At 40.6% G+C, this 72,089-nt stretch overlaps 1 protein-coding gene across 3 annotated transcripts; it reads right to left on the reverse strand.

Annotated features, from left to right (window-relative positions):
* Positions 1-24,298: 24,298 nt before the first annotated feature.
* On the reverse strand, positions 24,299-43,038 carry Gabre (gamma-aminobutyric acid type A receptor subunit epsilon). Of its 3 annotated transcripts, none has more exons than XM_075958158.1 (9): positions 42,910-43,038; positions 37,860-39,379; positions 37,423-37,490; positions 32,214-32,434; positions 31,424-31,506; positions 30,024-30,158; positions 26,671-26,823; positions 26,346-26,413; positions 24,299-26,114 (listed from the first exon to the last, which is right to left on the reverse strand). In XM_075958158.1, exons 1-9 carry the CDS (start codon positions 42,963-42,965, stop codon positions 25,722-25,724), a joined length of 2,697 nt encoding a protein of 898 aa, XP_075814273.1. In that variant the 5' UTR covers positions 42,966-43,038; the 3' UTR covers positions 24,299-25,721. The 3 variants fall into 3 exon arrangements, with proteins under 3 accessions (XP_075814273.1, XP_075814272.1, XP_075814271.1); XM_075958157.1 differs by having other exon boundaries at positions 24,322-26,114; positions 26,346-26,467; XM_075958156.1 differs by having other exon boundaries at positions 24,322-26,114; positions 26,346-26,545.
* Positions 43,039-72,089: the final 29,051 nt, after the last annotated feature.

The following is a 72,089-nucleotide window of genomic DNA, read 5'->3' on the forward strand; positions in this document are numbered from 1 at the left end:
AGCTGCTGTCCTATCAAAATCCAAGGCAGTTTCTTTATTAACCAATGAAAGTAACACATAGAAAAATGACCCTCCTCCATCATGCAAATACTCATCCTTTTTACTAAGAAGAAGATATGGACATTGGGCTAAAGTAGACATGTAATGAATACTTTAATTTTTCATAAATATTGCCAAAATCATATTTTAAAATTACTAATTACTTTACATTTTCATAAGCTTACAGATGGTTTTCATTCCTGAAATCTCAACAGAACACTCGCTTCTTTTCTTTGTGGAACATAGAAATGTTGTTCTGTAAAAACAATATCCAAGAACCTGGGAGAGAGAGTAGATAGGAAGACCTCATGAGTGAAGACCATTCAGACAGAAACCATGTGGCAAAGCCAATATAGGAAATCCTCAGACTCCCGGCCACTTAACCATGTGTCTGTAGTCTAGTAAAATGGGGAACTAATAGAAGAAGATTAAGTGGACACACGGCACAAGGATAGGGCTGAGAATTCTAAGCATCATATTTGTAATGAGGTCTCTGTGGCAGGCCAAGGCATTCCAGACACTCACCTTCTTCAGGAATTTCTCCTACCTATATGATGGATGTACCCATGTATAATCCTGAATAAGCAGCATCTCTCTAGTGACTCATAGGACTCTGCCCGGTATGTAGGGCCTGGAAGATATCTTGGTTCCTACTGGAGACTGGCAATTAATTTCCCATGTTCAATGGAGCCACACGGAACCATACTATGTGAGAGAGTGAGTTTGCAAGTGATGACTGACAACTGAGCCATGCTAAGGATACCACAATGAACAGTAACAAGTAAACTGGGACACTGGATGTAGAATGCCTGGAGTTAGTTATTTCACCTCTGCTGAGAAGGATTGACTATGGATATGGTTTGAAAAATGGCGCCATTTGCGTCTCTGCCTCAGACTGCTTCCTGTGGCTTCTGAGTTCTTGGCACACCTGGAGCTGTACAGCCACTCTGTGATTATGGCAGCTCACAGCTACTTGTCTAGGATAGAGAATTTGCAGGTGAAGGGAACTCACTAGAGATGGTATGGATTTCCTTGTTAAATTGTTGGGTTTAAGTGATATGCAATGCAGGAAGCATCATGCACTATCCTTTTAAAAGCTTTTACATCTCTAAAACAGTGTTTGGGGTAAAGAAGAAGCATCCTCAATGATAGGCACAGTGATAATTTCCTTGGAAACTAAAGGTGACTGAGAGTGAACTGTGGGGTTTCTTCATTAAGGCTGAAGACCCAGCTGTTTGGAAAGCTCCACATTTTGAATTAGGGAATTGAACCCTTTGGTGACCTACCAAATATATCCTCATATTTTTCATTGGGACATGTGCTTGTAACCTACATGGTAACGGGACTTTCTGAACAGCAAAATAACTTAATGTATACATTAAATTTATTGCTATGAGTGTTAACAATGAAAAATCAGAGAGAATTCAAGTAATAATGAAGCTTAGTGTCTTAGGAAGTCAGTCAGGTCAAGGCCTAAATTATCTTCCCTAGAGAAATAATAAAGGACTTAATTAAATGGAGACGGAAAGAATAATAAAAAGAATCAATAAAATAAAGAGTTGAGATTTTGAAAAGATAAACAAACTTGATAAATCCTTAAAAACTAAAAAAGAAAAGTATACATCCTTAAAAACTAAAAAGAAAGGTATACATTAGTAAAATTAGAGATTAAAGGGGAACAGTACAACAAATACCAGTGAAACCCATAGGATTATACGAGAACACTTTGCAACCTGTATTATCAAACACATAAAACATCTAGAAGAAAACACATGCATTTCTTGACACACAAAGATCTATCAAAATTAAATCAAGAGGATATAAAAATTTAAGCAAATCTATTACAAAGAATGAGGTTGAAGAAGTAAGTAAGAGTTCCCTAGCAAAGAATCACTTTGGATGGGTGAACCTACTGCCAATGTCTACCATAACTTCTAAGGAGAAATTACATCAATCCTTCAATATTACCCCATAAAACCGAAATGTAAAGAATGCCACAAAATTCATTCTGAAAAGCCATTATGACCCTGATACTGAAAACACACAGAGATACAACAAACAAAACTATGGACCAATTTCCTGATGACCATGGCTACAAAATTTTTAACTAAAATTTCTGAAAATGAAACAAATTTCATGAAATACATGTGTGAAAATGTCATAATGACACCCATTATTTTACATGATGCATGTACAGTATTTTTAAAAAGAGTAATCTTGAGTCTGAAGTTAATGCATGAAATCATGAATGCCATTTAAATATATATTGGTACTACTAGTCACTGCATTTAGCCCAATTACAAAGAGCAAGACAGCTAACTATACTCATTAGAATTTAGAAGAAACAAGGACAAGAAAACCAAGAAAAATTTCTCCTGTTAGTCTCTCATCTATCATTAGCTTGCATTTTGCTACTCAATGTTATATACCACACTTACATAATAACAACTATTACATTCATTTTCATAGTGTGATGATTTTATTGTCAATTTAACACGACTTAAAATCACTTAGGCATAGGGAACATTAATTAGAAATAACCTTAATTCAGATTAGTCTGTGGCCATGTCCTTTACATATTGTCTTGATTGATGATTAGGAGGGCCCAATCCATTGTGGGCAGAACCATCCCTAGCTTGGGCTGTATAAGAAAACTAACTGAGCATGTGCCAGCTAGTCAGCATTCTTCCACACTTTTTTATGCCGTTCCTGCTTGAGTTCCTGCCCTGACTTGCCTCAGTGAAGGAGTAACCTGGAAGTGTAAACTGAATAAACCCTTTCTTCCCTAAATTGTAATCTAAAACACATCCTAAGTAAATAATCTCTGTAGAGTAGTAACTCTCAGGTCCTTCATTTTGTTGTTTTCATATAGATTTGTACATATAGTCATCATCATTTGTTTTTGGTGTGGGACAATTCTGTATTCTGTCAATTATGTTTTAAATAAACGCTGTTTAGCCAGTAGCCAGGCAGGAAGTATAGGCAGGACAACCAGACGGGAAGCAGAGATGGGTCAATGAGAACAGAAAAATTCTGAGAAGAAGGAAGCTCTCTCCTCAGTCCTGCCCAGACACAGGAGTCAGGAGATGTGACCTGCCCTGCCAAAAAAGGTACTGAGCCATGTGGCTAACACAGATAAGAATATTGGGTTAATATAAGTTAGAAGAGTTAATAAAAAGCCTGAGCTAATGGGCCAATCAGTTTATAACCAATGCAGACCTTTGGGACCTAAAGGGCTGTGGGAACTGGGCAGGACAGAAACCCCAACAAGCAGGTCCTCCTGTTACATGTGTTGGAAGTGTGTGTGTGTGTGTGTGTGTGTGTGTGTGCAACTGGCAAGGTATCCATGTGGAAGCCAGGTGTCAAATTTCAGAACATGATTCTCTCCTGCCTTATTTTGGAGGCAGGTTCATTTTTGCTGTTTTTGTCACCATGCATACAACATAATACTTTTGCCATGAGCTCCTGAGTACTTCTTACCACCCCTCTCTCTGTAGAAGTGCTGGGATTACAAATATGAGTCACTTCATCTGGAGGCATTCATCCAGGGACCAAGCACTGGTGGTCAGGCTGGCCTGCATGACAAGTGCTTTTACCTGATGAGCCATCTCCTAGACCTCTCTACAACTTCCCTTTCATCTTCCAGGAGGACTTTCTTTAACATTTGTTGTAATACAAATTTGATTGATTCAAAATAGTATTTCATTTTAGTCTATAAATTTATTTTTCTGGATATTGAATTGTTCATTGATAAATTTATTCTCTTTTAGTAATGAAAGATATGGATAATCTCTGCCTTTTATTGTTTTTCACAGGAAATCTGCAGTTGTCTTGATTTCCTTTCCCATTCTTATATTTGTAAAGCATGTTTATTCCTCTAGCTTCTTTCAAGATATTTCTCTTTATACCTATCACTGGTTTAATTATTGTTTCATGTATTTTTATTCATGTGTCTTTTTGTAGTGTTCTTCTGGGTCTTCGGCTATGCGAGTTTATAGAATCTATCATACTTGCATAGTTTTTCATTTAGCATTTCTTCACAAGTTTATCCCTCTCCTAAATTTCTTTTCCCTCGGGGATCTCTGAGTTAGACCACTAGAAGTCCTGCTGTATCTTACTAATGGTTTTTAATTATTTCCAGTGTTTTAAAGTTTTATTTTTATATTACATACAGCCTGGAAAGATCTCTTGTAACTTCCAAATCGCTAATCTTTTTCTCTCATATCTAATCTGTCAGTAAAACATATATTGTATTTTTATATGAGAAGTTTTATTTTTATAATTCAAATATTATTTGGGTTTTCCTGTCATTATTTTGCATATATGGTTTTTGGTTATATTTGAATACATAGATTTCAGCCTTAATAGTTGTTTAATTATCTCTATGTACCATCTCCTTGCTGTCTCTTTGGTATATCAGTGATAGTAACTTGCTGTCCCACTTATTTGAAGACCTGGTAACTTTTATAAGGTGCCTAGTGTTGTGAGTCTTACTTTTATTTTTTATCTCTACAAACAGCTATGCTTATGCTTTATTTTAGGACACAGATAAGTTGCTTGGAAATATTATGACCCTCTTAAATCTTTCTTTAAGTTTTACTATGTGTGACGAGAGCAGTTTTTGATCTGTAGTCAATATTGCTTCATCAGTACAACAAAAACCTTCTGTGTACTCTAATTCAGTACCCTATCAATTATGAGGTTTTGCACTTTAGCTGCTGATAACTGTCTCTAACACTCCACGAGTTGAGATTTCTGTGTAATTTCTAATGTCAAACTGTAGGCTCCATCCACCTGAAATTTTTAATACTCCAAGCTCCATGTTTTCAACTCAAGGATAAATCAGACTCCAGCACTATGCAATGTGAGCTGGAATCTCCTTTCAGGTAACAATCTGGAGGTAATTGTAAGGCTTGCTTTTCTTGCTTTCCATCAATTGGAAATCATCCCTTTTTGACTGCTGAATATTCAATATACTGAAAACTGTTTCATGTTCTTTGTCTAATTTCTTTAGTTGCTTAAGAGAAGTTAAAAGTTCAGTTCTCATTACTTCATATTAGTGAGAGCAGAAGTTTTATACTTCCAATTTTAAAATCTATCCACATTTTTGACAAATGACAAAGCATTTCAAATCTATTTATATTAAAACAATGAATAAAAGACCCAAGGGGAGAGAGTTAATAGTGCATATTGCCCTTGCCAAAGGCCTGAGTTTGTTTACCAGAGGTCTGATGCTCTCTTCTAGATTCCAAGCACTGCATACATGTATACCCACCTATATACACACAATTAGCAATAAAAATAAAATACTGATTTAGATCCATGCTATTTTTGTGCCTCAGGAAATTTCTCATTACCATATTAAATTTTCCCTCATAAAATATCCTTTTTGTGAACACTTAATTTTACACCTAGATTTTTCTCCAAAACCCATGAATCCCTGGATTTCACCAAATTCTTTCATCCAGAAATGTTTACATGAATTTTCTTATAGCAATTGCAGGCATAAGACATATCTCTTTAAAATAGAATAATAATAATAATTATTATTATTATTATTGCATTAAATGTGGATTGAACCATCATTTTATATTCATCCAAAATTTTCTCTTTGTGAAATAAAATTTGTTTTTATTTGGTGCCGGAGAATTGTTTCTAATCTGTCAATCATGTTTTAAATAAAACACTGATTGGCCAGGCAAGAAATATAGGTGGGAAAACCAGACAGGAAGTAGAAATGATGTGATGAGAACAGGAGAGTTCTGGGAAGGAGGAAGTTGATTCCTCCCACTCCTGCCCAGACCACCAAAGCAGCAGGATGTGTTCTGCCCCACTGAATAAAGGTACTGAGCCACATGGCTAACAGATCAGAAAAATGTGAGAGTTAGCCAGTGAGAGGCTAGCGCTAATGGGCCAATCAGCTTATAATTTATGGAGCCCTATGTGTGATTTTCTTTGGGGCTAAACAGCTGGGAGTACTGGGTGCGACAGAAACCCCAACAAACAAGCAGGCCCGGCCCCCACTCATGTTACATTTATTGTTTCTTGTTCTTGTTATTTTGTTGTATATTTTCTGTATGTGTAAATGATTTTCTGGATAATCGATACTTTTAAATAACTAAGCATTACTAGGAGATAATATTGATTACCTATATGGCTAACACTATATGCTTGACTCTTTAAGAAAGCTCCTGTGCCATCTATACTTTTCTCTTTATATACACTCTCCTGAATTTTGACCTCTGTTCTGCATCCATCACTTCTCAATGACCCTCTTTGTAAAATTTCACTTTCTCTAATATTTTCAAAGAACCCAGTTTTGGTTCCACAAGTATTAATTTCATTTATAATTTTAAATTTTTGCTCACATCTTTTCTTATACATACCTTTTTCTTTTTTATCCTTGGCCTTGCCTTACATTTCTTGCTACAGTTTCATAAAAAGAAGCTTAAACTGTTGATTTATTTTCTTTCTATATAAGCTTATGAGCTTGTATGTAATTCACAAATTATGATACACTGTATTATTTTTGATATGTGAAAAGGGGATCATGTATCCCAGTGCTGTATTTCAATTCTCTATGTAATAGAGGATGATCTTGAACCTATAGTCCTCCCTGCCTCTTTCTCTGGAGTGATGGAAGAATTATAGTCTCATGCAGTCGTGAGATGTGAACCCAGGACATGGTACATGCAAGGCAAGCATTCTATCAACAGAGCTACCCCTTCTGCTTCTGATAGATATGCTGCATCTTAAATTTAATTTAATTGAAAATACTTTCTAATGTCCTGAATTCTGAAAGATGTAGTCATTAAAAGATGTTGGATAGTTTCTATGTTACCTAGCATTATGCTATTGTGACAAAATATGCAAGCAAAACAAATGAAAGAATGAGAAATTTTTTGCTTATGGTTTCAGTCCATCATAGTAGGGAAGATTAGCAGATAAGATTGGGTCAGTCATCATCATACAGGAAGGAAGCAAACAAAAAAGATGCTTATTCTAGTGAAATTACTTTTTTACTATCTTTAGTTCTATCTAAAAATTGTCAGACTATGAAATTGTGTCAACTACTTTCAGAGTTGGTAAACCTTCTACTTCTCTGAGGTATACTTTTCTAATATCCTTTGTACTTCTAAATCCAGCTGGGAAAAACTGATCAACAAAGACTAAAAATATTTGGAGAGTTAGAAATATGTTGCATTATTTAAAAAAATTAATTCAATTGTGGCTAGAGGGTATATTGATTTATTATGTTTTATGTTGAGATTGCATAACAATACTGACTTCCTAATTTAAAGTGAATTTTTAAAGCTTATTCTTCTCTAATACGATACATCCTGATCATAACCCCCTCAGGTGTTCCCCCCCACTCTTGGCCCTCCCCCATATTTACTCCTTCAGTTACCTTCAAAAAAAGAACAGGACTCCTAGAATTGTCAACCAAACATGACCTATGAGTTACAATAAGACTAGGTACAAGCCCTCATATGAAGGCTGGAGGAGGCAACTGTCCTCCGCGGGGGGGAAAACGGTCCCAAGAGCAGGCAAAAGAGATGCAGACAACAACAACAACAACAAATTGTTTGGTTCATTCTTGAACCTTTGCTTTTCTATCCAAATTATGAAAAGCTCAATGAGATTTTGATAAAATTGGAAATAAATACAGAGGAAATACTTAAAAAAAGAATGAAAAAGAAATTTATTAGTTTGCCATTCTGGAAGTCAAAAATTCCCAAATCAGTGGCCAGCATCTGATTATTTTTTAGATCATTTTTATATGAATTTAACTGATATTTTCAAAGAAACAGGTTCAGTATTTTTTTAGTTTTCACTATTTATTTTCTGATTCTAGTTCCATTGATTTGTTTTATTGTTTTTTATTTACTTCTTGACTTGCTTTGGTTTTTAATCAAATAAATTAAGAATAAGATCTTGAATTAATAACCGGATATGCTTCTCATTTATTAATGTAAATATTTAGTGCTATAATATTATTTGATATAAATATTAACTGCTATCATGTTTTTCTCTGATCACTGCCTTAGCTTAATTCCAAGTTAAAACATTTAAATTTTACCAGGTTAATAAATTTTTATTTTCTTGAGAATTTCTCATCAACTCTTTACATCAATTTCCAAATGATTTCATATCTTCTTATTGAACTTGTCAGTTTTTGATTTCTAATTTAGCTTCAAATATTCAGAAAATATATTGTGATTAAGAGAAATTTTTGAGCATTTGTTGATATATTTGTTTTGGTAACTACCCTATTTTTTAGGATAACTACATCTTTTTTTCCACAGAATGTTCTTTTTAAAAAAAATCAAACTTTTGTTCATTTTACATATCAATCCCAGTTCCCATTCCCTCCCTTTCTCCCATCCCCTTCACCTACCCCCCAACCCCATTATCTTGTTATAGGTTCAGCTATGCTTGCATACATGGTGCTTTGTGCCACTTGGTGCCTTTTCTAATATCAGTGAGATTGCCTTTTTTAGTTTATTTCTCCTCTTATATCTGATTTGTGATAATATTCCTATGTAAACAACTCAAGCTGAACCTAATTCTTGATAAGATTCTTTTTGCACATCCCCTCTTATCAATGACAAAAGATGGGACAACACAAAATAAAAAACTAGAATTGCTTTCACATCACACTTTGGGATTGTTCTTCTTGTCTGAGCATACAAATGGCATTGTGTTCCAAAACACTTGAAAGCAATGTTAATTACTTTTTTATTGATTTTATTGAGCTATACATTTTTCTCTGCTCCCCTCCCTGCCTCTCCCCTCTTCTTCTACCCTCCCCCAAGGTCTCCATGCTCCCAATTTACTCAGGAGGTCTTGTCTTTTTCTACTTCCCATGTAGATTAGATCCATGTATATCTCTCTTAGTGTCCTCATTGTTGTCTAGGTTCTCTGGGATTGTGGTTTGTAGGCTGGCTTTCTTTACTTTATGTTTAAAAGCCACCTATGAGTGAGTACATGTGATAATTGTCTTTCTGTGTCTGGGTTACCTTACTCAAAATAAAGTTCTCTAGCTCCATCCATTTTCCTGCAAAATTCAAGCTGTTGTTATGTTTTTCTGCTGTGTAGTACTCCATTGTGTAAATGTACCACATTTTCCTTATCCGTTCTTTGGTCAAGAGGCATTTAGCAATGTTAATTATAAGCCACTTGAGTAGAGTTTTACATATATCCATTAAATCTAGTCCAACATTTGTATTATCCAAATCTCTCAGACATTTACTAATTTTTCCTCTTAATTAGTCACTGTCTATTTTGAGTTTGATGAATTTTTTGGTATGTGTTTATATTTTACGTTATGTTGTTTAATAAATATAAAGTTTGGAAACTTAAATCTTGGTGGTGTACTTAACATGTTAGTATTAATACCCTTATTTCGAATAATACTTTATACCACAAGCATACTTCAAATGAACATTCAAAATGAATACTTTGAGTAATAATTTTATGATGTATTTTTGCATTTTTCCTCTCAAATTTTCTTTATGTATTCTTTATATATTAGACACATCTTTAAATACATGAATAGTTGTGCTTGCATGGCTTCCTGAAACGATCTGTGTGATGTTTTTCTTTGTGAGTTAACTAGAATAAAGTGATTTTATTTACCAAAAATATATAAGAACATACAGGACTATTTGGATTTTCTTCTGATTTACAACAACCTTTGTGCAAAAAAGAAAAATATCACAGATGCTAATAGGTTCATTTATTTAAACAACTAATCTCCAGTTTCTGGTGCTGTTTGGAAAGCTAAGAAACCTTTAGGAGTAGAGGAAGTATGTCACTGGAGATGCACACTGAGAGTTTATAGTTTCATCCTACTTCCTGTTATCTCTTTCTTTACTTCCCATACTGATAAAATGTGACCAGTCACTGTGCTTATCTTAGCACTTTCCTTTGTGCCTTCCCCATCACAATGCACTATTCCTCTTAAGCTATAAGATAAAAAGGTTCTCTTTTCTATTAGTTGTTCATGGCTGTGGTATTGTATCACAAGAACAGAAAAGTAACTAATATGGTGGGTACATGTGAAGGTATTTCTGGAGAAGGTTAATATTTGTGTTTATAGACTTAGTAAAACATCAACATAGATAAGCAGTAGCCAATCCACGGAGGTCCCACATTGACCAAAAATTTCATCAGAAGACTACAGAATTCTACTTTTTTTCATGAGCAAATGAATATCTTCTGCCATCAGAAGTTAGTTTCTTTATGTTTCAGACTTCAGATTTGGATCCAGACTTACACCATTAGCCCCACTACTTCTCAAATCTTCAGTTTAGAAAAAAATCTACACCATTGAATTTTCTCAGCCCTCAGCCTGCTTAAAGAAGATTATTTGACTTTTAAAATCCCACAATAACAATAGTAAGTCTCTCTCTCCCTCCAACCCTTCCTTCCTGGCTCCCCCTTCCGTGTGTGTGTGTGTGTGTGTGTGTGTGTGTGAATGTGTGTGTGAATGTGTGTGTGTGCTCATGTGTGTTTATTTCTGGTCATTTCTGTTTCTCCCAAAAACCAATACAGAGACTTTACATGATCTGCCTGGCTCCCCCTCTGATCCTCCGACAGTTCTAATTTATTTATTGTAAACTATCATCGAGTCTAGCCATTATGCTCCATTCTGTATTTCTTTGACAGAAGCCATTACCTTGCCTTAGGGTACTTGAATTTTTAGCTTCCCATGCCAGGGACGCTCTTTCCCTAGAATTCATGTAACACACTTGCTCATATTATTCATGATTCAGTCCTCCAGTGGATCCTTCGCTGAACTTTCAAAATCCAGCGGCCTACCCAGCTCCTTACTTTCATTTATACAGAGGTCCTGACACCTAGAAGGAGCTCAGAGTATAGCTTTTAAATGACAAAAATAAAAATTTTGTTGGAAAAAAAGCATATGAGAAATGAGGCAAATCTGTGGCAAGGATTTCAAGATATCAGGCTAGCCTTGTGCACTTCCTCCACTAAGAGCCTGAGGCCTGTCTCTAGGGATGTTCAGGCTGACATTAGTGTCACTCTTCCTCTTCAGAAGACTCCTCAGAAAGATCATGGTGAAATGAGAAGGGAGCTAATTTTCTTTGAAATGTAGTATTACTTATTACATAAAAGTCTACTATCAAAATGCAATTAGAAATCTATTCAGACTTAAAAACTCCAGATTCGCCTCTAGACTTTAAGGTGAGTGATGTAGGAGGGTCATCTGTCTATGTGTTACTTTCATTGGTTAATAAAAGAAACTGCCTTGGCCTTTTGATAGGCCAGACTTTATGTGGGTGGAGTAGACAGAACAGAATGCTGGGAGGAAGAAAGCAGAGTCAGGCAGGTGCCATGACTCTCCTCTCCAAGACAGATGGTGGTTAGACTCATGCTGGTAAGCCACAGTCAAGTGGCGATACACATTAATAGAAATGGGTTAATCAAGATGTGAGAGTTAGCCAGTAAGAGGATAGAGCTAATGGGCCAGGCAGTGTTTAAATGAATACTATTTCTGTGTAATTATTTTGGGTAAAGCTAGCGCCAGGAGCTAGGTGGCAGGAAGCAGCCCACTGCTCCTCATCACTACAGGTGAGGTAGACAAAGATGAAGAGACATCTCTATTTCGACTCTTCTTAGACAGCTAAAGCAGGATGCCGTGATAATTCCAAATGTCCTCACAACTTTAGCACATTTATTTTTTCCCATTCCTCACAAATCTTGCAAGTCACACAAAGGGTCAGCTATTCTCCTGTTATAGCATTTGATTATAATTCGCTATTATTCTTGGATAGTGTAAATATCTGTGAGAGCATGGAAAATAATGTCATTTGTCAAACCTCCAAAATCCTTGTAAAAGCTTCTTTCCCTGAGAATCAGCCCCAGGAAAAGGCTTTGGCTGGACCCAGCTTGTGATGATACACTGTATACTCAGTAACATTTTTGGTACCTTGTCCCTCAAGTTGTTTCATTCTTCAATTACATTATTTTGGGGGCCTCAGTTTAATGTCCAGAATAAGTCCTGGAAGTAGCTGCATGTCTCTTGCTCTGGTGACCTAAACATGCTTCGCTATTCTTCTACCTATTCCAGGGTATTTCTGAGTCTTAGTAAACTAAAGCACAGTAAACAACTTGAGAGCTGTTGTGTTATCATATATATGCCATTGTGTGTTTTCCACAATATTATGTAATTTTTAGACACATGTAGCTGACTTATTTTAGGGCTCTACATGAATAGCTGGGGCATAGTTCAAATGCACACTCAGAAAAGGAATGACATATCTGAATGAACAGAAAGATAAACATTTTCCTGCATGTCTTTCTTGTCTTACACATCTCAGACCTGAGGCCCACAGGAAAGTGCATCTAATACATGTGTTCAAACAACTAATGGGAGGTTCAAACGTAGACCATGTTATGAGCTGAATACGTTGCAAAATACAAAAATTGAAGTTGTAGCAACAAGAACCACAGAGTATGACTATCCTTAGAGAGAAATAATCAAGTTACAGTGGGAATGTAATTCTGTGACAGAATACTCACCACGAGTTTGGTTAGAGAGGGGGAGGGAGGGAAGGAAGGAAGGAAGGAGAGAGAGAGAGAGAGAGAGAGAGAGAGAGAGAGAGAGAGAGAGAGAGAGAGAGATAATATATATGAGAAGAGATTAGGATGCAAATATATCCAAAGACAGAAGAAGAAAACTCCTATCTACAAATCAAAGAAACCTCCGAAGTTACAGCTTTGCTGAGAATGTGATGCTGGACTTCTGTTCTCCTGTACATACAAAGACAGGTCTCCTCTGATTTTATGAAATGCAAAAGTCACCCTGTCACACATACTTATGATGCCAATGATTTTTCAAAAACGTTTCTCTGCATATTTCTCTACTAAACTAAGAATTTCTAAGTAGTCTTCACTACTTATATTAATCGTGTCTTTTGTAGGCAGTAATGTCAGAAGCTGTAAAACAATGACATGAATCTACAGTAACCTTTGTTGCTCTCTGCCTAGGTGTCCAGAAGAAGTCTTGACTTCCTTGGATCAGGTTCATGGAACTTTTCCCATTCCCATCTAGGTTTTGAGGTTTTTCTGGTATTTAAGTGGAAGAATAGAGGAAATGAGACCATCAAACTACAAATCAGAGAGAATGCCAGGGAAATAGTCAATAACAAGGCCACTGATTCAGAGAGATAAATTCTGCGCCTCCTTGGGACTCTGTGCTTTGAGCTATCTGAAGGAAATGGGCTGGATCTTCTTATAATCCCTATGCTACTAGACAATGCAGATGTCTAGTAAGTGTGTTAACACTTAGCTATAAAGCCACTTCCTAATTTTCAGAATGGGTACATTTGTGTGTGGATTTCAATATTCCTTGATACCATACATGTGAAAATCAAGAGTGTCAGCATTACAATGAGGCTGTGATTACTCACAGATATTTCTAGTTTTCTCTGGTATATACAAACGGGTATTAGGGCGAAAACAAGCTTGCTTCGGTTGTAACCGAGTACAAAGCTTATTGAAGATTTCTTCATTTTCTTTAGCAGACAGTGTTAGATAACTTTTCTTTGTGATTCAAGTCATCTTATGAGCATCACTTATTTCCTTCTCACTGTACCATTTGTTCTATGGTTATGATAATGACAATGCTAGCTTATTTCTTGCTCTAAAGAAAATATGTTTTTGTTGAAAACAAACAGTACATATGATTACAAATATAAAAAATAGAAGGACGAAAGAGATGACTTCATAGATAAAACAATTGTTTCTTGTGAGCATTAGGGCAGTCAGTCTATCATCTTAGGACTTGGAAGAAGCTAGCTAGCTAGACTAGCAGGGATAAATGAGCTCTGGATTCAGCATGAGATTTTGCCTCCATAAATACAGTGGGTAGCAATTAAGGAAGACCTCCAGCATCAACTTCTGGCATCTACAAGCAGGTGCACATACATTCACATTCTCCTGGACATGCATATATGTCTACACATGTAGAAATATATATCAACATGCACCACACACACTCACATGCAAAAAGCTAACAACTAAACAAAACCCCAAATAATGCAGATAGCTAATAACCAATAGCTTATTTCAGTGATAAAATACTAAACTGGGAACACTGCAGTTTCATTTCTCTCTGACTTAGTAATTATGTCTTTCTGTCCATATAAATGTATTTGAGACTTTAAATAACAACTACAGAGAGTTTTTTTATATGACTGTACCATAGATGGATCCAAACTTCTAATTCCTTGACTAGAAATTCAGTCATGTTAATTGTACTCTCTTAAACTTGATTATGGTTTATAGTTTATATATATTATATGTCTATACTCATGTGCCTTTGTAATCTCTGTGAGACTGATTTCCATGACTGGAACAAACTACTTAGAAGGTGATGTGCTATTTATATCTTAATATATATTCCTAGATAATCTTCCAACACTTTACACCAGTTTCTACAACCAGGCAAAAAATGCTTAATTTCTGACACATAGTATTTACTACCATTAATCATTTTCTCTCCTGTCCAATTCATATCTGTATTTGTATATCTTAGATTGCTGGAAAAAATTGAATATATTTTTTACATATATTTGCATTCATGTTATTTTTTCATATCATTTACCCAGTTCACTATTGTGGTTTTGTTTTGAAGCTTGTTAAAATATTTTTTTTTTATAGTCATTAACCTTTTGTGCAAAAGAATCATGATCTTCTCTTCATATGTCTAATATTCTAACTGTGCATCAGATGGAAGCTACTGTAATGATATTCACCACCTTGCCACTGAAATGGGATAAGGCCTCTGTGATGAATGTACAACAGGTCAATTTCTTCTGTCTGATAGTGATTCTTTTCTTTTCCACCCAACTGGAGGACACATTCCAGTAGATTTCTCACATGTTGTTTTTTGCTTCAGAGTCATTCCCAACTAGCATCAATTGGTGCCAGAAATATTTGAGAACTATGACTGTAAAATGAGATGTTGACTTGGATCACCCACACAGTTTGAATGGGAACCCTAGCAATTTTGGGAGGCCAATTAAATTGCATGAACTGGTTTTTGAATAGAAGCCTGAGTCCAGAAGAAGGAACATCCCAATTCACAGTTGATTTCCTCAGTTATCAAGATCCTCAAATTTCTAAACCTCATAGGCTTTCATAATAGGTTTCCTTTCTCCTGTTAAATAGTGTTCTGTATTTGCTTGAAGTCCATGCATCTTCGTAAGAAATATGTGTCCTCTCTTAATATTTGTCTTTACTTATTCTCCAATATATGCTATATAATGATTAGTGAGCTTAAGATACTGTCAAGTAAGTTGTGAATCTGCTAATAGGTAAAACAGACCATATGACAAAAAAAAGTCTATGAGCTTTTCCAAGCATGTACTATCAAGAGAGGAGGTCTAGGGCTACTGTAGCATGGATGTTTGTATGACGGCTCTAGAATTTGATGCTTATGCTTCATTTAGGGAGTCTGTTTTTGTACTGATATTTCATTCATATTTTAATAAATAAAGCTTTCCTGAATGAAGATCAGAGAGTAAAACAGCTGCACTAATCAGCCTTACAGACCAGACAGTGGTGACACACATCTTTAATCCCAGAACCACACTACTTTGCCATAGAAACCAGGTGGTAGTGGTGCACACCTTTAATCCCAGCCGCAGAGAGGAATATAAGACGGGAGGAGACAGCTCTCAATCAGACTCCTTCTGAGATTCCTAGAGGCAGGATCGCCATTTCAGACTGAGGTAGAGGTAAGAGCCAGTGGTTGGCTGTTTTGCTTTTCTGACCTTCAGGTTGAACTCCAATTTCTCTCTCTGAGCTTTTATCAATCGTGCTACATGTATTTAATGCAGTGTGTGTGTGTGTGTGTGTGTGTGTGTGTGTGTTGGCAACCAGACTTCAGACGCACAGCCACTTAGCATCTCATGAGCCATCATTATCTTTCATTAGATCCAGAAACACAGCAGAAGCTGCCTCTAGAAAGGCATATAAGTGCCTAATACAGATTGCATGGCTCATCTCCAAAAGGATGCTGCATGCCAATACTCCCATGAGGGCTATCCTTAAGAAATACATAAAGACAACTTTGACACTACAGGGTCTATAAGACCAAACAATCCAAAAAAAAAAAAAAAAAAAAAAAAAAAAGACCAAACAATCCAAAAACTTCTTGCATCGCAGTTTGATATTGCTCAAGTCTCTCTTCTACTCCTGCCCTCTAAACTTTTTGTGCTACATGACACATGGGCCAAAGTACTCATCCTCACGTGAGTATTTGCTCCTAAGAACCCCAAGAGGCCTACCAGACCTTCAATTACTTTTTACGCTGGAGACCTCAAGATGCAACTCTTTGTATTATACATTGAATGGGCCATCTTAGTATGTTTCTGACAAGCAGACCTCTATAAACTTGACTGAGATGGACAGCAGTTTCCCAGTGCTTCTAGGATCTATCATAACTTTCTAAAGTGAGTTCGTGTGTCCTAGCACAGTCTCTACTCTGCTGGCTTCTGCACAGTTTTCATTCCCAATTGGTATTATGTGTCCTTGTAACAAGCAGAAGTGATATTTCTCATTAATACTCCTGCAGCCTGGATCTTTTAGGACAACATTATTGCCAGGGTGTTAGAATTAACATATCCTTTGGGGAAAATTGTAAATGTTCTTATCCCATCCACTTCTTTTGATGCATCCTTTCATGGAACAAAATGCAAAGATAATGTCTTTAAGAACTTCAAAAATTGCATTGGATGTCCATTCCTGACTTGTGCATTCCTTTGATTTACTCTGTTTAACTTTTCCACTATGCTATTTCTTAGAACAGAGATCACAGACAGTATGGGAGCTACTCTAAATTTCAGGTATATCAAGTACAGTTATATATGCATGTCTGCAAAGGTAATGACTAAATATGAGCCTCAGAGAACTATGCTTTAGGTGGGATTTGTGTAATGGTTAATTTTGATTGTTAAGTTGACAGCATGTAGAATCACCCTGGAGACAAATCTCTGGACAGGTCTCTAATCTCTATATTAGATTAATTAAGACGAAACAAACTGCCCATGAGCTGTGATCCTAAACCAAGTAAAAAAGACAAAAAGGAGCTTCAGCAACATTCCTTTCTCTACTTTCTTACTGGGGACAAAATGTCACCACCTGTTTCATGCTTCTGTTGCCATTTCTGTATCTCAAACTGTGAATCAAAATACCACTAGGTATTTTTATCACAGTAACGAGGAAAAATAACTTTATTTATTACTTGCTCTCTATACTTTGATCTACTATTCAGTATTAGTTCCAATTGGTATGTTCAAAAACTTTTGAAATGTCTGGGTATCCTCCTGTCTTTAAGGCATGCTGTCCTCAGAATGAATATCTGAAAACTTTTTGGTGAAGGAGTTGGGATATAATCATAGTATGTACTTACCATTGTGATTCATGACACTTCTCTCTTGAGACATGACCACTTACTCTGCATACAGTTTACAATTCTAAAGCATGGCTCAGATGCAAGAACTGAGCAAAACTTTATGACTTTTTACTTAGAAAGTCACCCTCAGCTTTCTGTTCTTGTGTTATACATGATTGTTTATTTTAAGAAGCATCAGTGTTGGCTGCTCATCATTTTTACCTGTTATTTAAACTACGACCACCATCACCTCACTTTTCTACCTGTTTTTTTTTATTGAGAAAAGGAGAAAAAAAAAACAAGTTTCCACCTCCTCCCAGCCTCCCATTTCCCTCCCCCTCCTCCCACCCTTCTCCCCCTCCTCCCACCCTTCTCCCCCTCCCCCCACTCCTCTCCCCCTCCCTCTCCAGTCCAAAGAGCAGTCAGGGTTTTCTGCCCTGTGGTAAGTCCTAGGTCCTCCCCCCTCCGTCCATATCTAGGAAGGTGAACATCCAAACTGGCTAGGCTCCCATAAAGCCATCACATTATGTAGGATCAAAACCCCGTGCCATTGTCCTTTGCGTCTCATCAGCTCTCATTGTTCGCCATGTTCAGAGAGTCCAGTTTTATCCCATGCTTTTTCAGTCACAGTCCAGCTGGCCTTGGTGAGCTCCCAATAGATCAGCTCCACTGTCTCAGTGGGTGGGTGCACCCCTCGTGGTCCTGACTTCTTTGCTCATGTTCTCCCTCCTTCTGCTCCTCATTGGGACCTTGGGAGCTCAGTCCAGTGCTCCAGTGTGGGTCTCTGTCTCTATCTCCATCCATCCCCTGGACCCAGCAATACCACTCTTGGGAATATACCCAAGAGATGCCCGATCATATGACAAGAGCATTTGTTCAACTATGTTCATAGCAGTATTATTTGTAATAGCCAGAACCTGGAAACAACCTAGATGCCCTGCAATGGAAGAATGGATGAAGAAAGTGTGGAATATATACACATTAGAGTACTACGCTGCGGTAAAAAACAATGACTTCTCGAATTTTGCATACAAATGGATGGAAATAGAAAACACTATCCTGAGTGAGGTATCCCAGACCCAAAAAGATGAACATGGGATGTACTCACTCATAATTGGTTTCTAGCCATAAATAAGGGTCACGGAGTCTACAATAGGTGAATCTAAAGAAGCTAAGTAAGAAGGGGAACCCAAGGAAAAACATATAGTTATCCTCTTGGCTAAGGGAAGTAGACAAAATTGCCGGGGAGAAAATTGGGATCTTGGGGGTGGGGTGGGATGGGGGTAAGGGGAGATGGGGAGAGAAAAGTTAGAAGGGAAGGAGGTAGGGCCTTGGGGAAACAGGAGGATTGGGATAAAGGAAGGTTGGACAGGGGAGCACGGAACCACAATTCTTAGTTAAGGGAGCCACTTTAGGTTTGGCAAGAGACCTGACCCTAGAGGGGCTCCCAGGTGCCCAAGCTGAGACCCCCAGTTAGTTCCTTGGGCAGCTGAGGATAGGGAATCTGAAATGACCCTATCCTAGAGCAATACTGACGAATATCTTGCACATCATCATAGTTTTCTACCTGTTGATCAAGTTCCCTAAGCTACTTCTCCAACTTAGTAACATAAAATAATTTTAGACCTTCATTTCTGGTAATTAAACAATAAGGCCTGATTTTAATTGCTCAGAGACACCATCATCTCCATTGTTACTAGCTATATGATATATAACAAATGTTTCTGCTTCCAGATCCCTAGGTTAAAATCCTAAGTGACAGTTTGATGATAGTGGGAGATGATGCCTTTGAGAGCTGATTAAATTATGATGGTAAATTCTTCATGAATTGCATTAGTACCTTCATAAGACTCAAGAGAGACACTCCTGGCTTTGTAGCCATAATGACTAAGCTGCTATCTATGAACCAAGAAGCAGGACCTCACTAGACATAATAACTTTAATTTTAGCTTTACAATCTTCACTATTTAAATAAATAAATAAATTTTCTTCTGAATACTAACTCTTAGTAGAGAAGGGTGGACTGCTTCTTAAGACTGAGTTTCCAGGGAAATCTACAAAGCTTTAATTCTTTCTCTGTGTACCCATTCATGTGACACTACTCAGTTTTTCAAAGTAATGAGTTTTCCCAAATCAGGCCCTCACTTTAGTTAACATGATTTGGCTGAATTTTTAGTTCATCTCTTCTGCGGCTGTAGAAAAGAAAATCCCCTTTGTAAGTTTCTGATTCATATTTATCTGTTAACCATTGTTAATGAATTTGGTTTTCTCTGTATCTTTTTATGGATAATAATACTAACTAGTAAGAACTTGCCAACCCCACCTTCTGTATACAGCCTTTACTATTTCAGCCTTCAAATGTATGGCCCAGCAAATAGAATATTCCCCCATTGGATTATTTTCACAGTGTAACCGCCATGAAATCTTCAGGATTTGGGCTTAATCACAGTGTGCAAGGTACTGTCTGCTACCCATGCATCATTCAAGGAGTGATCATTTCTTAACATAATATGACTAAATCAGTCCCAGAATCCCTACTTACAACATGCTTTCTGGAATCATTTCTGGTATCAACAAACTCAGTTTAGGTCACCTTGGAAGCACATGCCAAGATGGGATGGGAATAGTGGGATACTTTTGAACAATAAAGGAGGAGGGACTCAAGAGAGAACTTTTACTCTGAAAGTGCTGCTGCACTCAGTGTTGGATTAGGAACATTCCCTTAGGAAAACATGGCTTCCAAGGAAGCATATTTGTAGTGATATTTCATTTGTATTTTAATAAATAAAGTTTGCCTGAAGATCAGAGAGTAAAACAGCCCCACTGGTCAACCATACAGACCAGGCAGTGGTGGCACACACCTTAAATCCCAGTAGCCACACTAGTTTGCCATAGAAGCCTAGAAGTAGTGGTGCACGGCTTTAATCCCAGCACTAGAGAAGAACATAAAATAGAAAGAGACAGCTCTCAGACCTGTCTCATTCTGAGATTCCTGGTAGCAGGAATCTTACAGCCTATGGATTTCTTAGAGTTAAGAACTCTCTAGTACAGGACAGGGAACCCTGATTGCTTTTCGGGCTGGGGGGAGACTTAATTGGGGGAGGGGGAGGGAAATGGGAGGCGGCGGCGGGGAAGAGACAGAAATCTTTAATAAATAAATAAATAAATAAAATTAAAAAAAATGAAAAAAAAAAGAACTCTCTAGTGGCCTGGCTGCTTTGCTTTTCTGATCTTCAGGTTGAACCCCAATATCGGTCTCTGGGTTTTTATTATTTGTGCTACACATATTCATACCAAAATTTACCTGAAATTCAATGTAACTGGACAATGATTTGATTTGCAGAACTGCAGGTTTTTAACAATTCCCACAGCATAGCTACTTTCTCACTAAGGCCTGTTTATCCATTACTCTTATCAGCAAAAGAGACCAGCAGGGTGTCAGAAGTCTTGAAGGAATTCAGTCACTTGGAAGCACTTTGGGTACACCAAGCTTCTTAAAAACTGCCTAGGATTCATTTTGACTTTATACCTAGGTTTGCTTTCCTTTACTGGAGAGTCTGTTGAGTGGGTAAAGATGCTTGCTACCAAACCTGATTATTTGAGTTCAGTTCCCAGAACCCTCATGGTAGAAGGGGAGGGCTGACTCCTGCAAGTTTTTCTCTGATTTTACAGTTGTACAATCTGACAATAAATAAACAAATGCCATAAAATATAGCAAACCAAGTAATAGTTTTCATTATATTGTTTTCATACGTATATACATGCATACCGTATACTTTGTCCGAATTCATCCTTTTGCCCACAGCTCTCCCTCTTTCTGGCTAGTTCCCTTCTCTCAGTTTCATATCACACACACACACACACACACACACACACACACACACACACACACACACACACTCTTTGGTCCTCCTTCCTAGATCAACCCCTCCACTTTCATGATTTCCTACTTACACTAGTGTAATGGCCTACACTCGCCACCCCCACCCGCACATACAAAGATACACCTAAAAAATTATATCTGTCTTAAGCTTAGAAACTATGTTTACTGAAAACTCACCTGTGAATGTGTATTTGTTTTATTCTATATACTTTTTGGTTTTTGTTATTTTTTTATGTGAAATATTTTAAGCAATTTCCTTTACAGTATCTGGTATTTTATGTCATGTTTCAAAGGCACTTTCCTACCTCAAGTATGTAAACATACTCACCAATATTATCCCTAGAGGGATTTTGTCTTTTAAAACATAGATAAAATAAATTTTACTCATCTTCACCTTCTACTCTGCTTTCTCCCCTTTTCCCTTTCTCATGGAAACAAGCATCTTTAATTTGAATATGAAAGGAAAGAGGCTGTTTTATTGTGTTTCATATGCCTGAGTTGTCTCTATACTGTTTATACTAAAAATTCTTCCTTACCACGTACTTCTGTGATGCAGTTTTCATCCTTTTTAGTCTCTAGATTTTGATGCTGAGCTTCTTGTCTTCCATTGTATTTAGTAACTAAAATGCTTAAATTAAGATTGCCTTATATAAATTTACTATTAGCTACATTTTATGGGTTTTACTAATATATTTTCCTCATTACTTTTTCAGGTGTATGCCCAGTTACTATTTCAATTTTCTTATTTTTAAACACTTGATTACTTGTTTTTTAAGACCCACAAATATGGGTATTAGATATCGTACATTTTTTTTGTAGAACAATTATGGAATCTTATTTGTGCTATTTTGATGTTTCAAAGCACATTTAAATTTAAATCATGTGCTCACAATTTATTTGTCTACTTTCTTAAGATTCAGATGGCCATTTTCCCTTGTGTCTTTTAATTTAAAAAGCAAAAGGGAGGAAACATCACATGTTCCAAGTATATTTGCAGTGGGTTAGGACATCAGAAAATATGCAGTAGGAATGAAGATACTTTTATATTTCTGTAGCACTGGGGGCTAAATCTAGGGCTCTGTGCATGCTAGGCGCACACTCTACAACTGAGCCATATCTCTAATTCAAGGGCATATGTTGATTGACGCTTTACTGTCCCTCCCGGTCCCGCAGCTGTTTAGCCCCAAAGAAACACACAGAGGTCTATATTAATTATAAACTGATTGGCCTATCAGTTCAGGCTTCTTATTAACCTTTATAACTTATATTAGCCCATAATACTTGCCTGTGTTAGCCACATGGCTTGGTACCTTTTTTTGGCGAGGCAGTCACATCTTGCTTGCTTTGTGTCTGGCTTCTTCTGTGCCTGGGTCATGAACTGCAGACTGAATTTTTCCTCTCTCAGAATTCTCCTGTTCTCATTGTCCTGCCTCTACTTCCTGCCTGGCTGCTGACTAATTAGCGTTTTATCAAACAAGTACAAGAAACAAATCTTTACAGGGTAAAACCATTCTCCCACAGCACTTCCCCACCTTAAAAAGAAATAAACAAAAAAAACCCCAAGAACTCTAAATCTAATATCCTTTGTTTAGCTTTTTGTCCTTCCAGACCATTATCCATAACATCTTGTAACCAACACTCTAAACAAAGATAAATATTCATAATCCATTTTTTGGGAATGTGGGCATAGTTTTATAGGCTGCTTCCTGCTGATTGGGAACACTGATAATCTTATGGGCACCTAAAGAAAATTTTGAATTATGGTCAAGTCCTGAATGGAATATTCTGTGAGTCTTGATCATCTCAGGCAGCAGTCTTGAAACTATTCTGGATGTATAACTCAGACATCTGAGCCATCCACTCCTACCAGAGATTTCTCAGGGTTTTTCCTTGGTCAAACGTCAAATTGAATCCACAGCCTCTCATTTCTTGTGGAAACAAAAGCGAAACCTCTTCCCCAAAGTAACATCTATCTTTTGACTTTTATTTTAAAGTCAAGGAATTTTCCAAATATATATGTTAAATTCAGCAGCATTTATAATCAAATGTCTTTTAGTAGCTGTTACTCTTTCCTCAGAAGTCATGCAATTCAAAGACAACAAAATAACATACAGTATCCAGACTCTCTGTGTATTTTTCATCTTTACATGGCTCTATTTTACACTCTATTTCTTTTATTTTTACTTTTAGTTTTTAGCTTTTTGAGACAGGGTTTCTCTGAGTATCTTTGGCTGTCCTGGAACTCACTCTATAGACCAGACTGTCCTTGAAATAAAAGCTGAGTCAGGAAGCCTCTCTTAAATGAGAGTACTTGCCTCTAGCAAGCAGAGCCCACCCGAGAAAGTGCTGCTATCAAGAAGCCATGTTTAACTCTATTCTTTTTTATCTAGAATAATTTCCCAAGCTCTCTCAGGTTTTTAATTGGATTTGGTTAGTCCCACGTTGAAACGTCAGGTATATAGGTTTCTTGTAAGAAAAAGTAGTTGAACATCACAGTAAGAATGTTATGACAAAAATATCAGCTATTCACACTTTTGTCTCCTCTAGGTTCCTGTTATTGTTTGATATAGAAGTATTACAGGATACAAGGGCTAACATTTCTCAATACATACCTTCAGAAACTTCTTTTGAGGGTTAAACAACTTAGTTCTCCAGCTCAACAAATGATTTTTATTTGGGGCAAGGGTATCAAGATTTCTGGAATATAACTCCACTCCACTACTGACAGACAGTATGACAGACTCTACAAGTTGTGGGTTGTGTGACAGAAAGAAAATGTTTTCTTTCTTTGTGCTGCTTTCAAAGCATCTCCATCTTCACAGGGTTCTACATCGGGAATTGTGTGAGATGATCTGAACCTGATAAGATTATCTATTATTTGATCCTCTCATGTCAAGCAATAGATTTAATTAAAAATAAGCTTGGAAGAAGAGAAAAATCAGCCACATCTTGAATGCTTTGCTGATAGCTTTATTTACATATTTCCCCTTTACAGATGATGGTGACGAAAAGCAGATGGATTTCCCAATCCCTACCCCCCCCCCAAACACACAAAGTACAGACACAGATTCTGTTCAGCATATACAAGCATTGGGACATGTACAAACTCGTCTCACTGGGTTACTGGAGGCAGGAGTTCAACCTGCAGAGCAGTCTGGTCACCTCAGGTCTAGTTAGGAGCAGGTCCATGCTTCAGGGGGGCTGTCATTACTCTATGCCCTGCCACTGGGGTGCCAGCAGGGGAAACAAAATTGAGTCATGGTGATCAAAGCTTCCTAGCCCTGCCATGTGCTTTTAGCAGGTGACAAGGGGGCACTCGATTGGCTTTCAGCAAGACCCACAGTCACATAGAAATCTGTACCTCAAGGTTGCCATCTGCAAATGGAGAACAAACTGTGCCCAAAGATGTCACAGGGCTAGAACAAGACTCCAAATAGAAATGATTTGTCAAAAGTGTTTTTCCAAAGGGAAAAGTCTATATAAATTTAAGGGAGTTCAATTGATTGCAATTGTGTGAGCGCCCCAGGGATGGCAGTGGACTGGCTTTCGGGTCCAGGGGCCAAGAAAGCAGTCAAACATTTAGACTGTGCCTGAGGTGAGCACCAATCAGTGGCAGCTAATGGCTGCTGCCAAACAATGTACTCAGTTTCTTGGTCCCAGTGAGTCACCAAAGCCTAGTACCTGGATCAGGGCTGGGAAAGTCACTGGGGAAGTTACATAACGAATCACAAGGGTCAAGGAGGAGGAAGAAGGGGCATACAAAGCAAGGGAAATTACAAATATTTCACACACAAATAGATACCCATTGGATGAAGGGAAGTGAATTGGTACTGCAGATGGAGGCAGGTGGGGAGACGGAGATGGCACAGCAACTGAGGAGTTACTTTCCCAAATATGTCCACTTGCTTGTTCCTCACCTTCTACAGAGATTGTGTGTGTGTATGTGGAGAGGGAGGGAGGACAAGGATAAAACAAGAATCTAATGGTCTGACTTAAAGACCTAAGGGTGGGGACACTCCTCCTGCTGTATTGTCGCTCTGTGTGTTCTGGGGCTTAGCCTGAGCTGGGCCCCTTAGCATCATCACTAAGGGAAGCATGGGCTTCTGGGGAAAGACAGTAACTGTTAATACCGTTGGGAGGTATCTTATCTGCTCAAATGTGGCACACTGAGCATCATGAATGCTCTTTGAAGAATAGAGAGGTGGGCCGTTACTTGAGAAAGGCTGTTATAGGCTTGCACTGGGAACCAGGTTAGGAAAAACTCTCTCTAGGTACCTCTGATGCTGTTGCTGTTATCTCCCAACTCCCTTGGCAAAGGGGCTTGACACCTCCTGGGGAACTGCGGAGGCTGCCCCATAAGCTACCAGCTGGAGCCTACAGGTTAAGGTAAATCAGCCAGTAGAGCAGATTGAAGAAAAAGAATGTAATAGGGAAAAGCACCCGCGAGTAGTTATCCAAGCGGTAAACATGGATGCAGATGCGGCCTCGCTGGCAGGTGTTGCCTTCACAACCAGGAGCCATGCAGAGGTATCTCCTGAGAATCCTGAAGCACACATAGCTCCTGTGACATCGCCTCCGAGGACACTGGGGTCTTCTTGACTGCTGGACTGGGCAATACTGATGCTCCTCTTCAGCATTCCTGTCATAGGTGATGATCTCACACACAAACACTTCCTGCTGCTGGCGGGCGCGGGCACGGGCACGAGCGTGGGTGCGGGCATGAGCACGAGCACGAGTACGTGTATTAGCATGGCTACCGGACGCAAGCTGAAACAGAGAAGAAAAGAAGGAAACAGTCAAGGAGATGTGAACCAAGAGTAAAGGTTGCCTAGAATTTTCTAGAAACTACACTTGCCATACTAGTTCTGGGCCCTCTGGGATTTCCACCATCACATCAGGAGGTTTATTTCCTCCACGACCCCAGGGAATTTCCAATCACTTGGGAAGCTAGTACCCTCATCTAAAGCTTTGCTGCCCACACCAACAGCTGGTACTTACATGGTACAGCTTTGGAGAAGTCTGTCGTTTCGTCTCGTTGTAGATCAGGTAGTTCAGCACAGCAAACTCTAGTAGAGTACAGAAGCACAAGACGAAACAAATGGAAATATACAAGTCCAAAGCTGTGAAATAGGAGACTCGTGGGAAATTCTTACGGGAAAGGGTGCCCAGCGTGGCCATGGTGACTACAGAACTGACTCCTATAAGAGCAAGGAGTGAAAGTGGGCTAAGCTTCTGACCTATGCATTAAACTGCTTACAGGATAGCAGAAACAAGGATTTTTCTTCTGACACATGCCCAAACATACGATCACATACTTCCTTACCTACAGAGGTCCTGGCTGCAGAAGCCTCTATCTTGATCCAGAAGGAGACCCAGGAGAGCATTGTGGTCACAGATGAAGGGACATAGTTTTGAAAGACAATGAAGCCAAACCGCCTGCTCATGTTGAAGAAGAAGGTCATGACCATGAAGTCACCTGAAAGACATAAAACACACCGCTCTGGCCTGACGTCTAACACCACATATATATCTTGGATTCCACTGTCCAGCTCAAAAACATCCTACCAGAGTTCTAGAATAAAGGCACACTATTTTCAATGCAATCCAGTAGAAGCCCAGAGGGGAGACTTACTCTAAGACACCTGGCCAGTTGAGAGATAAGTCAGCATGAGAGTAGTAATCAATCCTCTCACTTCATTTTTCTTCCTCTCAATAGCAATGGATCTGTTAAAAGCTGCTGAAACCTGTAGCTCCAGCTGGCATACTCTGTTATGCAGGCTGTCTCGAACACTCTTCCTGGTATTATGACCTCTGTTACGCAGGCTGTCTCTAACACTCTTCCTGGTATTATGACCTCTGTTACGCAGGCTGTCTCTAACACTCTTCATGGTATTATGACTCCATACTTGGTTTGCCCAGAGCATCTTTTTTACTCTTCACGTGATACTGGATATTAAATTGCTTCAACTATGACTTTTCGGTGAAGCCAAGCCCTGAATTTACACTTCTGTGATGTTATAGACTTCTGTGACTTTGAATTACGTGGACTTTCAAGTCCCTACCAGGAAGAGCTCATGTAAAGCCTTCAGCTTAGCCCGTAACCAACCAAGCCTGGAATAACATGGAAGGTAGTGTTATTCAGTGATGTTTGCTACCCATGGGCAATAACCCTGGAAAGAAAGCAGACTCCAACACTAGTTGTCTCCACTGAAGACACTCCAGGAAACAGACCAGGTGCTGGCAAGTCTGGAGTGGGCCTTTTCTCCAGCTGTCAGAAGCACTGGCACTGGATGAATAAAGTTTCTATATTCTTGTGAGAAATGGCAAAAAGTGCTCTGGGACTAGTGGAAAACTTGGTTCCGGAGTAGCAGTATATTTCACACTAGAATTTCTCCAGCACTGCATCAGACCACACTATGCTACTAGCCAGAGTGATCAAATTATTAGCTCTTCTGCCTTGGAGTCTTGACTCTGACTTAAAACTCCCTTCACATCTGAGTTTATATGGTTGTTACAAGATTTATTATGCTGTTGGATTTCTTGTTCTTTAAATTTCTAAGGAAGAAATTTCCTAATTTATTAAAAGTTAGAAATTTGCCAAGAGAAGGATACTAACATGTGTTTCCTTCTTTCTGATGAGCGAAGAAGCAAAACCAATGGAAGAAAGATGTCTAGAGCTGGCAGCCAAGACAAAACAACGTACTAAAGATGATTGTTGCTCTTACCTGCTTTTGTCCAGATCATGGTTGTTAGTAGCACTGTCAAAAAGACAAAATTAAAAAGACTATCTAGAGGATTCATGAACTGAAGACGTTGAAGAGAAAGAGAAGAGAAGGAATTGGGGAGCATAGTCCCAATAGAGCAGAAGAAAGCAAGGCTCTGACAGTGGCACTAGGCCTTTGAATTTGACATAGTGGAAGAATGATGTCAGTTAGGGTAAACTGGATAGTTGTAAGGGAAAAGAACTAGGATCATGAGTAAACATCCCAGAGATTCTCATTACAGATGAATAAGAAGAATTTCCTGATAGGAAGAACTATCTAGAAAAGGAAGAAGTCTCTCTGCAAGATGCTAAACTCCTGATCATGGCAAGATTTCCTCAGAGGCTCAACAACCATCAGTAAAGGATGGCTCACTTACTACAGGCAGGGCTCTACTTTCTGAGAAGCTCCTGAAGCAGAGACTCTGCTCTAAGGTCCAATGTGGCCCAAGTTGTAGGGCATTGCTGCATTCTAAACCCTGAAAAATGAGTATATTTGCGTTCTAGCTGGAAGGAACTGCTTCAGGGTTGAACTGGGAGAGTTGGGATCTGTTTCAAAGATAACCCTGTTAGTGGAGAAAGCATGAGTTAAGAATAGGTTATCTTTAGCAGAAGAGAAGAAAGACCTATTCTTGTCTCCATAGGGAGAGCTGGTGCTTACCCACTGCCTTTGCTTTACCGATGATCCTGGCTCTGGGGCTTTGTAGTCACTAGGGCACCATTTTGAAACAATGTGCAAACCATCTACTAAACGGAACCACTAGTGACTTGAAAGCCCATGAGCCTTGTCTCCTCTGACAGTTCTGATGATGGGTCTCCACCTACCTGGAGAAACTGAGGGGCAGAGAGCTAAGAGGCAGGCCCATGGTTATCTAGTAGAAGAGCAAGGACCCCAAAGCCAAAAGAAGCAAAGTAGCTTTCTCAGAGCTCCCCATGAAAAAGGAAAAGCATTTGTAAAACAGCGTCCATCCCCTGCCTAGTACTATGCAAGCAAAGCTTTAGCCGGGTAAGCGTGAGCTTCCCTCACCCAGTGACCAATAGTGGCAAAAGCAGATTTTGTGTCAACACACAGTAGCAAAGCCAAATGCTTCCCATGACAAAAGGCTGGCTGGGTGACCTGCTCCATCCACTTTCTTGTCAGTACATGTGAAGAGGGTCCAGGGTTGCTCTCAGAGCTACCCTGGGAAGATTCCTTGGCTCCTCATTCAGATCACCTAGGAATACAAGCAAAGATGCTCACATCTATTCGGGAGCTACAAGTTAAGAGACCCAGAATCTGCCCCTTTCATCTTTGTTAGGAAAAGATCAGAAAATAAAAATATCACCATGCCTATGTTTATTTCATTATGAAGTATTTGGTGGTAATCTGCTTTTCACAGTTGCTTCTTTAAGATAATGTTGCTGCGCTGCAGCTGAGTTACTACTACCTGCAGACTCCCCCAACCCTCACTAGCTGCCATTATTATGCTAGCTTCCCCTTCTCCCTCCTGCTAGGGTGGAACTTGATTCCCACTCAACCAGCCTGCATTAGTTCTGACTGAAGATAAATCACACAAGTACCTCCTCTCCAAAGTTGTCTAAGTAAACCAGTGACATAAGAAAGACATTGAACCCAAAGGGTCTAAAAAGTAAAGTAGATGAGCATTCCGAAAATCACAAAAATGAATCTACTTACCTCATCTTGCAAGGGGCTTGGCAAAGCACTTACTTCTTTGCAGATAAGACTGAGACATAGCTATAAAGTCGCAGTTTCCTCTGCAAACAGTTGTAAGTACTTAGCATGTATAAGAGAGAAGTGATGTCCTACACAGTGTTTCCATGTGTTCTTTACATAGCATTTATACAGACAGTCATTTCCAGGTATTGGTACTATTCCCTCAGACTCTGCCCAACCTGAGCTCCCTCTGGACACCTACCAGCTGGGGTGGAGATGATTTCAGTTTTGTTGTACATTCCTCTAAAATCAAAGTCGAATGGCTTCCAAGCGTTCTCATTGATTTCAAACTTGAAATTCTCCCACTTGTAGATCATCTCATGCTCGTCATAGGAAACTGAAAATCAACATGGAAAAGGAGTGAATGAGACTGGGAAGTTCAGCGGAGTGGCCCACCAGCACGGTGTTAGCTTTAGCCATGGTTTGGAGTTTTGACGCTAGCTTCACGAGCTTTTGGACCTTGCCTCTGGCCTGGTTGTTGGAGTCCATTCAATAAGCACATTTGCCCTGGGATCTGAATTCACAGAAGAGTAAGCCATGAACTTACCCCTCCAGCACTCACATTTCATTGAGTGAGGCCACACAGCTGGGGTTTTTGGAGCTGTCCACGGAACAATGGGCAAAGTAGGGAAAGATCATTCACTTGGGGACACACATGGAAAAGACTTTACTTTAAATTGGGAAAGTAAACATCCTCCATATAGATGTGGCTGAAAAGCGTGAAAGGGAAGCACAGAGAGGGGAACATGAAAACAGCAAAATTTTAGGGCGACTCCACTTCACAGATGGATTTTGTCACAGAAAGCAGCAGGGGTCTGGTCATGAAGGTTCATTTTTAAGGAATTTAGAATTGATCCATGACAGCTAAGGAAAGATTTGAAATGAGGAAGTGACCTGGTTCACATGGTGTTTTAGCTGGGTCACTCTGGTCCTAATGTAAGTGTGTAAGCATGTTGGCATGGTGCCACTTATGGAATGCTAGTGCAGTAGTCTTAGACACAACAAAGTGAGCAAAGGCAGGAATGAGAGCTCAGAAAGCAGAGAAATAGGTGGGATCGATAGAGATTCAGAGGGAACATTAACAGCATGTGTGCACTGAGTAGATGTGGGAGGTTAACGAGAGGGGAGTGTCAGAGTTCTTGGCTTGGACAGCTGGGTGGGTGATGGTGTCCTTCAATGAGGCCATAGCAACACATAAGCAACACATTTGCTTTTGAGGCAGGAGTTGGGAAAAGACAATGAATTTATCTTAGGACATGTTCTGTTTCAAAGTGGAGATGTTGCAGAAGTTTAAGCAGAAGATGATAAAGCCCCGAATCAAGGCAGAAATGGAGAGGAGCAGACATACTTCAGGTACACTTCAGAAGCAGGGGACTAGCTTAAGGTAACGCAGGGGTAAGGGAAGAATCCAACATAAAGCCAAGGTAATGCAAACACAGCTTTGTTGGCAGGAAAGGAGGTGAGGACGGAAGATGGAGGCTTGCAGCAACCTTGGCATTGTCACAGGAACAAAAGCAGAAGCAGAAAATGTAAAAGGTAAAGATGAGAAAAAGAGGGGCCCAGCATATCTCTGGATCCCCAGAAACCTAAGAAGGTACTCACAGCTAGAGAAAGACAGAGGGCAAGAGTGAGAGTCCATTGGAAATTTGAGCATGTGGAGTGAGCAGCTCGCATCAATGGCCATCCTGGAAGGGAGAAAGGAGCCTTGTTAGGCTGGCTCTGGGCACTTAGGTATTCACTCAACACTGACCAGGGGATCACCTCCAATGAATGGCATCAGTAGAATTTAAGACAAAAAGCTCAAAGGAGTGATACAAAGAGGGAAGAAGATCTTCTAATATCTGACTATTGGGCTCCATCATCAGAGAAGCACATGGACCCGACTAGATTGATCATTCTTGCTTGCTCAGCCCAGTGCTCTATGTTCTACCCAAGTACTCTTCTCCATCACCCCCATGCCCCACACTGCTGATATGAGAATCTCCTTCCAGGCACTCAAGTTATGTAGCCTAGTCTTGACACCTCTTCAACCGATGTATTTCTACTCTGCCTGGACAATTCCACCACCGTGGACGTGTCCTTATATACAGTGCCCACTTTGGATGGAATTGTCCAGGCAATGCAGTCATGCTGGCATCTTCTAGGACTGTGGGGCAAAGAAAAGCTCACAAGTTTGTCATAAACTTGAAATGTGTATTTAACCAGTATCTTTTATTTTAAGATCTCAGTATCTATATCTGCACAGGAAGAGATTGAATTCCTGGTCTAGAAAAGTTGCACAGGCTTTTAGGAATATTATTCAAGATGATATATCTACTTAAGAGTCCTTAGCTAAAATTTTCTGAAAGAGTGAGAGAGTCCTAGGAGATGAAACACTAAAGGTTTGACATACCTAACTGAATACAACACCTTTCCATCCTTGTGGATAAGAGCCATCTGGTTGGGCATGGTGACATCATATTCATGAGTCCTCTTAGAATTCCTAAAATAGGTATCCGGGATCCACAACTGTTTCACCACGTTGCCATGTAGAACAAGGGTCTCAAAGCTGTCATTGTAACGAAGCCGCTCATCATACCAGGACTGGTAGAAGATGATGTCAATGGAATATTCCTGGTGGGAAGGGACAGAAAACCATATACTTGGGGCCAAGTAGACAAGGGATAGTCGCATGCAAATGGGATGTTTGTTAATTTTTAACATGGAACCCTGAAGACAGCATAATAGAATACACGGTACACTGGCCCAAGAAGCAGAAGAGGGATGGAGTTCCTTTTTTCTACCCAGTTCTTTCAGTCTCATGACTGAAAGGGTGTCAGACATTAACACAGCCAAGAAATCAGTCACATCGTGCTCAATTGCCACAAGTAAGAGAGTTAAGTCCCCACATTCTATAGTGATTAATGCTGTTCTTCTACAGCTCAGAACTGTAGAATGGGTTGCCACAAATGAGTTCGCTACATTCTACTTTCTTATACAAAACTCCTTTGTGCCTTGTAGAAGAATGCAAAGGAAGTGTAAATCCTGTTCTGGAGAATGAATCTCCAGAAGTGACATTTCATCATTTTTGTTTTGTTGTTTGATATGGGATCTTGTTACAAAGCCTGGGATAATCTCAAAGTTGTAAATATTCTGCCTCATCTGCATGGGAAGCTCCCTCAAACAGCTTTGCTGCTGTCTGTAGCTGACACTGTGGCCTCTCCTCTCTCTACCAGTAGGCAATGGCCTCATCTCATCGACAGACCTTTAAGTTGCATCCACCTAGGACTACAAGGAGTAAAGCAACATATGTTTGGATGCAGGCATTTTCCAATGTCAAATGTTCTGAGAAGAGAGTAATATTCTCAAATATGCACATTGCCTTCATCAATAAATCCCTGGGCTATGGTGGGTCACTACACAGCTGAGCTCAGTAGTCACTGGAGTTATAGAGGGCCACAGTGCTGCTCCTACTCTGTCAACACTCTTTCAGCCCATACACTACAAACCAAAAATCCCAGCTCAAAAGTGCTCAGAAATGCATAAGCGCACACAACCATTGTACATAGAAAAGGTTCCCTTTCAGCTTTTATTCATGGCACACAGCTATTAATTAAACCCAACCATTCATTTCACAGAATTATATTTTAAAATGAAGCGATTTGACTCACAAGAAAAATGTCTATCTATTGTCATTTTTTAACAAGGAGAATTATGTTTGTGCTTTGCTTTATTTTTCCTTTCAAATAAGTGCCCATATAATCTCTGAAGAGTGTGTGCACATGAATAGATAGTTCCATGATCATGTGGTCTCTTTAAACATCTAGGAGGATATTTATTAAGACGTACAAGAAGCAAGAAGTTTACGTGGCTGAGGCTTGTAGGCCAATACACAGATGGCGATACAATTGTAATTAATTTGAAGCAAGCACCAACGTTATGCCGCAGCACAATTAAAGGCAGGTTGCCTAATTTATTTTAGAAGATAAACTGAGACTCAGATAAGATGTGCAAAGTTCCACAGCCAGTGATGGTACAGCGGCCCTGCCACTCAGAGCACCGTTACCCTATCTTTACCTTATCATTTGTTTTCTTCACACACACCACAAAAATGCCCTTTGGGTATCAAAGTCCAACTTCCCCAGGTCTTTCCTGAATAATCTTGCACCAACGAACAAGTATCAGATGGGTCTGATGGCACAGGCCTGTAATCTTAGATACTTGGGAGGCTGAGGCAGGAGGATGAAATGTTCGGGTCACACCTGGGCTAGATTAAAGCAAGGCCAGCCTAGGAAAACGAGTAAGACCCTGCCTCATAAGTTACTTGACTGCTGGTAGCCAGAAAAGAAAGGCCAATGTTTTTACCACAATAAACTAGAAAAGCTGGCAGATAATGCCGAATTCCTGATCTTGCCCAGTCCTGCCCTGTCATGTTCTGTCCTGCCCTACTCCATCTACCCTCACAAAGAGCCTTCAAAGAATTTGCACTTTCCTAGTAGCTGGCCAAGTCTCATCTGCATCCTAGCACATGCACTGTATGGTGGGTGATGGGGAACTTGCGTCTCCTGCAGCTGTGCTGGAGGTCTGCTATACAATATTCAAAAGAAATATGCCACTGCTGTTTAAGAAGATAGCAATTATAAATTCCTCATACATCAACATATAACTAATGGTTTGCGATTCAATTTTCCCTCAGTTTGACAGGGAACTAGAGATTAGTTTAGCTAAAATAGAAAAGCTGTGTTTCAGAATTGACTTAATTAGAATCACCTGCAATAATTACCATAGTAAGAGCCAGCCAGTATTAGCAACAGGGGATACTGTGACCAGGAAGTTTTTCTCAGACTAGTCACTGCTTTTAAGGCCAGACTGGGTGTTTTCAGAGGTAAACAAGGAAGGGAGTAGAAATATTTGATTACAATGCTATGGTTTTAGGTTTCTCTTTCCTCTTCTACCTGCTCCAGTGACTGGGGCCAAATATCCACTTCACCAACTCCACTGACTAGGTTGCTATTCCATTGACCAACAAACCTTGCTGAGACGATCAATAGCTTCAAATGGTGAGGTCAGAAAAGGGTACTTGACTGCCACAAAGAACAACAGAGATAATCCACGCTGGAGCATTGGCAGAATCATATGCTAGACACCTATGTTCTCCTCGGCAAATGAATTAGAAGAAAGCAGGCTGAACAAGCACAGGGACTGCCCCCCCCCATTTTATTGAATTATGTAGAACTATGTAGAAACTGAAACTTCTGGGGGAATTATGTATCATATAAGGCTTTAGAAGGTTTAAAAAGTCTTATTAGTTAAATAAATCAGGCTGCTGGTCCTATGCTGACCCAGCTCTGTGTATGACATCTAGCCGAGTGACTTACAGATGATTAGATTGCATAAACAGAAGCTAAGGCGAAGCTAGTGCTAGAGAGACTAATAGATGTTGAACAAGGAGAGATGGCGCTTAAGTGGGGCTAATGGCCTGCTGCCACAAGTACTCTTGTGGAGAATAGAAACTAGTTCCCCCAAATTATAACCTACACAAATTGCCTGACAAGTTTGCCACTGCTTTTTGGTTTTATGGGACATTCAGAATACAGAGCCAAACAACTTAGATCATTTGTTGTATTTATCAAAGTGTGTGGTCTCTCCTTCTTATAAGCCTATGAAATTTAGCCAACACTAACTAGGTAAAGGTGGGAAGCTTACTAATAAAGAAAAGAGTCAGCTTGCTAGAATTTAGAGTGGCATAATAAAGAGAAAGAGCATAATAAAAAGGAAAAAGCCATTCTGAGCTACTCTTTCACTCACTCTATGGAAACAGCGTGCATTCCATTAAGGTTACTTACCTCCGAGTCTATCAGGAACACCCATCTCAACATCAAGGCTCTCAACTCACCCAGATCACACAGTGCTTATTAGGCTTAAGTATGTTAAAACTGGCTCTACCTTTGGACAAACCAAGTCCATGGACATTACGGAGCTGGTTATCACAACCTTTCTTTGTCAGATACTACACATATGAATTTTGCAGAGCATCTTTTGTAACTCATTTGGTCAGCTACCATATACTATGTTCTTAGCATCACGTAGTTCATAACAGAGAGACCAAGACCAACATAAAACAATTTAGTTACCATGAAATAATCGAGATAAGAAGATAAGCTACTTGTGAGCCATGAAAATGTGAATGCCCAGAGACAGGCATGGTGTATGAAGGGATTAATCAGCTGCTATGTGAGTCAAAGAAATTGTCATGAACAAGATGTTATCCAAGCTGGACCCTGAATGAGTGAAAAAGTAGAGCAACATAATCTCAAACTTGAACAAAAATCCCCCTCTCTGGTACAAGGTTGTCCTGGTATTCGCATAATATAGTGTGGTCACAGTCCTGGACTTCAATGGGGTGAAAAAGAAGAGTCATAGGAGAGGGCATGTAATGTGGAGTCCCCTCTGTATGCTGTGATTACCATTAATGAAGAAAGAAACTGCTTTGGACCTATGGCAGGGCAGAACTTAGCTAGGTGGGGAAAACTGAACTGAATGCTGGGAGAAAGAAGGGTGGAGTCAAAAAGATGCCATGGAGCCACCACCAGAGACAGAAGCTGGGAACTTTACCCAGTAAGCCACAGCCACGTGGTGATATATAGATTAATAGAAATGGGTTAAATTAATATAAGAGTTAGCCAATAAGAAGCTAGAGCTAATGGGCCAAGCAGTGATTTAATTAATACAGTTTCTGTGTGATTATTTCACTTGCTAGATTGTGGGGTTGAACTCATCTTGAAATTAGTAGGCAAATGGATGATCTAGAAAAAAAACATATTGAGTGAGGTAACCCAGACTCAGAAAGACTAATATAATATGTACTCACTCATAACTGGCTTTTAGACAAAAAGCAAAGAAACATCAACCTACAATCCACAACTCCAGAGAACCTAGACAACAAACAGGACCCAAAGACATACATGGATCTAAATAGGAAGGAAAAAAAGGACTAGATCTCCTTAGTAAACTGGGATCATGGGGGTCACAGGAGAAGGTAGAAGGATAGAGAGGAGGGAGGGGAGCAGAGAAAAATGTATAGAACAACAAAAACAAACAAGCAAATAAATAAATAGGAAAAAAGAAAAAAAAACAGAGGCACATCACTGAGGAAGCTTACTCATTAGGGCTGGGCAAGGATATATTTACATATTTCAAATAGACGATGCTGAAGGTTAGATGAAGATCATATTGATAACAGTGGAAAGGAAAGGAGACAAAAGGATTAAGAAAAAATTATAGGGACAGCAAGAAAAGGCAGCTATAGATTTAAGTTTATCAGAATAATCAGACAAAAGAGAGACATTCCATTGTGGTATTTAAGTTATTTTATTGTTTTTACTTTGAATGAAAAACTCGAGGAACAATTCCAAAGGTCCTCTTCAGGCAGCCAAGGACTTACCTTTTCCATTCATGTTCTCAGATTAATTGTGGCTAAAAATCCCAACCTGACCCCCAAACAACAACAGAAACCTACCTCTTGTAGTAGTAACACAAAGAGCAGAAAGCAAGAGTAAGTGGCAGGCCCCTTATCTCGGTGCCCAGTCTAGGAAAAACTGTCATCAAAGCTCTGTACTCACCATGTCTAGGGTGGAAATAGGCCCGAGGCTGTTGACAAAGATTTCAACAGTGACCACAGTGGGCTTCTCTGTAAGGTAAGAAGCAGTACAGGGTAAATGTCACATAAAGACATGGCACCAAGGAGGGAGTTATCAAAGGGGAGGGGAGAGGGCCAACCCTACTTCCTTTGTTCTTTCACAGAAAGCCCCATGGACTTTAAGGTTAGACACACACACAACTTCAGCCCATAAATCGTATTTTGGAATTGGAAAAACTGAGGGTAAAAGAAGGGGAAAGTGTTGACCTAAAGGAGTCCTTGTGGCTTACCTGGTGCATCAGACCAAGGTGTTCCTGTATGTGGCACCTCCACCTATATATAACCCAGGTTCATTGCCCAAACTACATATGAAACCTGCTTTTCCTTCAGAGAGGAGAGGGCTTTCTTCTGTTTACTTACTTCCAATGCCAGGGCGCAGTTTATGGTCGTAGTTACTTAGGATGGTGTTAAGGATTCGAGAAGCTCTTGCCAGGTTCTCTCCTGAGCCTCCAGTCATGCAGTCAGCAGCAAGTTGTGTTTCTTCTGCTGGAAGCTTCTTTCCACTAGGCTGAAGCTCCTGCTGGTACTGGGGTTCTGGCTTCATCTCCGGTTCAGGCTCGGGGTCAGGCTGAGGATCTGGCTGAGGGTCCGGCTGGGGGTCCGGCTGGGGGTGCGGCTGGGGATGTGGCTGGGGGTGCGGCTGGTGGTCTGGCTCAGGCTCCTGCTGGGACTCCTGCTGAGGCTCCGGCTGGGGCTCAGGCTCCGGTTCAGGCTCAGGCTCTGGCTGGGGCTCCGGCTGGGGCTCTGGCTCTGGTTCTGGTTCGGGCTCAGGCTTGGGCTCAGGCTCCGGCTGGGGCTCTGGCTCTGGCTCTGGTTCCGGTTCGGGCTCAGGCTCAGGCTCCGGCTGGGGCTCTGGCTCCGGTTCCGGTTCAGGCTCAGGCTCAGGCTCAGGCTCCGGCTGGGGCTCTGGCTCCGGTTCCGGTTCAGGCTCAGGCTCAGGCTCAGGCTCAGGCTCAGGCTCAGGCTCAGGCTCAGGCTCAGGCTCAGGCTCCGGCTGGGGCTCTGGCTCCGGTTCCGGTTCAGGCTCAGGCTCAGGCTCCGGCTGGGGCTCTGGCTCTGGTTCCGGTTCGGGCTCAGGCTCGGGCTCCGGCTGGGGCTCCGGTTGGGGCTGGGGTTCAGGCTCCGGCTGGGGCTGAGGCTCCGGCTGAGGCTTCGGCTGAGGCTTCGGCTGAGGCTTCGGCTGGGGCAGGGGCTGAGGCTCCGGCTGGGGCTCAGGCTGGGGCCTGGGCCTGGGTTTGCGCCCAGCCTGGAGCTGGACTGGGGTCTGGGGTTCAGGGTGAGGGTGGGGCTCAGGCTGAGGCTGGGGCTCTGGCTGAGGTTGGGGTTCAGGCTGGGGTTCAGGCTGAGGCTGAGGTTCAGGCTGGGGATGGGGCAAGGGCAGGGGCCAAGGCAGAGGATGGGGCTGGGGCTCAGGCTCGGGCTCAGGCTGGGGTTGGGGCTCTGGCTCCGGCTGGGGCTCCGGCTGGGGCTCCGGCTGGGGCTCCGGCTGGGGCTCCGGCTCCGGCTGGGGCTGAGGAAGGGGCCAGGGCAGGGGCTGAGGCAGAGGCTGGCGCCCAGCCAGGGGCTGGGGCTGGGGCTGAGGCTGCGGTTGGGGCTGAGGCTGGGGCTGAGGCTGGGGTTGGGGCTGAGGCTCTGGCTCAGGCTGGGGCTGGGGCAGAGGCTGGGGCTGAGGCAGAGGATGAGGCTGGGAGCTGAAGACTACATCATCATCATGGCCCAGGGATTTGGCCTGTGGCTGTGGCTGAGGGCCGAAGAATACATCAGCAGCAGCAGGGGATTCAGGATCAAGCAGAGGCTGAGGCACAGGCCTAGGCTGAGGGCCGAAGACTACATTTTCTTGGACAGGGTGCTTATTCTCCAGCTCAACATGAGGTCCAACCCTAGAATATATGATCAAAAAATTAAGTCCTACCCTCTAATCAGACAGAAGGAAACCAAGATATTTACAGGGCAAGGCTTAATTAGTGAATAGTGATAGTAACTGAGGAGGCACTAACAAATGAAATTTGCTAATTCCTTTTAAATCTTATTGCTCTTTGGTGACTTTGTATGCATTCCTCCTTTCATAATTCTTTACTTTAAAATCGTCAGCAACAAACATTAGACTAAATTTTCAGAAACCATTTTGTGTACAATCAAGTAGGTGGGCATTGTTTGCGTGAACTCTGGCCAATCAGCTGCTGTGTGCTGTTATTAACCTAGGCCTTACAACTGCTTGAGTCTCAGCACCTGAGAGGACAGGGCAAGCCAAAGGCCAGGAGCTGCTGAGGAAAGCTTGCAAGCAGATAGGACTGAAAATTTCTGGCATGGTTCCGTAATCCTCATACTGAGTGGAGAAAGGCAGGCTTTGTGGCTGTCTCTATACTGTGTACTGCACCCAGGAAATGGATAGCCAATAGGAGAGCATCTTAGGTACCAGGGCCAATAACGACAATAGCAATAATAATGATAATATTTTTAATAACAACCACAATTTAGAAATTCATTTGTTAATATATGAAAGTCCCCATACTGCTAGAGATCAGGATGAAAGGGCCCCACTCTGGTCATTTTGTGATGGCTTATCAGTTGTAGGCTTATTATTTCAACAACTTTCTATATAGGGGTTCTAATTCGGTAAGAAGGCATTTTAACAATAAAAAAAAAATCCCACTGGCTAATATGTAGATAACACTTGAGTCCTGATTTTTAAAACCAAAACTGTAAAAATTATATAGTAGAGAATAACTGAAGCATGAATAAATCATTCTTAAATATTTGCTGTGATAATGATATTTTATTGTAGCCCTTAATGACTACAATATTTACATACAAAATGATATAACATCTGAGAGTTATTCATTAAAAAAATCCATGTTAAAATGGGTGGTTGGTAGATAGGGGGCAGAGAAAATAATTGACCATTGGTTTCTTCATTAATATTAAGGTTGATTGTGGCTATGTGGAAATACAGTTTACTATATATCCTTGAAAAAATACAATTAAAAGCCTTTGAAAATGATAATCAGCACTAATTAACATTTGATGTTCAAAGGCAAGAGAGAGGTTTCCTTGAGGAAGTCTGTACATTTGATGAGGCTTAGGGCTGCAGGGGAGATTGTTTCCTTATCATCTAGGTGCTGGTTACCTAATCATGCTTACTTTAAGAAAATTCACTGAGCTGTTGTTCATTTGTGATCGCTGCATTTTCATATTTGTGTATTACACTTGTAAAATAGTATTTTGAAGCTACCAGGCAAAGTTAATCCCTAAAATGGAGCAAGATACTAGGATGAACAGGTCCCTGTGCTGCAGATCAGGGAACAGACAATTGAGCATCAAAAGTGCATATTTTTCCTACAGTGTTCTGAGCTTTTAGAATAGTTTAATTGGCATACAGATGTGCTAAGCTAGAGCCATTTCTCATTTGTGAAATGGCTAATTCCCATAGTGGGCTAAGCAAGGACTGGGTTTGGGAAAAGCATTTCCACTTTCAAATACCATCTCTACATGATGTCTTCTTCTCTAAGGCTTTTTAATTTAAGTCTCCGAGGCATCTAGAGGCTTATCCCCTAGGTCTCTGAAGAGAAAGGGCCAACAATAGGGATCAGAGTCCCTCTACTAGGCCTTCAAGGAAAATAATGAGTGTGGGGGGGGTGATCCTTCAATTTGATTTTGTCAGTGTAAACAAACAGCCACACCTTGAGATCTTTGGGGTTAAGAAGCTCCTGTGTATCCATACCCATCTCCAAAAAGCCACCAAGCTCTTTCTCAAGGCTATAAAGAATAAAGCGTAGAAAAGCACATTGGCCTAGTGGGATTTTCCAAGGAAACTTTTCAGACATCCACAGCCCTCCAAATGTGATAATCTTGCATGAGACTGAAGCTCTGCACTACCACCTTCCACATCTGGCTGAAGATGAGAGCAAGGGAGCCCAAGGAAGGCCCTGGGTTTCTTTCTCAAAAATGCTGGTCTTTTCAATTTACTGATGGATAAACCATATAGGGGAGAAATATGCTCAAAATCATACATCTGACTTGAAGCTGAGCTTGGATCAAGCCGAAGTTTGGTCCAAAACCCTCCACTGCCACCCCCCCCTTCTTGACATCACAGGTTGCCATGCTGACAGTGTGTGCACACGTCAGTGTCTGGTTCCCCCGCCCCCACCCCCGCTGGATGGGCTGTTTTTCCCTCTCATCTCCCTCCCTTCTTCTTCACGCCCCCTCCCTCATCCTCAGCCATCTTTGGTCCCAGAAAAATCCCATCTAAAGGGACATAGATAACAAGAAATGGCTAATTCGCATTTAGAAACATTTACCAAGCCCCTGCAGTGGCCAGTCTCACCTTAGGGCACCAGGGAGTCAGCAGAGAGCCACATAGGCCTCCCTGAGGGGCTATAACCTGGGGTGGGGAGAGAAGACACATTGCCCCTCCTCAAAACAAACAAATGAAAAGACCCAAGCCAAATGCCATGGAGACTTCTAGAAACTTCGACAGATGAAGAAGCTAGAAACTTCTGACAGCTCACACACCACAGAAAAACAGTCTCCAAAATGAAAAGAAAGAAAAGGGAATTCAAAAACACAGGAAGCAATCATCTTCCACCGTAAAACGCCAGAAATCCTAGGGACACTCTTTTTACCAATGCTCAGGGTCAGGGGATTAATGGAGGAAGGCTGGCTGCTCAAGGGAAAACAGAAAAAGGGAGGGGGCTAGAAATCCAGGCCACAAACCACAGACCTCAGGAAAGATAATATTCCAGCCTCTGGCTCAGGTCTGCCCCCAAGACCAAGCAGGGTGCCTTGGGAAAAGGGAGGCAGAAGGGATGGGAACACTGAGATAACCAAGGCTCAGGCTCCTGCCTGGGACTGGAAGAAAATGCGACGGGATGGGGAAACAAGTAAAGCCAGAGTTGCCTGGCATCTTGCCTAGTACTCAGCAGGCGCTCCGGGGGAAAAATGTGAGCAAGAGTGAACAGAATAGGAAACACTCAAGCATTTCGAGGCACTTCAGGCCCCTTAGCCCAGGAGCCACCTTCCCAAAGTCTCCAGCCACCCCGAGTTGTACGCGCTAGCTCTAGATGTTTCCACGCGCCCTTTCCCCTCTTCCTGCGTAGACTGTGAAAGGGAACCAGGTGCTCTTGCTGCTTGGCCGCCCGCTCCAGGGCTTTGAGGGCCAACGGGAGTCCACGACGCCAAAATCAGACAGTCCCACCTACCTTCCCCGTGCTCCCCGTTGTCAGCCCGGGACGCCCGCCCTCCTACAAGGGGGCACATGGGAGGGTGGTGCGCGTCGAGGGAACAAGGGTCCAGGCTGGCTTTGCCATCTGGACAACGCCTTGGCACAGCGGGAGCTGGGATCAAGAAACCCCGGGGGTCCCGGAAGCCTGCTGGACACAGTGGGCTCTCGGGTGTTGGGATGGAGACTCACCTCCACTGGAGAGCCAGGAATATGTTGAGGAGCATCAGGAGAACTTTGGGCAACATCTCGGCGTTGCCTGGCGCGACCACCTGTGTTGAGGTCGCAGCGCAGGTCTGGCCGCTCAGAGAGAGGTGGATGGTTTTGTTGGGCTCCAACTTTCACTCCTCCCACTCGCCCCGCCCCAGCCCGCGCTCCCTCCTCACCGTGGGCCCGCCCCCTAAGCCCCGATGGAAATCTCCGACGACGTGCTCGCTGCGGCAGCGGGGAGCAAGGCTGGGGCGGGCAGGCAGGGGGGGGGTGGAGAGGAGGGAGCCTTGTCGCCAGGGCCCCCAGCAGCCAGCACTGCGGCGCTGCCAGACAGCCAGGGCGGGGGGCGGGAGGAGTGAGGAGGAGGCGAGCCTGCAGCGTGAGGCCCTGGGCTTGGGGAAAACGCGCTAGCGCTTGTGGCTTGAGGAGCCTCCACTGGCTGGGCCAGGCTCGCGCAGGCAGGCGGGTGGGGGGCACTTTGCTGCGACCCCTTCCAAAACCCTGATTGGCTCTGAGGTCCTTGTGTTCTTCCTTACTACCTGTTGAGCCCCATTGCTCTTCCCCATCTTCCCCCGTAGCCTTGCTGATTTTTCCTGGTCTTGCTCCACACCCTCCAGCCTATTCGAACACATCTGCTGGCCTCTGAAGGAAGCTGGATAACTCAGTACCACCCTTAGTGCAGGCAGGAATAGGTGTTTAGGGCTTCTCCCTAGTAACCTCGGATCTGATTCCATCTATAGGCCAATTCCAAGTGTACCCAGGAGGCAAGGGAACAGTCACCAGCTGGGGATCCGGCAAAGGCATTCACTGGAAGACTGAATCCCTCAGAGGTATGGACTCAACATTGTTTTCTGTTCAGGCTTGGGGCCTGGGTGTCAGAGGAGGCTTTGGAAACTGCCCCTCTGCAATAGGGCAGGGGAATTTTTCTTAGATCTCTGCTCTAGAGAATACCAAAGGAAGAAATGAGAAAGCCTAGAGGTGAGGTAGCATACCAAGAATCTCCAGCATTCTTGGAGTACTTCTTTTGCATAGACCCTTTGAACTGACTTCAGAAATTTGCATGGCAAGCTCTTATTGGACGCTAGCAGCTTCCTCCTTCACCTGTTGCTCCAGAAAGCACTGCAGGCCTGAAGGCTCTAGGAGAAGCTTTGCTGTAGCACACTAATCCACTAAACCCTCTGCACACCCTCCCTATTGCATCACTCTGCTTTGTCATGTTCTAAGCACTGCTCTCTACCTGTTTATTTTCATTGGGATTTCTTTCTGAGTTTATATATATATATACATATATATATGTATATAGTTGATGTCATCACTGAAGTAAGCTCAATCTCTCTCTCTCTCTCTCTCTCTCTCTCTCTCTCTCTCTCTCTCACACACACACACACACACACACACACACACAGAGAGAGAGAGAGAGAGAGAGAGAGAGAGAGAGAGAGAGACCATATATCTCTCAGCTTTTCAACTGCATCCCTCAAAGTTAGAAGACACTGATGACACAGAACGCACTCAACAAACATTCCTTACTGGTACACATAAAACTTTATGTAGCTTAGTACCATTTAGCCCAGTATAAAGAGGTTTCCCTTTAGGGGAGTGGTTCTTTCTGGTTGGGGTCACAATAACATGAGGAACTGTATTAGAGGGTCACAACATTAGGAAGGTTGAGAAGCACTGCTTCAGACTCTGATGCAGCAGAGGAGAAATGACTACGGAGCATCTTTAGGCCTCTCGTGCTTCATAGCTCCTTGGAAGAACCACCTTGGTCAGCATGTGGCCTATGTAATTTCACAGGGCTTTTACCTAATCCAAACACTCTTGTCACCCTCTTAAATTTCTTAAGACATTCTAAAGAAGTGGTCCTGTGTTTTTCATTTTCCATGATGCTTTCAAATGATGTATCTGGTATTGTCTGTCCTAAAGAGATTTTATATGTGTTCTCCTAGGCCTAGAATAGTCTCCAAGGACTAGTCGGCATTACTGAAAGAGTGACTGAATCCTGGGTAGCCAAAATAGGCAAGTCTTTTGGTCTTCCATCAGAGAATCCCAGGTACCTGTTTACAGGTTGAGATTAAGCACTTTACCAACTTTCTCATAAGCACATCTTTAATATACTTACAAGGACTTGTGTAGTAGATTACTCAATATTATTATTGTTTCCTTGTCCTCCAAATATTTGCCACGTAGTCGTCTTTACCAGATCTTAGCCTGGGTTGTAAGGGAATACTCAGAAAGAATTCTATACCCTCTTGACATTATATATAAAGCATAGGCTAGGAGAAGGAACTTGGAGATTTGAAATATAAAACTAAGGTTCAGGAGAACCCAAATACTCCAAGGAAGACTCTTTTGTCATAAACCTGTGCCTGTCACAACAAGAAGAGGGGCTTCCAGGCTGTCAAGTTGCATAGATAGGCAACCCAAGGGAATTTAAAACAGAAATGTGTGATGATTGGCAAAGAAATAGGAAGAGTTTTTCACAAGTGTTTGTGTGAAGAGTAACTGTGGGAAATTAAGGTGACTTGGGAGGCTGGCCAGCCTAATGCTAGCACTGAATCTTGCTATCCTGTAGGCAACAGGGACATCTCATAAGGGTATTCAGTGGGGACATTGCATATCAGAACAGTGCATATCAGAACTGTGTTTCAAGAAGAATCTCAGGAAGAAAATGCTGGAAGAATCACAGGAGAGAGCAACTATGGGGATTTCTAATAGATAAGACGAACAGTTCATTAAACTGAGTGTAGGAGTAGACAAAGCGGAGAAGGCTCTTCCCGGGTGACCACTGTGACAACACAGAAGAAAGGACATGAGAGATGGAAGAGGAGCTTTTAGTTACTGCTGAGAGAACAGTTCCCTAGATTGCATAGTACTTTCTAATGTTCCATTACAAAAAACTTTACATTTATTGCTTAGGGTTTTTTTTTTCACGTGTGCGTATGTATGTATGCATGTGTGCAGAGGCGTATTTTTCTCTCACTAGCTATTTGTAATGCAACTTATTATTCAAGCCGCATCTAAACAAAATGTTAACATAGCAGCTCTGTTTTCATAAGTGAACAAAACTAGCCATTTATCAGAAGAGCAGCAAGCACCCCTTGTTAGTTGTGAATTATCAAATTTAATAACAAACATCAAACTATTGTATGTCCTGCTTGCTATGTGTTTGGTTTAAGGATGAAATCAGAGCTGTTAGTCATAAAGCTCATGTGTTTCTGCCCTAGCTTGTACCCGACTGTACCACATACAACATGCTTTCTCTCTTAAGCTAAGAGAGAAAACACTAGTTCATACAAATCATGAAAGACCCTTAGCTTGTTAATTACCTAGGGTTTCATATGATCAAGATGCTAGGGAAGGTTAAGAATTTTGAGCTAGAGATAATGTAATCTATATGGCTGTACCAGGTGCTGAGGTTGATGAAGCAAGCAGAAGACTTTTGGGTTCAGAACATATAAACTGACAGGGGAAGTAGAGGCAGCACCAGGCAGAGCTCAATCCTCTGTGCTCTCTTGTAGATAGGGCAGGCAGGGGTTGATTTCTAGGTCCCCCAAATAGATGCTATATAAATATTCACAAATAAATTATTTTAGCATCACTAGACCCTACATCTATGTAAAAATGAGATTCAGAACACTTCTAACTTCTTGTGGTCTCATGAAACATTATGTAGTATCTCATGCATGGTCAGTATGCAACAAAACTTGTCTGCCATTCTTATCATTAATAGTGTTAGGAAATAATTGGTAAGTAGCAGAACAAGCACATTTGTTATTTCTAAGCACCCAGGAGGTGTCTGGTCAAGAAATAAAATTTCAGATCCACATATACACTGCAAGCTAGGACATGCCCACAGAAAGTGGAAATGGCACGTATAAAACTTGACTATATTTTGGAGCATTTGAATAACTGAACAAATACTCTAGTCTGGTAGATCCAGCCTACAACAAAGAGAGATGTCTGTGATGGAGGCTGAGGGTCACCAGAAAAATGGTAGTAGAGGGTGCTTCTAGACTATCTATTGACAGCTTCGTCTGACAAAGGGTGGCAGTAACCATTGGGTAGATCAACAGGGAGGCCATTAGTGAAGCTTGTATGGGATAATGCAGTGAAGCAATAGAGCAGATTGTGGTTCAAATAGAGCTGGTGAGAACATGGGAGGCACAGTACAGGAGAGATCTCTACACTAAAAATTGACCACCTGGGCCAATGACATGTCCATGCAAGAAAAGTTTATAGTGATCTGCACAAACTCCCTCTCTCCCCTATGTATGTGTTTGCGCGCGTGTGTGTGTGTGTGTTCACAAGGATGGGGAAGAGAGACAAAAAGCTGGTGGAACTGGAGTCAGATTTGAAGGACATGTTATGTGGGAATATATGCCCATTTAAGTGGTACTGAGTTGATAACTGCAAAGTACAAATGAAATTAATGAATGAGTGCTGAGTCTGGAGACCAGCAAGACACAGAGGAGCTAAAGCTACATCTGGACAAAGAGGCAGAGAAACTGTATTTGAAATTGAGATGCAAGGATGGAGTCAATTGTCTCACACAGCAAGGTGCTGGCAGGCTATGGGGAGCTTTGGAAGTTGTGGAGGATTCCAGGACCAATAGAAGTGTCAGAGAAGTTGCAGAAGCAATAGCAATGTGAATGGGTTGCTCCAAAGCATAGTGGAAGATAGGCAGTAGAGCTGCTGGATTTTGTAGTTTGAGGGACATGATTAACTGCACCCCTAATATCTCTCCTCCTATTCAGAGTAATTTAAAAGAAAATGTAGAATCCGTGGCAAACAGTATAAAACATTCCAATACACTCTATGGTAGTTTGAATGTAATTAGCCCCCATAATCTCATAGAGAGTGGCACTATTAGGAAATGTGGTTTTGTTGGAGTGGGTGTGGCCTTGGTAGAGGAAGTGTGTCACTGTGGGAGTGGGTTTTGAGATTTTTATGCTTAGAGTACTGCCCAGTGTCTCAGTTGATTTCCTGTTACCTGCAAGATGTAGAACTCTCAACTACTTCTCCAGCACCAAGTCTGCCTGCATGCCGCCATGTTGCCCACCATGAAGATAATGAACTAAATCTCTGAAACTTTAAGTGAGTCATCCAAATGAAATGTTTTCCTTTATAAGAGTTATCATGGTCATGGTGTCTCTTCACAGCAATAAAAACCCTAAGATAAAAGTTTGTATCAGGGACTGGGGTGTTACTGTGATAGGCCTAACCATGTTTTGTTTGGAGAAATTTGGACTGCAGGACTTTGTGTCAGGAAAGCAATGGAATGCTTTAAGTACTGCTTAGTCGGTCATACTTGTAGGAACATAGAAGACAATGGTGCTAAATGTGATTTGATGAACTATGGGGGTCATGAAGTTTCAGAATAGAAGAATGTTAGTATGTAGCCTAGATACTGTTCTTGTGATATTTTGATGAAGAAAGTGGCTGCTTTTTTGCCCTGTCCAAATAGTCTGCCTGAGGCTAAAGTGAAGAGTTTTAGAGTAATTCCATTGACAGGGGAAATCTCAAAACAGCCTAGTACAGACTTTGTTGTATGGTTATTAGTACTAATGCTGATGAAGATTTATAATGAAAAGGAGCAAGATGAGCAAGGGAAAATATTTGAGGAGAGAAAGATCACCAAAAAGTAGAATAGAGCTAAGCCCTGTGTTCACAGACATAAACCGATTAAGAAACAGAATAAAGGGAATGGTGACTGGTGTGGGATGTCCTTCTGTATATTGTGAATTTGTTGTCTTTATTGGTTGATGATTAAAGCGGTTTTGGCCTATGGCAGGGCAGAATATATAAAGAGAGGAAAGCCAAACTGAATACAAGGAGAAAGAAGGGCAGAGTTAAGAGAGATGCCGGTTGCTGCTGGAGGAGAAAGATGTCAGAACATTACTGGTAAGCCACAGGCCACATGACAATATACAGATTAATAGAAACAGATTAATTTTAATTTAAGAGCTAGCTAGTAATAAGCCTGAGCCATAGATGAAACCATTATAATTAATATTAAGTCTCTGAATGATTATCTTTTAAGTGTTTATGAGACCAGGCTGGATGAATAAAAGCCTCAGACTACAGATGAACTCAGGGCAAGATCTCACCCAGCCAAGTTTCCAACTTATAAAAATGAATTAAAGAAAAACTTAGAGCTGAGTGTCATGGTTCACAACTTCAGTCTCATCACTGGGAAGGCAGAAACTGGGGGATACCTGAGTTTGTGGCCAGCCTGATCTAGAAATCCAGGTTCAGGGTAGCCAAGCTTAGACAATGAAGTACAGAAAGCTGATGGTATAGTTGAATGAGGCAGCCATGTTCCAACTCCAGCAAGCAGCAGAACTTGGCAGCTTTGACCACGTGGTGCTGGCTTTAAAATTAAAGATAAAAGAAACAGGTTATGGAAATTGCCCCCACAGACTTAAGAAAGTCACCGAGGCCAGTCATGAATCAGTAGTGTCCATGACTGGAGACCTAATAGGCCATTTTGTTAAGCAGTGAAGTTGAATCCCAGATTGCCATGGGTAACCCAAGATGTTGGAGATGCCAAAGTCATGGGATACCTGTTGATTAGAACTGCTAACAGGGAGTAAAACAAGCCCAAGAGAAGGAAGTGTGTTGTAGTCAACAAAACTGAAGAGAGTTGAAGATCTGAAGAGTGTTTTGACATCAGACATGGAGATGCAGAGTGTGGAGTTTGCCCAACTGACTTTCGCTGTTGCTTTAATCCAGTATTTCCTTGCTATGCTCCCTTCCCTGAGTTTTAGAATGGTAATATATATCCTGTGCCATTATATGCTGGAAGTGTGTTATATGCTTTTTGGTTTTTATTTTATAGGTTATTAGAGTTAAGAGATTGCATGAATCTCAGAAGAGACTTTGAACTTTGGACTTTAAACATCATTGAGACTGTGATACACTATGGGGACTTTTGAAGACGGACTAAATGCATTTTGAATTATGAGACTGTTACAAGCTTATGGGGGCCATGGAGTGGAATGTGGTAGTTTGAATGTATTTTGTTCCCATAAGCTCATAAGTAGTAGTACTACTGAGAAGTGTGGCTTTGTTGAAGTGGGTGTGGCTTTGTTGGAGGGAGTGTGTCACTGTGGGATTGGGCTTTGAGGTTTCTTTTTTTTTTTTAAAAAAAAAAGCAGGATTGAACTGTTAAACAATATTTCTTTTTAAACTGATTTTTATTGAGCTCTACATTTTTCTCTGCTCCCCTCCCTGCCTTTCCCCTCCCCCATTCAGCTCCCCCCCCCCAGGTCCCCATGCTCCCAATTTACTCAGGAGATCTTGTTATTTTCTACTTTCTACTTCCCATGTAGATTAGATCTATGTTTTAAGTCTCTCTTAGTGTCCTCATTGTTGTCTAAGTTCTCTGGGATTGTGGTTTGTAGGCTGGTTTTCTTTGATTTATGTTTAAAAACCACTTACAAGTGAGTACATGGGCTACCTCCCTCAAAATAATGTTTTCTAGCTCCATCCATTTTCCTGCAAAATTCAAAATGTCATCATTTTTTCTGCTGTGTAGTACTCCATTGTATAAATGTACCATATTTTCCTTATCCATTCTTCTGTTAAGGGGCATTTAGGTTGCTTCCAGGTTCTGGCTATGACAAACAAAGCTGCTATGAACATAGTTGGGCACATGTCCTTGTGGTACGATTGAGCATCCTTTGGAAATATACCCAAAAGTGGTATTACTGGGTCTTGAGGAAGGTTGTTTCCTCATTTTCTGAGAAATCACCACACTGACATACAAAGGGGTTGTACCAGCTTGCATTAACACCAGCAATGCAGAAGTGTTCCCTCTCCAGCATAAGTTGTCATCAATGTTTTTGATCTTGGCCATTCTTACAGGTATAAGATGGAATCTCAGAGTTGTTTTGATTTGTATTTCTCTGATGACTAAGGATGTTGAACATTTCCTTAAGTGTCTTTCAGCCATTTTACATTTCTCTGTTGAGAGTTCTCTGTTTAGGTCTGTATTTCATTTTTTAATGGATTATGTGTTCTTTTGATGACCAATTTCTTGAGTTCTTTGTATATTTTGGAGATCAGCCCTCTGTCTGATGTGGGGTTAGTGAAGATCTGTTCCCATTCTGTAGCTGTCGTTTTGTGTTGTTGTCCATGTCCTTTGCTTTACAGAAGCTTTCTTATGCTCAGGGAACCACCCAGAGTCTCAGTTAATTTTCAGCTACTTCTCCAGCACCATGTCTGCCTGCATGCTGCTATGGCCCAGCCATGATGATAATTGACTGAATCTTGGAAACTATAAGCAAGCCATCCCAATTAAATGTTTTGTTTATAAGAGTTGCTGTGGTCATGGTGTCTCTTTGTAGCAAAAGAAACCCTAATTAAACCCTAATAAAGATAATGAAGAGTTAATGTTACAGTCAAATAGGTTTCCCTAAACACTACCTCATCACTCCTCCTGCCTCAGATTCAGGATCAGACAGGTAGTCACAAAGGGCTAGTCACCTTTCCCGTGCCTCAGAGGCCCCAGAAGCGACCCACCTCATGAGCAAAGTGAACACACTAACTACTTCAAGGAAAGGACTATTCATAGCAAACATCCAAGATTTCATTTCTTTTTTTAAAGGATTTGTTTTTATTTCATTTTGTCCTATTTTATTTTATGTGTATGAGGTTTTTGCCTTCATGTATGGGTGTGCGTCACTTGCTTGCCTGGAACACGTGGAGGCTAGAAGAGGGTATCAGATCCTCTGGAACAAGTGGATAGGTTTTTATTTATTTATTTATTTATTAAAGATTTCTGCCTCTTCCCCACCACCGCCTCCCATTTCCCCCCCTCCCCCAATCAAGTCCCCCTCCCTCGTCAGCCCAAAGAGCAATCAGGGTTCCCTGCCCTGTGGGAAGTCCAAGGACCGCCCACCTCTATCCAGGTCTAGTAAGGTGAGCATCCAAACTGCCTAGGCTCCCACAAAGCCAGTACGTGCAGTAGGATCAGAAACCCATTGCCATTGGAACAAGTGGATAGTTATGAATGCTGGCAATCAAACCTAGGTCTTCTGCAACAGCAGCCAGTGATCTTAGTCATTAGGCCATCTCTCTAGCCCACTTTAACCCTTTATACTTAATAAAAGCCTGAGGTGGGCCAAAGATGGAACTGAGCCCCTTTTGTTTGAAGCAGGGTTTGGGAGGAAAGGGTCTGTATATGTCAAAGCTCCTGTGTACAGGGAAGATCCTCATTTTCTTAAAGTACTTCCACTGTTCCAACACCTCCCTCTCTTGTGTATCACTCTGGTATATAATACAGACAGCTGCTGCTTCGCTTTCTCATAGGGGCTCTTCTGGCATCTAATAAAAGCTGGACAAGCCTTTGTCTTCAGGAAATTCACAATCGTAAAACAGGAAACAGGCAATGCACAGACACGAAAATAGTTCTGATTATTCTCAACACTAAATGCTACAGAGACATTGAAACTGGTAATGTAGCCAAGAACTACAACAGGAGATAACCAGGGAAACTCAATCTGGACAGGGTGTAAGGGACATTTTGGACTCCTATTGGAATTTCTGGGCAGTTAAAAAAAAGGTAACGCAATCAAATCTGAAACCACTTTTGCCATCTATAATTTCAATGTGGAATAAAGAGAGCAGGAGGAAGGTAAAATGACAAGGCTATTAATATACAAGAGGCTGCCAAGCCATTATCGTTTATTTCAAGTGGTGGTAAAAGCAGATGACTCATCCTTCAGAGCTGCAGGACTTTGCATCAAATATTCTGGATGGTTTACTAGCTTGCCTATTTTCCTGAGCTTGGAGTTCAGGGGACATGACTTCTGAGCTTGATTAACTCAGAGAAGCTGAAGTTATTTAGCTAACTCTAAGAAAGACTTTTCCAAAGGTCTTATAGGAAGAAAAAGATGTGTCAACCGTGTCTTCAAGCAGAAGAATTTTCCAGGTAAAGATGAAACCAGGTTGCCACACTGAAGAGCATACTTTTCTTGTCTTCTCAAGCCTTGCTTCCTTAATTTGAAGGTTAAATTTAAGACCAAAGATGGGAATCTCTTGCCTACATTGTCAGAAGGATCATTTTCTCCTGGTGCCCTGGTCAAATATAGCTCATTTAAAGAAAAGTGTTTTTCCTTCCAGAGCTTTGGAAACTCAATTGCTGAGTGCATAATACCCTTGGCTCTAGCTGTTGATCAGTAGTCACAATTAGAGGGTTGGTCGTGATCAAATGCTGTGAGGTGCTTCAAGAGGCCACTCAGATGAAAGCTCTGCTATTAAATCCAGCTATACAAAAGGAATTTGTGCCAGAAGCCATTGGTGTGTGCTTAACAGGCAAATATGTAGTTTCAGTCTAGATATGGCCTTGTAATTAACAAGTGATTTATCTTTTCTGATACATCATCAAGTCAGTTGGACCTCAGATCTAAATTAATAGGGCTAGTGCACTCTGTGAAATTGAAAGGGTTTGAGGGAGGACTGGAGATGTGAACTTTTCTTTTTTCAAGAGCCTAGTATGATGGGCTGTAAGGATTTGATGAAACCAGCTCTAGCCTCCTACAGACCTAGGAGTTCCTTCCACCGTCTGTCACGAGTGGCCATTCAAACTTAGTGGGAACCAAGAATGCAGAGCCCACTGTAATTAATCCCTCACACATGCTTCTGTGTGTTAAGCCAAGAAATGCATTGGTTCACCCAGATCAACTTGGGTGGAATCGTCTCTTTTGTCTACCATCAATCGGTGTCATGTCTGGGGTGAGAAGGCATTTGTTCATGTCTCCTCAGAAACAGTCACAGAACAAATCATCCCTTGCTTTTCTATTCTAAAATTTCTAGGACAAAACATTTTTTATTGATTTTATTGAGCTATACATTTTTCTCTTCTCCCTTCCCTCCCTCTCCCCTCCCCTTCAACCCTCTCCCATGGTCCCCATGCTCCCAATTTACTCAGGAGATCTTTGGGACAAAACATTTAAACTTGAATGGCATTAGAGACTCTGTTCCTGTCCCTACTATCCTAATATAGATAAGGTCTCTCCTCCCTCCTCCCCTCACACACACACACACACACACACACACACACACACACATATACACACACACACGTACAAGCATGCATATTCACACAAAGACCCAGTGATAGTCAATGTGCATTTCCATAACAAAATAAGCACTTGGCACATCTTAATTCTCCTAACACCTCTTAAATATGAACCAAAGATTAGATTCTCCCATTTCTTCAAAATCAAGCTCTTGGAAATCCACTCATTCCATTTATACTTAGTTCACACACAATTGTAGTTATCCTGTGAAAAATCCAAATTCCAAACTGACAGAAACAAAACAGCAAAATCAGAAGGTAGTGGCAGGGCTTACTCATTGCATCCAGTAACCAAAACTACACAGATTGCAGCCAGTGAAATAAGCCACAGGGTTTCCAGGGTGTTCTTCAAAACTCACTTTCCTCTTCTGAGTGCTGGCTTTTGTGTTCATTTATTTAAGAAGAATGCTAGTTATTTTGCACATTTAGGCTATGTCTCTGCTCAAATCAGCTATAGTGTTGGATCATTAGTGGTGTTTTAAGCTATAAATGAAAACTCTTAATCACACAGGCTACACAACATTTATAACAGGAAGCAAAGACATGTGTAGGCTGCTGGGTTACTTAATTCAGAATAATGTGACTGACAACCAGCTCATAGACATCATACTGTAGATAGTTTTCTTTAATGACAGAACTTGAAAAGCAAGAAGTGATCCCCGTACCATCTGATGTTTAACTTACACTTCTATCTGATATATGTGCTCCTTTAGGATTATGACTGTTTCAAAGTCAGCAAGTGAATTCTGTGGGAAGCTGTGTTAGGAAAACATCATGAGAAGTGAAAGTAAGCTATCTCAGGGATCTCTGGTGTCATTTATGTTGTGAAGTCCCACCACTCGAAGAAGAACTTAATTCCATTCTTTGGTTCATTGCATTGCAGAATGGGAAGCAGAAAATATTTAAGGAGCAAAGTTTGGCAGGGTCAGTTTTGTGGTTTTGAATAGTCAATCTGGCTTTGATGGCAAATGCTGATTTGAAGAGATGAGAGTTAAAGCAGAGGTCACTGAGTTAGATCTCTAATGCAATATTTCAGGACAAGGACATTAAGAGTCTTAGCCAGATCATTAAAGGGGGAAAGGAGGGAAGAGCCAGAAAGTTTATTATATATTCATCTCAACCTGGTAATTGATGATTGGATGGATGTGAATGGTGAGGGAGGGTTCAGTGCCTGGGTGACCTTTAGTTTCCAAGGTTGGCACCCTAAAATGTATGTCTTCCAGTGCTAATTGTCACACATCTCCTGCTGTTCTTCCAACAGCAAATCAGCTAGCTGAACAAAAGTAATAAGTAGCAGTTCTGGCAATTGTCATTGCTTCTGTGGAAAGCCAGTAGACAGTTGGGCAGAGGACGATGCTCTGGAGCTTTTATGTAAGTAGATGTGCAGTATCTACATTAGGGTCCCTGCTGGGATCTAGGTCCATTTGTCTTTGAACTTGTTCTAGGCTGTCAATCCTAGGTACTGCAACTGCACCTTTCCCAGTTCTCCCCACAATAACCTTTCTCCTCTGGGCTTCCACGGAAGTCACTTGGTTCAGTCTAGCATTTGGGATTATGGGTCTCTTAAATGTTTCATGTTTTCAATCCCTGGATGAATACTGAATGAAGTGTTGACTTCCCTCCTTGTCCCATCCTGAGGCCTTTCTATTTGAATCTTGAATTGTTCCAGTAGTATAGACAGCAGGTCTTTGAGTTCTAGGAGCCAGTGCCTGGCGAGTTTAACACAGCTTCAGTTCAGGTCCATTCATCCTTCTGAGGCCTGCTGTCTTGCCTAGTGGGTCATAGGGAGTAACTGTGGCTGCAATTTGCCTGGTTGCTCACTTCTGACTTTCTAGAAATTTGCTTCATGCCCTTTGCCTGGACAGTTGTTTTTACTGTTACTACTGACATGTATTCACTTTGCTCCTACAGAGAATGTCCCTAGATTGATATTCTTGTGAGTCTGTGTATCTATCTTAGCAGAGTTTCTTCCCCAGATTTGCTATTAGTCCATCAGCTTGCACTTCTCATGATTGTCAGTGGGCCTGTTTCATGCATGAATCCATCCACTTAAAAGAGTGTATATATATATATATGTGTGTGTGTGTGTGTGTGTGTGTGTGTGTGTGTGTGTGTGTAAGTCATTTGAGCCCTTTGAAGTTTTGAAAAGAGAGAATTAATACACAGATCAGCACAAAAGGAAACGGCCACCTGAAGATGCACAGAAAATGTGACTGTGTACTAGCCAAGGAGACATGTCTTCAAAGAAACTAACCCTGAATACACCTTCATCATGGACTTCTGGCCTTCAGAATGATGAGAGAAATGATGTTTTTTGTTTTTCAAGCCACACAGTTTATGACATTTGGTTAAGGCAGTCCTAGCAAACCAATACAAATGGCATACTTAGGTTTAACTTGAAAACTAGCACTCTGGATTATGCTGCACAACTAATAAAAACCCAGAGACAGATATTGGGGTTCAAGCTGAAAGACCAGAGAAGCAAAGCAACCAACCACTAGAGAGCTCTTTACCTCTACGAAATCTTCAGAGTGAAAAGAGAGTGAGTTTCTATCCCATCGCGCCTTATATTCCTCTCTCGTTCTTGGATTAAAGGCATGCACCTCCACCCAGCCTTCTCTATGGCAAACTAGTGTGGCTGCTGGGCACCAGAGAAGTTATATACTCTCTGGACAGGAATTTCAGGGCAGCAAAAATTCTGTGTAAAAGTATGTGCTGAACCCAGAATTGAAGGGGTTAAGGAGCTTGGTTTGAGGGGAATTAAGAAATATATACCAGGCGATCTTCAGAATAAAGAACATACAGAACTTAAGATGACCAAAAAAAATCAAATGTTTGAAATGAAAAGATTGGGTCTCTAGACTCAAGCTTGCCACACATATTAGCAGGCAAGTTTAAGTTCTGCTTCATTTCTATTTCCACTGAAGCTCCAAATTCACACTGTGATGTTTGGGAATTAAGTATGACAAGGGCCAAGGACATGTCTGCTAGATAAGCTGGAGCAATATCTTTAGTCATAAATTGAAGCAAAAGGTTCAGACTAGTGTCATATGTGGGGCAGAAGAAAAGTGGAACTGATGTGGCCCAAGCTGCTAACTGTGCACCTGAATCTTATTTCCTTTCTTTTAATGCTGACAAAATGGTGGCTGAGCAAGTGGCTACCCACCTAACCCACAGGTCCAGGAATCCTTTCCACTTAGATATTGTCATATGAGTCCATTGCCACTAATGGAGTACAAGGAAAAGTGATGTGTGTCCTTGTCATTGCAAAATATTAATTCTAATATCACATTTTCTCTTTTTATAGTTTTCTCCCTTCCTACCAGTTGGCATTCCTTTATGGTGGACACTCACATTGGACTAGACAAGATCGATGTCACAGTGAATGTTGAAGTAACAACTTGGAAGAAACCCGAACAGTGCGGCAGCACTTTTCAAGAAGACTGCTCAGATCAAGTCTATTGAGTGTAAGAGAAAGAAACCACGTTGTTGTTTGGGCCAAGCTACTGGTGGATTTCTTGTATAACACCCCATTAAAATGGAATTATATCTTAAAAGCAGTATGCTTTGCAGCAAATTACTAACTACTATATGGCTGGACCAAGGATATTGACATTATAAATTTGAAAATTAGTAATTATTTTCACGTGATGGCAAAGCAGGGGGAACTTGTCACCAAAAAATAAGTTGGGATTGTCTAACGCCTAGTAATAGGGTACCTTAAGAAGTACAATTTTGAAATTCTCCAAATTCTCATACTTAGTCAATCAGGTTTTTTTTGCAAAGCAAGACTTCTGTTTAAAACACTGTGAAGGAAATTTTACTTGATAAAATATAGAAGAAATAGAATAAATTCCTTACTTCCTACTCAACTCAGTTCTAACCACGAACTCATGATAAATTTATGATATTGCATCCTCCTTAATTTCCCCTAAATCCAAGGGACTAGTAATAAACATAATTAAAAACATTTTTGTTGAAATACCAAGACACACAGAAGAATGAACAGAGCCGAAGAGTTTAGCTCAGTGAACATATTCTTGTTACCAACACCTGTCTCAGAATACAGATCTGATCAACTCTCTAAAGTACTTCTGGTTCATTCCAGTAATTGTATGTCTCGAGCACATAATCCACTATAGAGGCTTCTAGCACCATTAAAGAATATGTGCTTTTATTTTTTATATATATTGAATATGTAAAGTGTGTATTCTTTAGCATATGACTTTCTTGATCACCATAATGTCTTCTGAGAGCATGTTAAGATCTTTCACTGGAATCTTGGATTAGTCAATTAGGCTAGGCTAGCTGGCCAACAAGGCCTAAGAAACCTCCTGTGTCTTCCTCCTTAGCATTGAGATTATAGATACCTATTCCTATATTTTATATGGGTGCTAAAGATCAAATTTAGATCCTTATACTTGCATATCAAGCACTTTTGCCAACTGAGCCATCTACTCTAGCCCCAGTATCTCAGTTAATAAAGATATATTTACTAACATTAAGTTACTTTTGCTCATTTTCCTCTTAGGTTTCTGTATTTCTGTCTCTGATAATCAACAATTATACTAAAGAAATTCTAAATAAAATAAAAATATTTATATGTTCTCTGTATATATTATTGAGTATGGCATAAATATTTCCTATCATTTTGTGGTATTTTAAAATATCTTCCCTGTGCCAATGTGGTGAAGATGCTTTTGATTGTATTCTGAGGCTATTACACATTTAGATGTCTTCCTTCCCTGGAATTGATTTACATCTCATATTTAAATATGCAATACCTGTATAATTGATTTAACAATGTGATATACATATCATAAATATCAATTCATATTTTTCCAAATAGATATCAAATGAATACAACATTGCAATAAAACCATGATCGTAAATAAAATGACGATTTTGCATGGATTAATATCTGGTGCCTATTCTGTTATGTTGGTCTGAGTTATTATATATTATATCTTGTAACATTATCCAATGTTGCTCTTCTTCAAGACTGTTTTGGTTATTACTGTGCCCTTGCATTTCCATAAATATGTTAGGATTGTATTTTCAATTTGTATACACACCCACCCATGTGTACTTTGTGCCCCTGGAAATTTGATAAGAAAGTATGTTGAATAACCATTTTGATAAGAAAGTATGTTGAATATAAACCATTTTATATTAGTATCACTAAATACCTGCTTACATATTTTTAAGTATTTGCTGTTTTCAATTGTGTCAGAGCATATGCATATGTGAGTGCAGTGCCAGAGGAGGCTAGAAGACAGCTGAGTTACAGGCGGATGTAAGCCACCTGACTTGGGCGCTGAGACCTTAACTCAGGTCTTAACCACTGAATCATCTCTCCAGCCCACATATTTACATATTTTATTTAAAAACATAATTGAAGAAATCATAAACACCTAAATTTCTGTCAACTGACCAATATATAAACAAAATATACTAATTCATATGATAAAATTTTATTGGCCACTAAAGGAACAAAGTAGTAGTCTATGTGCCACATACATCAGCTTGGTACATTTTATATTAATGTGAAATAAGACAGCCATAAAAGATCTCAGACTATATTATAATATTGATATAAAATGTCCAAAAGTGTTCAGCTGTGGTAAAAGAAATTGGATAGTGATTGCATATGGCAGGATGGGATAGTTGGAGTAGGGTTCATGATATATAAATGGCATAGATTTCTTTTGAGGGTGATAAAATGTTCTAGGCTTGTAACGATGATTATACTATTTAGGATATGTGAAAATTATGAATTACGAAACTTACGTGGGTGATTGTCCAGTATAGAGACTCTATTTTACTAAATCTGTTACTACACAAATCACAATCCTGTTCTGCCCAGTTTCCTGATTTTTTTTATAAATAGAATAATCTCTCAAAAATAGTACATTATCCAATATTGTGTCAACTGAAGATTTTTTGAGAATACAGTAATTCAATAAACCTGTATGTAGTTTTCCTGGTGGAGAATACATTTTGTGGGTATAGAAGGGTGCACTCAAATACTGCGATAGACAGGAAGGTGAATTATATTGAGATTGCTAATTTCCTACAAAATTCCTATAATTTCATTGTAATAAAATTATAAGAAAACATATAACTGCTTATCTTGACTATGTTTTCTTAGTCAGGGCTCTAAGATAGATTCCTTTCCTGCCAACTGAAACATATTTGTATACCACTTTTGTTGTAGCCACAGAACCTGAGCCGAAGGGATTTGGCATCATTCCACTAATCCTATGAACTGAAACTGCTGACCATCCTCCTTCTGAATAAGCATCAGAAAAGCACTAGCACTTCTCCCCCTCCCCCCTCCTTTTCCCTCAGCTCCATAGGCATTGAACCTGTACATGTGGGAGGTGTGAGCTGGCAGTGTTTGAAAGTCAGAGAGCATTTCTTTGTTTGTCTCTGATCACCCCCAGTAAGAACTTAGCAAATTGTAAAGGCTGGACGTTCTTTCCAGCTGTGACTTTTTCAAAAGAGGTAGGCAAAGATCATGCAAGTGACTCAGCAATGATGGTGAGCAGTTCTAACTAGTTCTCCTTTCAGCTGCAATCAGTCTATGATTAATAGTACATCATGATGATCCTCAACCCCTACGCAAATGCATATTGTCTTTAATGAGCAGATGAAGCAGCCCTAGAATTCTTATAGTCATCAGGACAGTGTGAAAAATTTAAACATGCAGATTTGGGGGTCCTGTCCTAAGCATTTGATAGAGTAGGTATGGGAAAGAGCTTCTGTTGCTCATGGATGGCAAGCTTACACATATCTCATTTACAGAGGATGGAGTTCAGCCTCAGTAAACAAAAGCAGCTTACCTAAGATTCAAAGTCAAGGCTACAACATCGCATTAACAAGCCCCATTGTTCAATTCTAGTCACAGAATGTTCTGTTCACTCAACTCAGAGACATGGAACTTGTTATTGTAGCCATCTACTTAAGGTCTTTGGGGGACTTCATTTATTCAAGTTCCATGAGTATTCGAGTATCTATGAGAAGTTATAGTCAGAGAAGGCCTTGGTGTTGAGAAACCAGTGGGCCCTAGGTCATTAAGGACAGTTTGCCAGTTTGTCCCCTATCACATGTCACCCTTGAAAAGGATACTCCTCTCAGCCTCAATATTACTTCTTTTTTAATTTTTTTAGTTTCTTCAAAAATTTTGTACATTTTGATAATATTTGTTCTCTCTCCCTTACATTTTCCTATGCCCACTCCACTTTACTTCCCATCCAATTTTGTATCCTTCTTTATTCCACCATCAAGACCAATTTGGGCTCCTCAAATATCCTTGAATGTAAGTGTAGTAATATGAGCGGCGGCAGGGCTGCGTCCCCAAACACCCAGCCGCCTGGCTCGGCTAGCTTATGCCCCAAATAATTACACGGATACTGTATTCTTTTAAACACTGCTTGGCCCATTCTCTTCTAGGCTAATTCTCACACCTGGACTAGCCCATTTCTAATCATCTGTGTAGCGCCCCTAGGTGCGCTTACCGGGAAGATTCTAGCCTAAGTCCATCCTGGGTCGGAGCTGGGGCATGGTGTGCGTCTTCCCTGGAGCAGGTAGCATGGCGTCTCTCCTGCGTCTGCTCTGGAGAGGAGAGCTGCGGAGTCTGACCTCACTTCCTCTTCCTCCCGGCATTCTGTTCTGTCTACTCCTCCCACCTATCTTCTAACCAATGAAATGGGCCGAGGCAGTTCCTTTATTGCTTAGCCAATGAAATCAACAGATTGATATATGACACTCCCACATCACTTCCCCTTTTTCTGTTTAAACAAAAAAAAAAAAAAACGAAGGCTTTAACCTTAACATAGCAAAATTACATATAACAGTTATCAAGTAAAAGTTACATCAGAAACATTTATACATATAACAAAATTGACCTTAAAATCCATACCAATGCAAATTATTCATACCTATATCATGTAAGGCCTTCAATTGGACTGTGGTTGTCTTACGTTTTTAGGGATAATTGCCCCTTCCCCTTCAAGCAGCTAACAACTGCCAATAGCTCCTTAGCTCTGGGTGGAACTTCATGCCTAAGATTTTCTATGGGTTCAGCTAGCACAGGCCTTGTGCTTGCTGTCAGAACCATTGTGAGGTTTTTTTTTTGTGCAGGAGCCCTACTGTGTACAGAAGACATCGCAGTCATCCATTCCTCTGGCTCTCACACTCTTTCATAATAATCTCTGAGCACTGAGAAGAAAGGATGTGATATAAATGTCCCATTTAGATGTTAATCACCATCTACTACAAATTGAAGCTTCTATGATGAGGGTTGAGAGATACATTAATCTATGGGTATAATGGCATATCTCTCCTAGGACCTATGATTTGTCTAACCATAGGTTCTTGGCCCAAAATGATGCCAAGTTCGAGTTTCATCATGTGAAGTGGGCTTTAAATCAAACCAGAAAGTGGTTGGTTACTCCCACAACATTCATGGCACAACTGAAACCCAAGCACTTTACTGGTCTTTATAGTCACATAGTAGTGAAGAAAATACAAAAATGTAAGCATTGAATTCTCAAGGAGGTAATACAAATGACCGGCACATAATACTACATAAAGAATGCACTATAATTCTTTCTCTCCCTCTTCTACAGGATTTCTCCAAATGATTCCTAGCGTTTGACTATGAGTCTGCATCTGTTTCCATCAATTGATAGATGAAGCCTCTCTGATGACAATTGGGCCAGGCACCAATTTGATCACAGGAGATGACCAGTTCAGGCTACATATCCGCTATTGCTAGGAGTCTTAACTGGGGTCATCCTTGTAGATTTCTGGGAGATTCACTTGTGCCAGGATTGTATCTGACCCCAAAATGCTGTCTCTGACTCTTCTGCTGGCTTTTGGGACCCTATTCCACATCCTGGGTTGCCTTGCTCAGCCTTAAAACAAAGAGAGGTGCTTAGTCTTACTGCAACTTGATACACCATGTTTTGTTGATATCCATGGGAGGCCCGCCCTTTTCTGAACATAAATAAAGGAGGAGTAATTAGGGGAGGGCAGAAGGGAGGTAGAGGGTAGGGACTAGGAGGAAAGGAGGGAGGGGACACTGTGGCTGAGATACAAAATAAATAAATAAATAAAATTATTTTTAAAAAGAATGCATTATACATGAAGGCAAGTACATCAAGTCAAAAAGACATTTACTATAAATGGGAGAGCTGTGTGTGTATATGTGTGTGTGTGTGTGCGCGCGCGCGCGCGTGTGTGTGTGTGTTCACATATGCAATTTTGGTCAGGACCTCATTTAGAGAGCAACCTTTTTTTTTATCAATAAAAAGATTTTTTTATTGATAAAAAGAGAATAAAGAAAAGAAAAAAAAACAAATTTCCACCTCCTCCCAGCCTCCCATTTCCCTCCCCCTCCTCCCACTCTTCTCCCCCTCCTCCCACTCTTCTCCCCCTCCTCCCACCCCTCTCCCCTTCCCCCCACTCCTCTCCCCCTCCCTCTCCAGTCCAAAGAGCAGTCAGGGTTCCCTGCCCTGTGGTAAGTCCTAGGTCCTCCCCCCTCCGTCCATATCTAGGAAGGTGAACATCCAGACTGGCTAGGCTCCCACCAAGCCAGCACATTGCGTAGGATCAAAACCGTGTGCCATTGTCCTTGGCGTCTCATCAGCCCTCATTGTTCGCCATGTTCAGAGAGTCCAGTTTTATCCCATGCTTTTTTGGTAACAGTCCAGCTGGCCTTGGTGAGCTCCCAGTAGCTCAGCTCCACTGTCTCAGTGGGTGGGTGCACCCCTCGTGGTCCCGACATCTTTGCTCATGTTCTCCCTCCTTCTGCTCCTCATTGGGACCTTGGGAGCTCAGTCCAGTGCTCCAGTGTGGGTCTCTGTCTCTATCTCCATCCATCGCCAGATGAAAGTTCTAGGATGATATGCAAGATATTCGTCAGTATTAAGAGCAACCTTTTTATATACCAAAAGTAAAAACATGAACTACTGTAGGAGGAAGGCCCACTTGTTCATCCCGGCCACCTGGGTAGCTTAGCCCCTAAATAACCACACAGAAACTGCATTAATTAAATCACTGCTTGGCCCAGTAGGTCTTACTGGCTAACTCTTATATTAGTTTAACCCATTTCTATTAATCTGTATATTGCCATGTGGCAGTGGCTTACTGGGTAAAATTTGGCATGTCTGACTCTGGTGGCTCCATGGTGTCTCTCTGACTCTGCTTTCTTCTTCCCAGAATTCAGTTCAGTCTTTCCCACCTACCTAAGTTCTGCCCTATCAACAGGCCAAGGTAGTTTCTTTATTCATTAATGAAAACAACAAATAGACAGAAGGACCTCCTATACCAAATTACATCCTAACTATGTGCAAAGCAGCATTCCCACATTCCCGACTAATGGAAGAGTTGTTCTCCAGTCCCTGAAATGACTGCTTGCCTAGAGTGTTCCAGGCAAAGCAAAGAACCGATTGTGGTAGTAGTGGAGTGAAGTAGGTCAAGAACATCCAAAGTCAATGTCAAGGAGGTTAGTGCAGGAAAAAGGCAAAAGATCATCAGGAATGTTTAGGCCTAGGAAAGATTTTAACTTTTTATGAGGGAAAACAACAAACCATTGTCAGATATGGCAATATCATGATCTAGCTAAGTGGTTTTTAAGTCTGCTTCATTGAAGTAATTTTATATACAAAGTAATGGACCCGGTTTAACTTTTCCTACAGCTGCACAAATCATGTTGTAAACACGCAGTTTGAAGTTTCATGATGAATAATGTTGAGTAAGTTTTAAAAATTCTATTGGACATTCATAAATATTTATGATGTATGTGTTTAGTGTGTATGTATGTGTGCGTGTGTACTAGGAACCAAACTCACAGCCTCCCACAGTTTAACCATATGTTCTACCACTGAACTGTATCTTTTAGCCTTATCTATATGCATTCTCTTTTGTGAAATATGTACTCAAGTTTTTGTCCATTTCTAAACTTAGGGTACTTTTTAAAAAATTACTTTTACAGATTAAATGGTTCATTATATATTATAAACATAAGTTCTTTATCAGATTTATATAATGAGAATATTTTATTTTAGTAGTTTACTTCCCCCCCCCCCCCGATTTGCTTACTTTTTGATTTTTGGATTCTTGGCAGCTTTCTGTGACCCAAGCAGACATCAAACTCACAATGTAGCTAAGGATGACTTTGAACTCCTGATCCTCCTGACTTTCCTTGCCACACACTGGGTTTATAGGTATGTAATGCCATACTTGGTGTTCTTCATTTTCTTAATGGTGTCTTTGTAGCATAACACTTTATTCTCTAACATAGTATGAAAATATTGAAACATAATAATACAAAACAAGCACTTATATACGACTATCTGAACCCTACCACTGCTTTTTATTACATTTAGTATATTAAATCTGTCCATCCTTCTGCCAATCCATTATTTTATTTTATTTTTCTGTGCATTTCAAAGCAATTCAGAGCCTAGAGTTATTTCTCTCATAAATACTTTATTGGGTGTTTCATTAACTAGAATTCAGTATTTCTTCAAATTTAAAACCTCCATACCATGAATTGTACAAATACAAAAGGTATATCCTTTGAGTTTTAATAAATGTCAAACCTAAGTAAGCCATACATATTCTTACAAAGATGTTTCTCCTGATTTATAACTTTTTTGCTTAAAACCTTCATATAGACTTCATATACTATGTAGTTTTAATTTGTTTTTCGAGAGTGTCATACATAAGTACTGTGCTTACATTATTTCAGATTCTCTCCCCCTAAACTCCTCCTGTGCACCTCTACTCCCAATCAGATTATGATCTCTACTTTTTAGTCTTCACTGCTTCATACATACACACAAATGCATGTGTACATGCACATGAACATGGTCATACACACATATACACAAACATATGCACATACACACATGCACACACATACAACCTGTTTAATCCATTTACTGTTGCTCAAATATATCTGCATTTAGAGTTGGCTATTTGGTGTCAATAATATTGCTGTCAAAACAAGACCTGAATAATGGAAACACAAGGAGACACGGCAATGTGGACGAGAAAACTCTCAGAAGACCTCATCCATAATAGATAAAGAACTATGGAAATCAATGGCTTCTGAGACAGGGAGGATCAGTCTTCTCTAAGGACATAGTTTTACTTTAAGGGAGGAATAGTACTGGGGATTCAACCTAGGGCCTCACATGAACTAGCCAATGTTGTAACACTAAACTATAATTTTTAGCCTTCTTTACTTTTAATTTTGAGATAAGGTTTCATGAAATTGTTCAGACTGGCCTTAAACTTGTTCTGTACTTCAAAAAGTTCTAACACTTGTCATTCTCCTTCCTTAGTCTCCCAAGGAGTTGGAATTATAGGCCTGTGTCAGCAGCCCTGGCACTTCTATTCAGCACAAAAATGCTTTTGTTGTTTTACTTTGAAAGACGTATTACCATTTTGTGTATAGCAGTACCACTTGTTCTTATTGCCAGGTATGCTTCCATTGTATGGATAAAAGACATTTTGTTAATTCAGTCTCCTGCCAATGGAGAAAATATTTGAAACAAAAATAATTCACGAAAGAGAATATATATGTGATAAAACCATATAACAAATAGTTCGATATAAGTCATTAGAGAAATGAAGAAGCGAACTAAAAGGAAATAAATACTACTAACTATACATCAGAATGGTTAAAGTAACAATCATTGGTGCAACCACATGACAGAATGGATAAAATACAAAATTATACATTGCATTTCTGCAATAACTAAAGATGTTGAATAGTTTTGTTGATCATCCTTCCTTTCCTCCCTCCCTCCCTTCTTCCTTTTCTCCTTTTCTTCATGTTGTAGAAGACTGTATTTCATAGCCCTTCCTTCTTTCCTTCCTTCCTTCCTTCCTTCCTTCCTTCCTTCCTTCCTTCCTTCCTTCCTTCCTTCCTTTTTAGTAGTTGTTTATGAGGGGGTATTGTGTTTATGATGGCCATGAACTTGCTGTTTAGCCAAGAATAACCTTGAATTTTTGACCCTTCTGCCTCCACCTTCTGTAGTTGGGGTTACAGGCATGCATTATTATATTTGTTTTATGCAAGATCCAAGGTTTCATGTATGGTAGATAAACACTCCACCAATGAGTTATACCCATAACTAATTTTGTCTTTTGTGAGTTGCTTTTTAATATAGCTTCAATTTAAAAATATAAAAAGAGGTTTTCTACTTTTAAAACATATTTACATTGTTGCTTTCATTTTTCTTATAGAGACATGCAGTTAAAAAACAGCATGGGCTGCCTTTTCTGAAAGGAAAGCAGGAGGAGTGGATCTGAAGGATAGGGGAGGTTAGGAGGGGAGACTGGGAGGAGAGAGGAGAAAGGAAAACCGCAGTCAGGGTGTAATATATAGATAGAAGAGTAAACAAAAAAGGAAAAAATTATTAATAACATTATTTTGTAGTAGTAGTGTTTGGGAAATACATTTCTTCAAATCATATACATTTTATTAATGGTGTTTATTTATAAGCAGAAAATTAAATTTAAACTTATTTTGTTGCAATATTTAAATGTTTTTTAATCTAAATAGAATTATTTTACCTCCTCCATTTCCTACCTCCAGCTTATCCCAGGTACCCTCCCATGTCTCCTCCCATGACCGCCACTCTCAAGTTGATTCATAGTCTCTTTTCTTTGATTATTACTGTTACAAATATATGTATTAGACTCACACATACAGAAATACAACCTGTTGAGTCTGTTTTTTGTTGTTTGTGTATATATGGGCAGGGCTCACCACTATGTATTGGATCACCAGTAAGGGGGCTCATTCCTGGGAGAAGATAACTCTCCATTTCCCAGCAGTCATTAGGTGATAGCTCTTTGTCTACAGGTGGAATCTCATGAATATTTCCTCTTTCCACATTGGCATGATTGTTGATGTTGCCATTGTTCCAGTCTTGTATATGCAGCCATTTCTAGGAAAGACTGTTTTATGGCTGAATTACAGGTATTCTGTACCTTACAATTTTTCTGTTGCCTCTTCTGGCATGTTTCCAGAGCTATAGATACAGTGGCTGTGATACAGATATATCTATTGGGTCTGGACTCCCAAGTATTTGTTTAATTTTACATTGAGTTCACTTGTGGTTTTCTGTGATGATTCCCATTTGCTATAAAGAGAGCCTTCTTTCACCAGGGGTGGTAGCTACACATATCTTTGGGTATAAAGGTAAGATTTAGAACATAGTGCTTCTCTCTATCCATGTAAACCTTTTCTTTGTCTGAGTTATTAAAATTTACGTCTTACCAGCTACATACATGTATAGAATGCGTTGCTTTCATAGTTACTTCCCATTACTATCTCTTATCACCATCAGCCTCTGGCTATAGTAAAAGTCAGAAAATATAGGCCCCAAAGGTACAGAGAAACCCTGTCTTGAAAAACCAAAAGAAAAAAAGAAAGAGAGGTGGGGGAGGAAGGAAGGAAAGAAGGAAGGAAGGAAAGAAGAAAGAAAGGAAGAAAGAAAGTGGAGAAGAGTGCTATGAAATACAGTCTTTCAGACACATTGGTCTGGTTTTCAGGGTCTTGACACATAGGCCAGGCAAGGCCGAAGCTTATAACAACCCTCCTGCTTCAGCTCCCAAAGTGTTTAGATAGATTACAGGCATACACTAATATACCTGCTTATTTATACAACCTTAAACTTCTCTCAGTAGTATTTTAAGTGTGAACACTTACTATTTCAAGGGGTATTGTACTTCTATGCTCTTGTTAAAAGAATATTTATTTCTAATTGCTCGTATCTAGCATATACAAATACAATTTCTTTTTTTTTATTGACAAAAGGAAAAAAAAGTTTCCCCCTCCTCCCAGCCTCCCATTTCCCTCCTCCTCCTCCCACCCTTCTCCCCCTCCCCCCACTCCTCTCCCCCTCCCTCTCCAGTCCAACAGCAGTCAGGGTTCCCTGCCCTGTGGAAAGTCCAAGGTCCTCCCCCCTCCGTCCATGTCTAGGAAGGTGAACATCCAAACTGGCTAGGCTCCCACAAAGCCAGAACATGAAGTAGGATCAAAACCCCATGCCATTGTCCTTGCTTCTCATCAGCCCTCATTGTTCGCCATGTTCAGAGAGTCCGGTTTTATCCCATGCTTTTTCAGTCACAGTCCAGCTGGCCTTGGTGAGCTCCCAATAGATCAGCCCCACTGTCTCAGTGGGTGGGTGCACCCCTCATGGTCCTGACTTCCTTGCTCATGTTCTCCCTCCTTCTGCTCCTCATTGGGACCTTGGGAGCTCAGTCCAGTGCTCCAGTGTGGGTCTCTGTCTCTATCTCCATCCATCACCAGATGAAGGTTCTATGGTGATATGCAAGATATTCATCAGTATTGCTATAGGATAGGGTCGTTTCAGGTTCCCTATCTTCAGCTGCCCAAGGAACTAACTGGAGACATCGCCTTGGGATCCTGGGAGCCACTCTAGGTTCAAGTCTCTTGCCAGCCCTAAGGTGGCTCCCTTAACTAAGAATTGTGCTTCCGTGCTCCCCTATCCAGGCTTCCTTTATCCCAATCCTCCTGTTTCCCCAAGTTCCCTCCATCCTCCCCTTCTCCCTTTTCTCTCCCCATCTCCCCTTACCCCCATCCCACCCCACCCCCAAGATCCCACTTTCCTACCCGGCAATTTTGTCTACTTCCCATAGGCAAGAGGATAACTATATGTTTTTCCTTGGATTCACCTTCTTATTTAGCTTCTTTAGGTTCACCCATTGTAGACTCCGTGACCCTTATTTATGGCTAGAAACCAATTATGAGTGAGTACATCCCATGTTCATCTTTTTGGGTCTGGGTTACCTCACTCAGGAAAGTGTTTTTTATTTCCATCCATTTGCATGCAAAATTCAAGAAGTCATTGTTTTTTACCGCAGCATAGTACTCTACTGTGTATATATTCCACACTTTCTTCATCCATTCTTCCATTGAAGGACATCTAGGTTGTTTCCAGGATCTAGCTATTACAAATAATACTGCTATGAACATAGTTGAACAAATGCTCTTGTCATATGATAGGGCATCTCTTGGGTATATTCCCAAGAGTGGTATGACTGGGCCCAGGGGTAGGTTGATCCCGAATTTCCTGAGAAACCGAAACACTGATTTCCAAAGTGGTTGCACAAGATTGCATTCCCACCAGCAATGGATGAGGGTACCCCTTCCTCCACAACCTCTCCAGCAAAGGCTATCATTGGTGTTTTTGATTTTAGCCATTCTGACAGGTGTAAGATGATATCCCAAAGTTGTTTTGATTTGCATTTCCCTGATTGCTAAGGATGTTGAGCATGACCTTAAGTGTCTTTTAGCCATTTGAACTTCTTCTGTTGAGAATTCTCTGTTCAGTTCAGTGCCCCATTTTTTAATTGGGTTAATTAGCATCTTAAAGTCTAGTTTCTTGAGTTCTTTATATATTTTGAAGATCAGACATTTGTCTGTTGCGGGGTTGGTAAAGATCTTCTCCCAGTCAGTAGGTTGCCTTTTTGTCTTAGTGACAGTGTCCTTTGCTTTACAGAAGCTTCTCAGTTTTAGTAGGTCCCATTTATTCAATGTTGCCCTTAATGTCTGTGCTGCTGGGGTTATACCTAGGAAGCAATCTCCTGTGCCCATCTGTTGTAGGGTACTTCCCACTTTCTCTTCTATCAGGTTCAGTGTTCTGACTGATATTGATGTCTTTAATCCATTTGGACTTGAGTTTTTGCATGGTGATAGATATGGGTCTATTTTCATTCTTCTACAGGTTGACATCCAGTTGTGCCAGCACCATTTGTTAAAGATGCTTTCTTTCTTGCATTGTATACTTTTAGCACCTTTATTGAAAATGAGGTGTTCATAGGTTTGTGGGTTAAAATCCGGGTCTCCTATACGATTCCATTGGTCGACTTCTCTGTTTTTATGCCAGTACCACACTGTTTTCATTACTGTAGCTCTGTAATAGAGTTTGAAGTCAGGGATGGTAATGCCTCCAGACAATCCTTTATTGTATAGGATTATTTTGGCTATCCTGTTTTTTTTCATATAAAGTTGATTATTGTCCTCTCAAGATCTGTGAAGAATTTTGATGGGACCTTGATGGGAATTGCATTGAATCTATAAATTGCCTTTGGTAGAATTGCCATTTTTACTATGTTGATCCTCCCAATCCAAGAGCAGGGGAGGTCCTTCCATTTTCTGGTATCCTCTTCAATTTCTTTCTTCAATGCCTTAAAGTTCTTGTCCAATAGATCTTTTACTTCCTTGGTTAGAGTTACCCCAAGATATTTTATGCTGTTTGTGGTTATCGTGAAAGTGAAGCTTCTGTGATTTCCCTCTCTGCTTCCATATCCTTTGTGTATAAGAGGGCAACTGATTTTTTGGAGTTGATCCTGTCACATTACTAAAGCTGTTTATCAGCTGTAAAAGTACTTTGGTGGAGTTTTGGGGGTCACTTATGTAGACTATCATATCATCTGCAAATTACGAAAGTTTCACTTCTTCCTTTCCAATTCGAACCCCCTTGATCCCATTATGTTGTCTTATTGCTATTGCTAGAACTTCAAGCACTATATTGAAGAGGTATGGCGAGAGTGGACAGCCTTGTCGTGTTCCTGAGTTTAGTGGGATGGCTTTGAGTTTCTCTCCGTTTAATTTGATGTTAGCTGTCGGCTTGCTGTATATAGCTTTTATTATATTTAGGTATGTCCCTTGTATCCCTAATCTCTCCAAAACTTTTATCATAAAAAGATGTTGGATTTTGTCAAATGCTTTTTCACCATCTAATGAAATGATCATATGGTTCTTTTCTTTCAGTTTATTTATATGATGGATTACATTGATAGATTTTCGTATGTTGAATCAGCCCTGCATCTCTGGGATGAAGTCTACTTGATCATAATGGATAATTTTTCAGATGTGTTCTTGGATTCGGTTTGCCAGTATTTTGTTGAGGATTTTTGCATCTATATTCATGGGTGAGATTGGCCTGTAATTCTCTTTCTTGGTTGAGTCTTTGTGCGGTTTTGGTATCAGAGTGACTGTAGCTTCATAAAAGGAATTTGG

The sequence above is a fragment of the Microtus pennsylvanicus genome, chromosome X, assembly GCF_037038515.1.
Source record: "Microtus pennsylvanicus isolate mMicPen1 chromosome X, mMicPen1.hap1, whole genome shotgun sequence".
Taxonomy (NCBI): Eukaryota; Metazoa; Chordata; class Mammalia; order Rodentia; family Cricetidae; genus Microtus; species Microtus pennsylvanicus.

What these genes read in the sequence shown, in the direction of transcription:
- Gabre (XM_075958156.1), bottom strand. Translation starts at nt 42,965, where the DNA reads ATGTTGCCCAAAGTTCTCCTGATGCTCCTCAACATATTCCTGGCTCTC. An exon ending in AAGGTGTTGTATTCAGTTAG is followed by an intron (nt 31,507 to 32,213) that starts GTATGTCAAACC and finishes TCTCCCTTCCAG; the next exon opens with GATGGCCATTGATGCGAGCT. An exon ending in CTTCTCCAAAGCTGTACCAT is followed by an intron (nt 26,115 to 26,345) that starts GTAAGTACCAGC and finishes TCTCTGTTTCAG; the next exon opens with CTTGCGTCCGGTAGCCATGC.